At 38.0% G+C, this 72,089-nt stretch overlaps 5 protein-coding genes across 5 annotated transcripts in view; 2 read left to right on the top strand and 3 right to left on the bottom strand.

The window, feature by feature from the left end:
* The window catches only part of LOC137396613 (fibropellin-3-like), a 22,281-nt gene extending 19,666 nt beyond the window's left edge, over nucleotides 1-2,615 (top strand). Inside the window, exons 8-9 of the mRNA XM_068082929.1 lie at nucleotides 251-385; nucleotides 2,203-2,615. Of these exons, the coding sequence (XP_067939030.1) occupies nucleotides 251-385; nucleotides 2,203-2,342 (275 nt within the window). The 3' untranslated portion in view covers nucleotides 2,343-2,615. The remainder of the gene's footprint in view (nucleotides 1-250; nucleotides 386-2,202) is intronic.
* A 12,352-nt stretch (nucleotides 2,616-14,967) lies between these two features.
* Nucleotides 14,968-33,761, bottom strand: LOC137396261 (galactosylgalactosylxylosylprotein 3-beta-glucuronosyltransferase 2-like). The gene is made up of 8 exons (XM_068082449.1): nucleotides 33,629-33,761; nucleotides 29,998-30,185; nucleotides 25,756-25,957; nucleotides 23,161-23,282; nucleotides 21,580-21,666; nucleotides 18,497-18,589; nucleotides 16,164-16,280; nucleotides 14,968-15,828 (listed from the first exon to the last, which is right to left on the bottom strand). The coding sequence occupies exons 1-8, from the start codon at nucleotides 33,711-33,713 to the stop codon at nucleotides 15,727-15,729; spliced, it is 996 nt and encodes a 331-aa protein (XP_067938550.1). The 5' UTR covers nucleotides 33,714-33,761; the 3' UTR covers nucleotides 14,968-15,726.
* A 3,024-nt stretch (nucleotides 33,762-36,785) lies between these two features.
* LOC137397236 (multiple coagulation factor deficiency protein 2 homolog) lies at nucleotides 36,786-46,568 on the top strand. Its single transcript, XM_068083524.1, has 5 exons — nucleotides 36,786-36,802; nucleotides 37,215-37,323; nucleotides 43,691-43,806; nucleotides 44,829-44,992; nucleotides 46,411-46,568. The coding sequence occupies exons 1-5, from the start codon at nucleotides 36,786-36,788 to the stop codon at nucleotides 46,542-46,544; spliced, it is 540 nt and encodes a 179-aa protein (XP_067939625.1). The 3' UTR covers nucleotides 46,545-46,568.
* Nucleotides 46,569-63,921: 17,353 nt separating this feature from the next.
* On the bottom strand, nucleotides 63,922-64,419 carry LOC137397235 (uncharacterized). The gene has a single exon (XM_068083523.1). It carries the CDS (start codon nucleotides 64,417-64,419, stop codon nucleotides 63,922-63,924), a length of 498 nt encoding a protein of 165 aa, XP_067939624.1.
* Nucleotides 64,420-67,093: 2,674 nt separating this feature from the next.
* LOC137397234 (uncharacterized) lies at nucleotides 67,094-67,843 on the bottom strand. The gene is given in 3 exon segments (XM_068083522.1): nucleotides 67,094-67,131; nucleotides 67,175-67,618; nucleotides 67,621-67,843. Coding segments are annotated over 3 exon segments (705 nt in total).
* Nucleotides 67,844-72,089: the final 4,246 nt, after the last annotated feature.

Below are 72,089 nucleotides of genomic sequence, written 5' to 3'. Positions count from 1 at the left end.
CGGTACACTCACCGGTACACTCACCGGTACACTCACCGGTACACTCACCGGTACACTCACCGGTACACCCACCGGTACACTCACTAGTAAGCTGCTGGTACACTCACCAGTAAGCTGCTAGTACACCTACTAACAAATGTACTTATACACTTAATCATGCACAGTTGAGTACAGCTAATAGGGAACCTTCTAGAACACCGACTTGTACACCTACATGTACAAGTTTAAGGTCTGATGTATCAACTTGCAGGTCCGACGGGCCCACCAAGAGACTATTGTGCAGAACAGAATGGTTGTCTGAATGGAGGAAGATGTGAGAACCAATGTCTCGGAGCAGTATGCCACTGCGTTGACCCGTACGTGGCTGGGCGGCGATGCGAAGCATGTAAGCAGCTGTATGATTTACTTTGAAGGACCTAGTCATTAATTGTCTACTTTTAGCTGTTCTGGCGTATTAGAAAATGTAATATTTATATATCCTAACACCTGCGCCTAACAACTGCAATCTAGCACACAATTTGATTAAGTCTAGATTAAGCTGTCAGCACAATATTATTTCCTTGAAACTATCAGCATAGAGGTATCTAGCATAGAGGTATCTAGCATAGAGGTATCTAGCATAGAGGTATCTAGCATAGAGGTATCTAGCTTAGAGGTATCTAGCTTAGAGGTATCTAGCATAGCGGTATCTAGCATAGCGGTATCTAGCATAGAGGTATCTAGCATAGAGGTATTTAGCATAGAGGTATCTAGCATAGATGTATCTAGCATAGATGTATCTAGCATAGATGTATCTAGCATAGATGTATCTAGCATAGATGTATCTAGACTTGAGTTTATCTTCCATGTTGGTCTTTAGACCTTCTGCTTTATGCAACCAAAATCCACCATTTTCATATACATTACAGTCAATCTGTAGAACCAGTGAATTTGTAAAATGACTAAAATTTTCAATTTACAAATTGATCAAAAGGTCAGTCCATTTATTTTACAGATTGCCTGAAACCTTGACAAGAAATATTACAAGTAATTTACATAAAGTAGAGCATCAACTATCAGATATATGCATGCTTCTATTGTTTAACTTATTACTATTGAGAGGAATGGGTTATGTCACAGACCTTAATATCAACTGACACGGAAGTTAGCCATACATGTAGTCAGTGATTGGCTGATTAATGAGAGTAGTAGTCAGTGATTGGCTGATAATGAGAGAATTATATTATTATTTCAACGACATTATGAGCCATCATTCACAAATAGTAAAAATATTAATATTATTCACAATGGCCATTGAAACTTTTTATAACTCTCCTCTGTGCAAGTCTAGGAATATTAATCTATATATTAATCTATATGATGTGTAACTAGTACAACATATGATGTGTAACTAGTACAACATATGATGTGTAACTAGTACAACATATGATGTGTAACTAGTACAACATATGTGTAACTAGTACAACATATGATGTGTAACTAGTACAACATATAATGTGTAACTAGTACAACATATGATGTGTAATAAGTACAACATATGATGTGTAACTAGTACAACATATGTGTAACTAGTACAACATATGATGTGTAACTAGTACAACATGTAATGTGTAACTAGTACAACATGTAATGTGTAACTAGTACAACATGTAATGTGTAACTAGTACAACATGTAATGTGTAATAAATACAACATATGATGTGTGTAATTTGATTGAAGATATGAGGATTATATACAGTTGAACAGATGCTAATATCAAATGGCTGATTTGGGTATGCTTGGATGAGTTGCAAAGGGTTGCCGTTTGCCATAATTATTTGTTTGCTAGCTCTAATGAAGCTACTTTGTGCATTAATAATTAAAGCCAAATGTTTTATATATGCGGCAGTAAACGTGTGAATTTGGTCAATTTGTAAAATGCCTAAAAATTTCAGTCATTCTGTAAATTAATCAGTAAATCAAGGAAATTGTAAATTGATTAAAACTTACCCAATTTATAAATTGACAAATTTTACACTTAAAGTTTAGTATATTTATGTTAGTGCAATGGCAGAGCACGGAAGTGTTATTGTACTTATTGCATTTATTAAAAGAATTAATATTCTCACAGCTGTAAGTTCTATATAACAAGCACAGAAATAACTTATGATATATACATGTATGTTGACAATCCGCTATTCCCACAAATACCTTCATTTCCAGTCAGGTGCTCGGTAAATGTGGAGTGCATGAACGGTGGGACATGCTCAAGAGGCCGTTCTGGAATTGATACAGTAGCCACCTGTTCGTGCTTGCCAGGATTCGGAGGGCCGATGTGTGAGAACAGGTTGCGGAATGTGTGAGAGGAATTGGCAACAGGCAGCAAGTAGATTGAGACTTCTACGTTGGAGTCATTCACAGTATTGCTATCATAGAATATTCAGGTTTCAATATTTATTATTGGTTCTACTCATTAAGGAATAACATAATAGAATTCCATTATTTATTACTGAGAAAGAATTTCACTCAGGCGAAGATAACGATCTAAGTTAAACTTTTCACTTGTATAGTTACTTTTTAGTTCATCAGAAATGAAAGATTTATGCTTTTATTAATAAAAGGGTCGGAGAATGGAACAGTGTCTTTTCTGTACACAATATATCTACAGCGAAAGAAGAATGTCTCTGCAAAAATACACGTAACATTGGGAATAGGCTAGCCTGTCTTGACAAACTGTGGTTTTTGCGGAGTTGTCCCCCATCAAGCGGACCGAGCAAAACCACAGCTTGTCACAATACAGACTGCACCTGATGCATCAGCTGCACTGAAAGAGAGTTGTTGTCTTTCGTCTATGTGGTTGGTTGCAATGTTGTCGGTCGCTCCATTGGTAATCATAACAGATTTAGCCCAAAAATCTATGTAAAAAATAAGATAAAAAAGTTTAACCAGAGACCAGCCTTTGCGGTAAACTTTAGTAGAACCTAAGATTAAAATGAATTAAAAACAATCAGTAAGAACAAAATTGACTGAGTGCACAAATAACAACATGTTTAGTTGCTGTTGTTGCCTAAGTTCTTAAGTTCTACTAAAGATTACCGCAGAGACTGGTCTTTGGTTAAACATTGTGATCTTATTTTTTTCTACATAAATTTTTGGGCTAAATCCGTTGATTACCAATGGAGCGACCGGCAACATTGCAGCCAAGCTGCATAGACAGAAGAGAACAACTCCCTTTCAGTGCAGCTGACGCATCAGGTGCAGTGCGTATTGTGACAAGCTGTTGTTATGCTCGTTCCACTACACGGGGAACAACTCTGCAGAATTAACAGTTTGTCAAGACAGGCTAGGAATAGGCCAGATACCATACTAACTGTATAGAACAGCTGGAGCAAATAACATTTGCTATATGCTAGATACCATTCTAGCTGCGTAGGGCAAATGGATGTGATAGCATTTGCTATATGCTAGATACATATAATACACCTAGCTGTGTAGGACAACTGGAACAAATGGACGTGATAGATTGGGTATACATCAGATAACATCCTAGCTGTGTAGGACAACTGGATGTGATAGCATTTGCTATATGCTAGATACATGTAACATCCTAGCTGGGTAGAACAAATATAGATGATAACATTGGCTATACACTAAATAACATCCTGGCTGTGTAGGACACCTGGAGGTGATAGGATTTGCTATACGCAAAATAGGATTTGCTATACGCAAAATAGGATTCTAGCTACGTAAGACAACTTGAGGACGTAGCGTGGGCCAGTGATTATTAGTAGGTACAGCATACATTCCAAGAATACCATCTAAGTTGAGAGTTTAGAATGAGTACAGTAGAAACTAAAGGAGGACCTGTGGGTCGGGATCAGGTACCAGCGGAACTATGGCCTATGCATGCAGCTCATTCCAGAATAACCAGCTCTGTTGCTCATCTTCCCTTGTTAAATGAAGGTAGGTATAAGGCAGCTATGGCCAAATTGCAGACCTAGATCCGGATCTTGGCAGTTTTTTATGAACCTTTCAGTTGCCTGTCAAAAAGATTTTTGAAGTATTTTTTAAAAATTTAGCTTAAAAATTTTTGTGTGAACTTTTCTTAAGATCTTTGTAAATTCATTGTTTTCAGCAATGAATTTTGTAAAAAGCAATCATAGAACACGACTCACAAATACTCATCTTCGTGAACATTAAGAATTGCTAGAAGTAGCAAAAAACCGCATTTTGAAAGTATTGTGATGTCAAAGCTCACTCATCATTTTTCTCACTGATATAAGACATATTTAATGCAGCAAATTTATTCACTGATCTATAGTCAAATTATTTATATAAGCAAAAACATGATTAAACCGTGTTTGAGGCCTTGTTTTAAGTAATTGCATATTTATGTTTAGTAAAAAATAAAAATGCACATCTTCAGCTCGTTGTGGATCTTTAATGCGTCAGATTTGGCTGTAATGGATCATGGCTAAAATCATTTGGTCATACATGGTATGAGGTATAAGGGTAATGGTGTGTCTTAGATCAGTACAACGCGCATAGAACGCATGCGCAACGGACATACAAGGCACTTGTAATGCACAAAAATTGGTGGATATAACGCCGACACAAGTAATTAACAACGCATGCGCCACAATGTGACACGGTAAACACAAACACACAAGCAATGCTATCACACGATACTTGCAGCAAACTACTGCCGCACGTGCAATTTAAGCGCAACGTAGGATCATCAGACAAACTTGGCTCCAACGATGTATCCTTATTTGATGCCTGGTGTTCAACAAGCATGCGCTGTCAGACCGTTGTACATGTATGTGTGTTGTGATGATAGTGTATGCGCACTGTATCCACAATGTTGGTGCATTGCAAGTGCCTTGCATGTCCGTTGTGCATGCGTTGTATGCATGTTGTACCGACCTAAGATGCGCTGTTACCGGTATAAGCTTCATTTTTCTATCATTTGCAATGTTTTTGATGTTCGAGGTAATCTGAATGCCAGGATGATTCAAGATTAGAATCAGTAAAACGTGATCGCGGTTAAAATGCTCAAAAGAAAAGATGATAGACTGATGAAATTTTGTGCGAGTTCATTTTTAAAGGTTTGACAACTCCGTCGCACGCTGAAACTAAATTCAGCTAAATGACTTTGGAGACAATATAATTAGATAATGTATATGTTTTATTACTGTCAGCTCAGCTGTTCGTATGAGTGTTGGGAGAAAGTTTTATAGTGTTACGTTGTGTCTATAGTTGTGCTCTCGTCACTGTAATATTCAAGTAATTTCACTAGTGAAAATTTATCAATAAGAAACCTTACCGGCTGTCAAACGTTGTTACTAATATCATACAGCCAAAATGAGTAAACCTTGAAAAAATGGACAAACCAACTTGGAAAATTTAAATATACTTTTGATCGCAGCCAAATAGGCAGCTCACAAACTACAAAAGCTAAATTGTAAAATATTTTGTTCCATAGAGTTATGGTCATGCGGCAGCAACCATAAACCTTAATTTTGATGATTTTTTAGAACTTTTAAAAAATCATTACAATTGATATTCTGATCTTTTGGAGCAGAGAGCCATATGGCTGTCATATGATTACAAAATAGGAAATAATATATAGGAGATGTGTGTCTGTCTGTTCGTCTGAAGCCATGGTTGGTGGTTAGAAAACAGATTGCTTCGCATAGGATTCGAACTCATGACATTCAGAACCACTGCTTGGCACAATCGCCTTCACCTATTATTCATTCGCCTTTCAGAATGTTAGAAGTACTGCGCATAAGATATTCACTGTGCTTTATTGATACATCAGAGGGTATTTCACGACACACAAGACTGCCAGGGTACTAATATATATAATATATGAATCCAAGTGTTTGTTGGTCTGTCGTTCGTATGTCCAGTTATAGTAATAAAACATGCGTATGAAAAACTGCTTTGCACTGGAATTGAACTCACAAACTTCAGTTTCGTTGACAGGCGCGCTAACTACCTAGCCATACTATAGAATACTTGTGTACATACTTATTATACCTGCCAACCTGGAGATTGGTTTTAAATAGGCACGCTTCAACCACCATGTTTAAACTCCTAGAAGAAAACATGCCCAGACTTCCCCAAAATGCTATAAAGTTTTGCATATATAGCATAAACTTAATTAAACTTATTGCACACACAGAAATAAACAAACACCTTCATTTAAAAGTTATAAAAGTAAATGTTGTATATGTCGATTAGCGATAAATATTTTGTGCAAACATTTATTACATATGCAATGTTGGGCATTCAGCTAGTCCTTACTATAATAAGGGCCACGTATGTCCATTGAAAACCACAATGGCTTCAGAAAGACAAACAGACAGACAGAGTTCATATTACAGTAAAGACTAGTACACTAGCAGTCTTGAGTTGGAAGTTCAGGAGAGAAATTGCTTTAAATGAAAATCAAACTTATGACCTGAAGTGTGTTTTGATCATCAACATACCACCTACAGCCTAACATACAACCTACAGCCTAAACATACCACATACAGCCTAAACATACCACCTACAGCCTAAACATACCACTTAAAACCTAAACATACCACTTACAGCCTAAACTTACCACCTACAGTGTAAACTTACCACCTACAGCCTAAACATACCACCTACAACCTAAACATACCACCTACAGCCTAAACATACCACCTACAGACTAACCATACCACCTACAGCCTAAACATACCACCTAAAGCCTAAACATCGTACAAAGTTCTTTTTCTTTTTGAACAAGAAACAAAATATTGTATGTCCGTTGTCTGCTGCTTTAGATTTTTTTTCAGCAAGCACATTGTACTTGTCCGAACCTTTGATAGTTAGAATTTAGTCTATCACGGATGAAAAAACTAGAAAATAAATGTTTGAAATTTTTATTACAGCTGTTATGGAAGATTCAGGTGATGTGAGACCCATCAAAGGTAGGCAAGATAAGATATATCTGTTAGCTGCTTAGAGAAATGTCTTAAACCTTTTCTTAATATACAGCCTAAACATACCCCCTACAGCCTAAACATACCACTTACAGCCTAAACATACCACCTATAGCCTAAACATACCACTTACAGCCTAAACATACCACTTACAGCCTAAACATACCACTTACAGCCTAAACATACCACCTACAGCCCAAACATACCACTTACAGCCTAAACATACCACTTACAGCCTAAACATACCACCTATAGCCTAAACATACTACTTACAGCCTAAACATACCACTTACAGCCTAAACATACCACCTACAGCCTAAACATACCACTTACAGCCTAAACATACCACTTACAGCCTAAACATACCACCTACAGCCTAAACATACCACCTAAAACCTAAACATATCACTTACATCATCTCATTCTGATCTCACTCTCTATTTGACCACCAATCTTTTGTGATACTTTGTAAAAGTGGTCATTTACAAAAACTTGACTCTGTTTGCTATTTTGAACCACCAATGAAATTGCTGTTCCGATGGTCTAAATATTAATAGGACAAACATATTACTGGTTGACTTATTTGGAATTCTGAAATGATGTGGTCCCAATTAGATATTTGTCTAACTCCTTATGTCTACTGTTTTAGGTCTGTCAAAGCTCACCCTCAATCGTGTTGGTCACAACTTTAAGGACATCTCAGATTCTAAGGTAAATCTCCTCACACGCTATAGTTAACAACCAATCATTGCACCAGCATCCTAACAACCAGAACGTAACTGTAGTATTCCAGTAACTGCATCTTACCAACTGTGTCCTAGCAACCAGAACGCAACTGTAGTATTCTAGTAGCTGCATCTTAGCAACTGTGTCCTAGCAACCAGAGATAGGACACAGCTCCGGTTGCTAGGACTGTGACTGTATTTCTAGCAACTGCATCCTCACAGCAATGACATAGCTGTTGTTTACCTTAACCACTGTATCCTAGCAACTGCTGCCTAACTGTTGTAGTCTACTAACTGTAGTTTGGCAGCTGCATCCTTGCAACTAGAGAGTAACTGGTGCATTCCAGCAACTGTTTTGAGCTATACAACCGGTATGTAATGAAAACTGTGTTATTAAAGCGTGGCTATTGTATAGTTACAAATGTTACCTAATGAACTCGCTACTACTAACTACAGCATACATACAATGTAGATGTGCTGTATAGATAAATGTGCACCCCACTTGTATTGGCAATGCTTGTGTTTTGTGGCAGCTATAGTCTCTTATCTATACCTCTTTGTATTGGATATCATATGACTTGTATCCTAGCAACAAGAACACAACTGATAAATTGTATGAACTGGTTCTTATAACATGAATCCTAGCAACAAGACCACAACTGATAAAGTGGACCAACTGGATCTTATTACACGTATCCTAGCAACAGGAACACAACTGATATTTTGTACCAACTGGATCCAACTACACGTATCCTAGCAATAAGAACACAACTGATATTTTGTACCAACTGGATCCTATTACACATATCCTAGCAACAGGAACACAACTGATATTTTGTACCAACTGGATCCTACTACACGTATCCTAGCAACAACAACACAATTGATATTTTGTACCAAGTGGATCCTACTACACGTATCCTAGCAATAAGAACACAACTGATATTTTGTACCAACTGGATCCTATTACACGTATCCTAGCAACAGGAACACAACTGATATTTTGTACCAACTGGATCCTATTACACGTATCCTAGCAACAGGAACACCACTGATATTTTGTACCAACTGGATCCTACTACACGTATCCTAGCAATAAGAACACAACTGATATTTTGTACCAACTGGATCCTATTGCACGTATCCTAGCAATGAGAACACAACTGATATTTTGTACCAACTGGATCCTATTACACGTATCCTAGCAATGAGAACACAACTGATATTTTGTACCAACTGGATCCTACTACACATATCCTAGCAATGAGAACACAACTGATATTTTGTACCAACTGGATCCTACTACACGTATCCTAGCAATAAGAACACAACTGATATTTTGTACCAACTAGATCCTACTACACGTATCCTAGCAATGAGAACACAACTGATATTTTGTACCAACTGGATCCTACTACACGTATCCTAGCAATGAGAACACAACTGATATTTTGTACCAACTGGATCCTACTACACATATCCTAGCAATGAGAACACAACTGATATTTTGTACCAACTGGATCCTATTACACGTATCCTAGCAATAAGAACACAACTGATATTTTGTACCAACTAGATCCTACTACACGTATCCTAGCAATGAGAACACAACTGATATTTTGTACCAACTGGATCCTACTACACGTATCCTAGCAATGAGAACACAACTGATATTTTGTACCAACTGGATCCTACTACACATATCCTAGCAATGAGAACACAACTGATATTTTGTACCAACTGGATCCTATTACACGTATCCTAGCAACAGGAACACAACTGATATTTTGTACCAAGTGGATCCTATTACACATATCCTAGCAATAAAAACACAACTGATATTTTGTACCAACTGGATCCTATTACACGTATCCTAGCAACAGGAACACAACTGATAGTTTGTACCAACTGGATCCTATTACACGTATCCTAGCAACAGGAACACAACTGATATTTTGTACCAACTGGATCCTACTCCACGTATCCTAGCAATAAGAACACAACTAATATTTTGTACCAACTGGATCCTACTACACGTATCCTAGCAACAACAACACAACTGATATTTTGTACCAACTGGATCCTACTACACGTATCCTAGCAACAACAACACAATTGATATTTTGTACCAACTGGATCCTACTACACGTATCCTAGCAATAAGAACACAACTGATAGTTTGTACCAACTGGATCCTATTACACGTATCCTAGCAACAGGAACACAACTGATATTTTGTACCAACTGGATCCTATTACACGTATCCTAGCAACAAGAACACAAACTAATATTTTGTACAAACTTTATTCTATTACACGTATCCTAGCAACAAGAACACAAACTAATATTTTGTACCAACTGGATCCTATTACACATATCCTAGCAACAGGAACACAACTGATATTTTGTACCAACTGGATCCTACTACACGTATCCTAGCAACAACAACACAATTGATATTTTGTACCAACTGGATCCTACTACACGTATCCTAGCAATAAGAACACAACTGATATTTTGTACCAACTGGATCCTATTACACGTATCCTAGCAACAGGAACACAACTGATATTTTGTACCAACTGGATCCTATTACACGTATCCTAGCAACAGGAACACCACTGATATTTTGTACCAACTGGATCCTACTACACGTATCCTAGCAATAAGAACACAACTGATATTTTGTACCAACTGGATCCTACTACACGTATCCTAGCAATAAGAACACAACTGATATTTTGTACCAACTAGATCCTACTACACGTATCCTAGCAATGAGAACACAACTGATATTTTGTACCAACTGGATCCTACTACACGTATCCTAGCAATGAGAACACAACTGATATTTTGTACCAACTGGATCCTACTACACATATCCTAGCAATGAGAACACAACTGATATTTTGTACCAACTGGATCCTATTACACGTATCCTAGCAATAAGAACACAACTGATATTTTGTACCAACTAGATCCTACTACACGTATCCTAGCAATGAGAACAAAACTGATATTTTGTACCAACTGGATCTTACTACACGTATCCTAGCAATGAGAACACAACTGATATTTTGTACCAACTGGATCCTACTACACATATCCTAGCAATGAGAACACAACTGATATTTTGTACCAACTGGATCCTATTACACGTATCCTAGCAACAGGAACACAACTGATATTTTGTACCAAGTGGATCCTATTACACATATCCTAGCAATAAAAACACAACTGATATTTTGTACCAACTGGATCCTATTACACGTATCCTAGCAACAGGAACACAACTGATAGTTTGTACCAACTGGATCCTATTACACGTATCCTAGCAACAGGAACACAACTGATATTTTGTACCAACTGGATCCTACTCCACGTATCCTAGCAATAAGAACACAACTAATATTTTGTACCAACTGGATCCTACTACACGTATCCTAGCAACAACAACACAACTGATATTTTGTACCAACTGGATCCTACTACACGTATCCTAGCAACAACAACACAATTGATATTTTGTACCAACTGGATCCTACTACACGTATCCTAGCAATGAGAACACAACTGATAGTTTGTACCAACTGGATCCTATTACACGTATCCTAGCAACAGGAACACAACTGATATTTTGTACCAACTGGATCCTATTACACGTATCCTAGCAACAAGAACACAAACTAATATTTTGTACAAACTTTATTCTATTACACGTATCCTAGCAACAAGAACACAAACTAATATTTTGTACCAACTGGATCCTATTACACGTATCCTAGCAACAAGAACACAAACTAATATTTTGTACAAACTTTATTCTATTACACGTATCCTAGCAACAAGAACACAAACTAATATTTTGTACCAACTGGATCCTATTACACGTATCCTAGCAACAGGAACACAACTGATATTTTGTACCAACTGGATCCTACTACACGTATCCTAGCAATAAGAACACAACTAATATTTTGTACCAACTGGATCCTATTACACTTATCCTAGCAACATGAACACAACCGATTTTTGTACCAACTGGATCCTACTACACGTATCCTAGCAACAGGAACACAACTGATATTTTGTACAAACTTTATTCTATTACACGTATCCTAGCAACAAGAACACAAACTAATATTTTGTACCAACTGGATCCTATTACACGTATCCTAGCAACAAGAACACAAACTAATATTTTGTACCAACTGGATCCTATTACACGTATCCTAGCAACCAGAAGATTCTAACATGAGACCTCTATGATTATCTCTCTTGATAGAATACCAACATGAATTATCACATTTTTTATTCCTTTGACTCCTTTATATGCAGCTGATTTAACAGGAGGCAGTTTTACTCTAACAATGTAAAAATCCTCACAAAACATAACTTTGTTTGGCTACACTTGACACCAATTCAATATTTTTAATATTGCTGGCACAGGTTGCATATTAATTATAAGTTAAAAGGTTCAAGGTCATCATCTTAACTATAACATAAGAACTGTATCATTAGTACTATAATTATGATGAGCGGTATAAAAACTACCATAACAACTGTAACTTGGCAGGAGTATCATAGCAACTGTCTCGGAGTAACCGTATAACAACAACCGTTTCATAGCGACCAGAATCATAATCATAGCCTTGAAACTAGCCAATAATGCGATAAAAGAGAGCGAGTGACACTTACTTACATATCAGTTGATACATAACTGTTGATGATTTTATGTAGTATGCTTTGTTTGAAGGTAGAGCTGTCGGCCAAGTCACCTCACCAAGGAGCGGTTGAAAGCAGAATGAGTGAAATAATGGCGGGTAACAAAATCGGGCAGTTGAATACTGATCTAAAGAACTCGAACCCACCTGGTAAATATTAAGTATAATTTGTAGCAAGTGCCGTCAAACCTATATTTGGATGCAGTGGCGCTCTATTTTTATCCTTCCCTTAGAGTGACGCTTTATTAGAGTTGACGTTCAAATAAAGAGAGACGTTCAAATAAAGGGAGACGTTCAAATAAAGGGTGACGTTCAAATATAGGTTTAACAATATCTGGTCATATCCATTTTACTCCCACCGCTCATGCTATAAAGTTAGCAAACAGGAAATGGCAGATACTCATGTGCGAGTACTACTTAACATTTCAATGATTGGCTGGTCTGATGACCAGTTTGCAAGATTTGCGTAGAATAAACGTAGAAACAGACATTTTGCTGGAAGAACTTACCACTGTTGATTAGGTTTTGATACTGGAGGTCATGCTGATGTAATGAAGGAAGATAATATCAAAACTACTTGAAAATACAGTAAAATCTCTGCGGTCAAATTTTTCAACAGACAATGCATAAGTCGAGATCATATTTGACTCGACACCCAAATGCATTGCCAACAAATATAATGTGAACTTTCTTAAGACATTTCAAGCTTAGTAAGTTAATCTGTGAAAGCTGACGGAAATTAAAAATAAGGCGAAATACATACAAATTTAATAATAAATATATAGATGTTAAGTTAGTTTAAATTGGTTCAGGTTCGAGTAAGTTATGCTACGCACTTCTATCACCTCCTCTACTTACAAACTTAAACATCAAGTCTTAGTTTTGTTCATCTCTAACAACCTACACTTCCTTTTCTCGGTCTCCTAGGAAACAAAACAAAAACCTTCTAGTAATGATTTTATCAATTATATTTTCAATTTGTTACATTTACCTAAACTGCAAGCAGCAGGTTGGGGTTTAACTCCCAAAAAGGCCCACTGATGGTGACAGTAACGGCAAGTCTCTGCAACTGGGCATGTCTACAGCCATCCATGTTCTTTTGTCACTGAACTCAGACATACGCAGTCAAGATCACAGAGCCATTGCTTGTACAATGCTTTTTAAGAAGCACACACAGCCTCTGCTTGCAGTAAGCTCAGCCGACATACTCAAGATTTGAGGGATGACTTCCACAAATTTACGCATAAAACAGTTTTAGAAAGCTTTGAGCTTTTTGAGCTTTTAAGAGCTTGTAATCACATTCCCAAATATTTTGCACCTACAACACAACAGAGTAAGATATGGTGAATCTTTTGATACCAAATAACTGTAATGTGAATTTTGTTGCAAGTCAACCTTTAATGATTGCTGTAGCAGCAAGAGATAACTCTATGGGCATAACTCTATAGGAAGCAAAAATAACTGAGTGATAAATGAGGAGTCTCTGTTTAGCAATAAAAGTTTCTTAGCAATGGTGATAGCTTTATAGCTCTTAGAAATTTAAAATGCCTCTGTAGCCATCAGACAAGACTATGTGGGCAGCATATGATAGCTACATGTGTAAGGTTACTATAGATAACTCACTGGTTAGTACAAACGGATCTATGGTTGCTACAAATAGCTCTATGCTTACTACAGACAACTCTATGCTTACTACAGATAACTCCATGCTCACTACAGATAACTCTATGCTTACTACAGATAACTCTATGGTTACTGCAGATGGCTCTATGGTTACTACAGACAACTCTATGGTTACTACTGATAGCTCTATACTTACTACTGATAGCTCTATGCTTACTACAGATAACTCTATGGTTACTGCAGACAGCTATGCTTACTACATATAACTCTATGGTTACTGCAGATAGCTCTATGGTTACTACATATAGCTCAATGGTTACTACATATATCTCTATGATTACTACATATAGCTCTATGGTTACTGCAGATAGCTCTATGGTTACTGCAGATAGCTCTATGGTTACTACATATAGCTCTATGGTTACTACATATATCTCTATGATTACTGCAGATAGCTCTATGGTTACTACATATAGCTCTATGGTTACTACATAAATCTCTATGATTACTACAGATAGCTCTATGGTTACTGCAAATAGCTCTATGGTTACTGCAGATAGCTCTATGGTTACTACATATATCTCTATGATTACTGCAGATTGCTCTATGGTTACAACTGATTGTGCTATGGTTGCTACAGATAGCTGTAATACATCCCTGAGCATGTTCCATGTCTAGTAACTTTGCCAACCAAAATGACAAGATTCTAACACCTCTATTGTTTTGTACAGTGGGAAAAGTAAGAATGAAAAGAGAAAAGCTTGTCTGTGCCAAATGCTGCAGTATCCTATGATTATCCTAGAACTACTTAGAGGGACAGGTAAATGCCTCACAATCAACTGTACATCTCGACAGCATGAGACAGTTTTCATGAACAGAGAGTTTGAGGCCAGACCAGACACTCGCTGCCGAGATGAACAAGACAACTGTAGAATATTGCTTACTCTTTTAAGCATCCATCCAGGCAAATTTTGATCAAAAAGTTTTATACATTTGCAATAAATCATCAATAAACTGATTACACTTCCTGTATTGTATGCCGATGAAAAAGACAGCAGAACCCAGCCAATGGGTGTAAAGATAGCGGTCAGCTTTGCCACTTTTCAATGACAAAGTACCAAAGGATAAAAAATAATGCCCGATTGGCTGATTGCAATTATGTCAAAAGTCAAAACAGAGTGCAGTAGAAATAATGATGAAACAATTCAACAGGCAACCTTTTTGTTTGTGTACAAGAATATTATTATCGTTATTGTAAATATGGGCCTTGTTCACACCTTTCGTAGCAAACAACCCCTAGTCTGGGTTTCTATAGCAGCTGCGAGAGCCCAGGGAAACTGGTGGCACTGCATTTAGGTAATTAGGCATCATCTGGTTCCAGGGAATGACCACAGGGCAGCTAGGAAACTGTTAATTAGTATATTTGGTAACAAATATTACTGACTATTACCTATTACTAACAAATATTATTGGGGTTATACAAAACAATGTTGCCTCTATGAGCAACAGAACTACTGCTGGGTGGCAGTAGCTCTGTGTGATACCTAAAATTACTAGACCGATATACTACGAGTAATCTCTGGTGTGCGACACAAATTTAAAACTTAACAAGTAATACTGCACGAGAATATAGCACCAACTGATTGTGAGAACAGTAAATATCTGTTTTTATACGAAGAGTCTAATTGAGGTGATTCACACTTCTACGTGTGAGTCTGACTTCTTGTAGCCCTTCATCTCCATCTTCTCCTCATTCGACAAATTGGCTGGCTCAGTCCTGGTGTGCCACACAAGAACCTGCAAAATGTGCCAACTTCAATTTGGGTTTTTGTTACCTGCAAAAGGTGTCAAAAACACAAAACCACCTTACTTCAAAGTACAGTAACAACTACAGCAAACATAAGTACAGCATTGACAACCATCTCAGATCTCAAATTTATCTCATGTCTCAAGGAAAAAATTTGTTCAGAACTTTCCTCATACTTCAAATTGCTTGTCTGTTGAGACATTCGTATCTCAAGGTATTACTGTATATCACTCAAGTGTATCACTGAATAAGATTCAAGGTGAACCAGAGTTTGCCTGGCAAACACGAAATAAACCAACCTGATGAAATCAAAACAAAAAGTTACCTTTGTACACATGCTAGCCTTTGGCTCCAAATCTTCAAGCGTGATTCCTAGAGCCTGGAGGAAGACTGATTCCTGGAAGCCTCTCTTAGCATTGATGTCAAACTTCGCCAATGAGTTCTACAATTAAAATCATTTGTAGATCGCCATATAACGTAATATTCTAAATTAAAATACAGTAGACATCACTACAACAAAAATAACTCGCTTACACAAGTTTACATAATAGGATTTTATGTTATATGAACAGTAAAATACATGTAAAATCTGTTAAAATCTCCCCAAACTCACCCATTTTGACACTTGAAAATATGAAAAAACTAAAGTTAACATCCTAATTTAATGATTGGACAGAAACTGTGGTTTGTAAAGAGTTTGTATCGACAACCTGCCCTGTTTCACTCTTACTGCTTTCATTTATTTTATTGTCCGTGATTATGGTAACTTTACGTTAAGTTAAGGGGGAGCGCACGCCTTCAATGGCAATTTAATTAGATTTTCTCACTGCTTTTTTCAACAGTAAAATCTATACAGTTATACTTCAACTTACGAGCTTAATGCGTTCCGAGACTGAGCTCGTATGTCAATTTACTCGCATGTTGGTGCAATTTATTTATATATAGAACGATTAAATATATATTGATTGGTTTCCATACTCTAAAAAATGCAAATAAAATACTCGAAACAAGATATTGTAACAGAAAGAACATGTTGGTTATTGTCCTAACTTACCATAAGCTTTTAAAAAGCAACAAATAAAAAATAATGCAAGGAGATAAGATTAATTAAAATGTAAAATTAAATACATACAATAGCAGCTAACGCTAGCATTTGCCAGAGAGGGAGATATCCTAGGGAGTTATAGAGAGTTATCCTTCATTACAACAGTTGACTTTGATAAATTTGGATTTTATCAAAGTCTTAAAAGACAAACTTAGAAGCAAACCTAAAAGCAAACTTTCATTTTTAACTTAACGTAATTAAAATTTCTTCGGCATTCATACGGTAGTTTGAAGTTTCTCGCTGGTTAGCTAATGTTTCCTTTGTTTCGCTTTCACGACTAGCCGGCCGTTTTAAGATAAACCTATCTAAGGACGTTTGCCTTTGTCGCCCTTTCAACATGTTGCGATTAGGACGAACACAGGTGTCGTCACAAACGGTAAATGTATGACCACTAGCCAACTTGTCCGAATGTTTATAGTTTTGATAGATAGCACCGGCCTTTTCACATAGTATCGTTTCAGTTACGTAGTCACCGGCCAATTGTTGATCTTTTATCCAATGCCTGAGCAGTCTCTCCATCAGCGGTCGTGAAGATCGCTGCGTCGTTTAGAAACTATGGTTAGTCCTTTTGCGAACTAAATAAATGCCCAGAATAAAATCCTTCTGTTTGATAATTGTGAATGTATTTCTGTCATATTGCTGAGATAGCTCAATCGCGCATACACACTTCGCACATTTTTTAATAATTTTCCATTTAATAATTGTTATCATTTGCTTTTTCTTTGCATTTCATCTTTCATTTTACTGGCAAACTTTCGGTCTACGCAAAGTACTTTTAATTCACATAATTCTGCACTGAAAATCGCGCCCAAAAAACACGGTACTAAAGTATAACCTGAGCAGTTGAAAAATACAGAGTGATGCTGTTCTCATAAAACACCTCCGGCATACTTAGCAACTGACTCACGCGCTCGTATCTCAAACATGGCTCGTATGTTAGTGCTAAAACTTGCTTAAAAGCTGGCTCGTATCTCAAGTTTCTCGTACGTTGGAGCACTCGTAAGTTGAAGCATTACTGTACTGGAAAGATAAAATACATTACATAAAAGTTCATGTGCATGTCTAAAATAAAGCAAAAAAATAAATACCCCTGATAATTCTACACACCGTTTTCTCTCCTAAGAGCAACAAGAGAGACAGCAATACTTTCAAGGTTGACTATGGTACTCCTGTTATTAGAATTGAATTCGGAAACCTGCACCGGCTTGACACCTTATGCTACATGAATTTTGTATGGAATTTCTTACGTAACAAAAACTAGACATAAATTTTATGTTCAGTTAAATCTTTACTATAATAAGAAACATGTTCATTTGTTCATCCAATGCCAAACTTGGAGGCTAAGAAAAATATTGCATAAGAATCAAAAGCGGATATTCGCCTGCACCACCCGACCACTCTACTGCATTGTGTAATAACTGTGCGCATAGTTATTCCATGTGATGATCTCACACGGCACATGGTACTGCCAGGGTACTAGTTTATGTTATACAGGAGCCTACAATAATAATAAAAATATCACAACTACAAAGAAGAGGATCAATGAGGCCTACCTCGAGAATCACATGTAGATTGACAGCAAATCCTGCCATATCCATAGCAAATGGTCTCTCGTTGCGAAACCAGTAGGTGTGCCAGCCAATTACCTGAAATATGATCACTACGTACAATGACATCCCTTCATGTCCCCTACTAGCTTGTGAGTCCTTTACTAACTTGTGGGTCCCCTACTAGCTTGTGAGTCCCCTGCTAGCTTGTGGGTCCCCTGCTAGCTTGTGGGTCCCCTGCTAGCTTGTGGGTCCCCTGCTAGCTTGTGGGTCCCCTGCTAGCTTGCAGGTCCCCTGCTAGCTTGTGAGTCCCCTGCTAGCTTGTGGGTCCCCTGCTAGCTTGTGGGTCCCCTGCTAGCTTGTGGGTCCCCTGCTAGCTTGCAGGTCCCCTGCTAGCTTGTGACAAACCTACATGTAAACAAACCTACCATCACTACCTGCTAGACAGTATTCTATCTATTCGCTGGTAATAAATTAGAGACGCGCCTTCTGTACCCACATGTGCATAATACAGTCAAAACTCTATGTAACAAATTAATGGATTCCAAGATCTGTTTTCCAAAGTGTTTCAACATTTTTATCTTGAATGAAGCATGACAAAAGGTTTATCACCAAACCAAAGTTGACATGGTTTTTGAATATATTATGACTAAATATGTTACAGAAGCGCAGAAAAAAAATGAAACGGAACTGTAACTTGATGATTTTACTGTGGGTCAAATCTTAACTTGAGAACTTTTCTATTTTAATAATGTGAGCAAAACAGAGTGTATTCAACATATGAGCAGAGAACTTGAATTTTATGTGAAAATTGGTAACAGGATGAGACAACTCTGAAAAGAAGCATCAGTCAAAATTCTTCAAGGTCTGCCTTTTGGTTTGCGACTATGTAGTAGTTACAGATGTTATTAAAACAAAAAAGTATTTCATTTTGGTAAATTTGTATATCAACCAGAGATGGGCCCTGCATATACTTCACTTGTCTTCGATATGTATTACATACAAATATTGTATAATTCTATGGCTTGCGTACGTACTGGCAATATGTTTAGCTATGTCATTTTGATTGCCTTGCAAATAAATGCAAATTTTTGCATGCTAGTCCTCCAGAAAAATACCATAAAACCTGTAATTAAACGCCGTGGCGCTCTATTTTTCAACCCTTCCTCTACAGTGACGGTCAATTGGAGGCTGGCGTTGTATTTTTCAAATGGCTTGTCAAAATTTTGGGAAAATAAAGATGGTTCTCTTATGGGCAAAAAGAATGTCACCTATATTTTGCACTCACCTTCCGGTGGAGGCGATATTAATCAGTTCGGATGCAATGAATCAGCTAACTTACCTCCAACTTGTCAAAGACCTTTTAATAAATATGCATTGAGGAGCTGAGAAATATCTCTACCATTCGATATCTATTGCTTGCATTTAACCTGCGACGATGATATTATAGCCTGTGAACGACTTTGCAATTTGTTGGAGCTTTCAATTTTTATTTTATTTTAAACTTGAAAACTTATTTTGATTTTATATCTTCTTACTTCACTTCTCACCAAACTCCAGTTAATGTTTGCCAGTCAGCCAGGATTGTCAGTCTGGACCATTCGACTCTGTCCTCAAACAGCCTCAGATTTGAAATTAGATGTGAAAATAGCGTTTTGAAGATAGATTTTATATCTATATTTAACATTGTTGCATAAAACTCATTGCTCTCATTGATATGTTTTCTACAGTTCGCAGCCAAAACTAGCTTTTAATGTGCAATAGAAGTGGAGTTATGAGCGCCGATCCATTGAAAGATCAGATTATCGCCGCAATGATGCTATAAAAATAATATGCTATAAATCTGCATATTTATAAGTTCGGTAATGATATACGATCAAACATATAATCATGAAAAAGTAACATAAACGAACCATACTTATATTACATGCAGAAAGAAAAATTAACGTTTTTAAAACGAAAATATTTCCATCGTTTGCTCAGATAGCTGATTTCTGGTTGTTGCTTTCAATGGAACGAACATCTTCTAATTGTCCAATACATTCCACAATGTCTTTTGATCTCAACTCTTCCTCTACACTGCTGAATTAGTCATTATTAGCGCCCAAAAACTTTTTGGCAGAGCGAAACTTTCATGTGTGGCATTTAATACAAATGTACCGTGTAAAACCTTTGCTCGCTAAACGCAACTTTTACCCTTAAACTTGTTGTTCATCTACCATCGTAAATGTGATCAGTTTGTTATATAATGCACTTCAAAGTATCAAGACTAAACAAGAAACTACTATCAGCCTGAAACAGCTATTAACCATTTTTATGATGTTGCTTTCAAAGTTTTAATGAAAAAAAAACCGAAAAGCTTTGAGGCTGGACGAGAGAATTAATTGTTATTGATGTAAATGATTAATTAATAATACGATTTTGTGGACACTTCACTAACTATTATGGGTTTGTAAAAATCAAAGATTGTCCAAATGGAGGTGGCGTTCAATTACATGGTGACGCTCTATTTCTCAACTCTTCTCTCACAGCGGCGATCAAATGGAAGCATTCATATAGAAGTGTCGTTCAATTAGAGGTTTTACGATATGTTTATTTTCATGCTTATATATTTTTTGTTTTGTGTTCATGAACATGTATTCATGGCCTTTTTATTTGTATTCATGAATACCTGCCTGATCATTTGCAATACAATATTCAATGGGCTGAGCAAAATGGGTGCAGGTAAGTTAGTGATTGTGGTTTATTGTTATTTTGATATCTTGTTTTTATATATATAATTGCTTTTGTCTATTTGGGTGAATTGAATTGAACCAATTATTTGAGTTAGGATAGCTATGAAATTTACAATTGAATTGTAGTGATTCGCGCTTAAATACCGAAATGAATAGATTTTTACATGATCTATGAAGAAAATAATACGAAATTTAACTGTTAATTTCTTGAGAATTGAATCATTTTTAAAGCATCTCTGATATTAAAATGATGATGAGCAGAGGTTTGACTGTACCATCATGCAATAACCACTTCGCTAGCTTACTAAAATCAAGCCTCATTCTGGATACAGATATATACGAAAACTTCCTTACTTTTCCAGCTTCTATCAGCGGAGACTCGTATCGCAGTTTGCCAACGAGGCCAACAGGCCAGACAGAGACCTTCTTTGTGTCCCGCATCTGCAGAGGACCAAACAAACAATGGAATATTACATAAGTATTACATCTTGTACAAGATGGAGTATACCTACTTTGGTGGATAGAATGAGCGTAGAGACACTATAGAGACACACTGTTTACAATCACTTGAACTAGCTTTAAAACAGGCTAAACTTGCTATAAGTCATGATAGTAATATACCATAGACCTATAGCAAGTCTAGCCTTAGAACATGCTAGCCTTGCTATAGGTCTATGCTAGTAGCATACCATAGGCATAGACCCTAGTAGTCGCGCTTGAACTACAGTTATTACTCGACATACGAGTGAGTACCTTGAGATATGAGATGACCTTGAAATATGAGATGACCTTGATATATGAGATGACCTTGAAAAAGGAGATGACCTTGACACATGAGATGACCTTAATATATGAGACAAATTTGAGGTAGGAGCATCTGAGCTGGTTTTCAATGCGACGGCTAGGTGATCAAGTATGCGAAATGTTAAGTTTCGAAAAGTTTGAGAACAGCATCGCTTGCTCTTAGTCATAAGATGGTATTTGTTACCTTGTAAGCATAGGTAGTGAATTACAACAATTTAAACACATTTCCCTTTACAATACCGTGCACCCTGAATTAAAATGTCTCGGTTTCATGATTTTTTCGCCTTATGGTTTAGAAAATGATGTTCTTTGTCCCAGCCATTCGACACTTCTTTCTCCATTTTCGACACCAACAAAAATTTCTTTCGACGTTCAAATTTGGCAGTTGATTCGCTAAACACGTCGGAATAGTAAAGATGTCGATATGCTATTCGCCGAAATCCCTCCAACAACGCCTGACAATGATACGATGCTAGCTCTCTCAGTTTAGCGTTATTCGTTATAGTGAAAACGAAACCGGCAACAAATAAACGATAAGATTTTAGACGGCAAAATTTGGTAAAATACATACTGAAACTTAGCTTCAAGTATGTGTTTAGTATTCAGAAGTTTTCTTATACGTCTGTCTCAAAAGTAAGAACTCCCTAGGGTATGTACTCCACATATGACATTGTAATGTTACATTTTATTGCAGAACATAACAACTAAATACACTAAAGTTACTGTAGGTAACTATAGTTACTAAGGTTAACATATTATTTTGTTACTAATTTTTGATACGTACAGTACTTATATAAAATTTTGATGTTTTTTCCAGGGAGTGTTTGCGGTAGATAATTACTATGGGTTTTACCGCTCTATACAATATTTTCGCCTTACAATGCCAACACTGAAAAGAATCAACGTTGCATGGCGGAGGTCCACTGTATACATGTTTTATGTGTTTCTTTTTAGAGGAATGGATAATTTTTATTTCGCTATATCATGTAGGAAATGCTTTGAGATATATGAACAATATGACATATGAGCTCAGTGCATCAGTGCTCAGGAATGCATTCAGCTCGTATGTCAAGGTATGACTGCATTGTAATTAATAATCAAAGATGAAAAGTACTATCATAAAACACCCACTTCGGCGAAAAGCTTGACACTGTATGTATTGTCATCATCCGCAAAGTAGACAACTCCGTGGTTGAAGTCAGCGTTGAGGTTAGAACGCAGCCAGGCCAATCCCGTGTTTCTCTGCAGGACGCCTGGAAGCAAAAGCAATCCACCCAATTATTTGCTTTACACTCAGTAAAATCATAGATTTATGATTACTTCAACATACAGTCAAACCTCTACTTATGATCACCTCAACATACAGTCAAACCTCTACTTATGATCACCTCAACATACAGTCAAACATCAACTTATGATCACCTCAACATACAATCAAACCTCTACTTATGATCACCTCAACATACAGTCAAACATCTACGTATGATCACCTCAATATACAGTCAAACCTCTACTTATGACCACCTCAATATACAGTCAAACCTCTACTTATGATCATCTCAACATACAGTCAAACCTCTACTTATAATCACCTCTACATACAGTCAAACCTCTACTTTTGATCACCTCAACATACAGTCAAACCTCTACTTATGATCACCTCAACATACAGTCAAACCTCTACTTATGATCACCTCAACATACAGTCAAACCTCTACTTAAAATCACCTCAACATACAGTCAAACCTCTACTTATGACCACCTCAATATACAGTCAAACCTCTACTTATGATCACCTCAACATACAGTCAAACCTCTACTTATGATCACCTCAACATACAGTCAAACCTTTACTTATGATCACCTCAACATACAGTAAAACCTCTACTTATGATCACCTCAATATACAGTCAAACCTCTACTTATAATCACCTCTACATACAGTCAAACCTCTACTTATGACCACCTCAACATACAGTCAAACCTCTACTTATAATCACCTCTACATACAGTCAAACCTCTACTTATGACCACCTCAATATACAGTCAAACCTCTACTTATGACCGCCTCAATATACAGTCAAACCTCTACTTATGACCACCTCAATATACAGTCAAACCTCTACTTATGATCACCTTATCATACAGTCAAACCTCTAGTTATGACCACCTCAACATACAGTCAAACCTCTACTTATGATCACCTCTACATACAGTCAAACCTCTACTTGATCTGAACCTCCAAGTTTGATCAAATATTGGCTTTGAAATATTTGTGAAAGCCTATAAGTAATAGCTATTTAAAAAATCTACGAAACTGTTTACTAGCTAGAGCTAGCTTTAATCTACTGAAAGTGAGAATACAAACAGGAGGGTAACAAAAAATAAAATTAGAAAACCGATATAAAACTAAACAAATACCGCCAAGTTATGGTAATTTAAGGTCTACATAGTTTATGTTAAACTAGCCCTGTATCTCTACTGAGACCATTACATATGTACAGTATCTTATTTGACATACATAACCACTCCCGCAACCCTTCACTTAGCTGTCCTTGACCTGAAATTGAAGTGAGGATTGCCGCTAGTACCCTGATAGTCTCGTGTGCCATGAATGATCATCAGGTGTTCTGATGAAGCATAGAGCATAGGCAAAATAATTCTAAAACACTGAGAAGCGAATGTTTGGAGCAAATATTAGCAAACCAGCTGGTGAAGCTGAATGTCATGGGTTCAAATCCCATACAGTACATTTCTTTTTCCAACCCATAACCATTGTTACAGACGAACCCGACTATTGTTATAGTGAAGATAGCTGAACTAATTTAGATTTATACACTACAGTTTACATTCTTTCATACAATGTATTTAGATCAAAGCAGTATATAATTGACTGAATAGGTAACTGCTATGTTTTCGAGTTGGGAACAAATTGAATAGAACGCAGTTTATTGTTATAAAGATTGTTGCTCCGACGCACGACGATTTGACTACAGAATAAAATCTCGAATAGAACAACTTTGTGTGCTAAAATTTCACTCTATAGATATGGAGCACACTTGCAAGCATCCTTGTGGGAATGAAAAAACGACAACAGATTTTTCTAAGTTTCTCCTTTTCAACAATTAATGAGTTTCCATACAGTGATAGTCTAGCGACACCTGGGTGTTATATATATACAGTTACTACATAGAGTGATAGTGTAGTTACACCTGGGTAGGCCAGTGTTGAAGCGCCAACAAGCAAATCATGTTTTCATCGGGTTCTAATAATAGTAGAGCAATGGCTGTGTGACGTCTTATGTCTTATGGTTGTATATTTAGGAGATAAAAGACAAAACAAACCATGGATGATCAGAAGAAAAAACTGCTGATTCTTATGTCATTATATGTTATGCATATGACAGTAGTTAATCAAGCAAGCAGCAGGAAATCAAGACCTACATGTATGCGCGATGCCGTTGGTCGCTAAGGCTGTCCCCATGGCGCAAAAAGGCGCATTGTACGAATGGTTTACTTCCAAACAGTGACACTGAACCATGACAAAATGAGAGTGACATGGCTGTTTCCATGATGGCTTTACGGTGCCATATGGAAGTTTGTCTCAACACTACCACTGTATTGAAACTTAGTATGTGTTTAAAATAGATCGTATAGCATAAATGAATCCTTGTAGGCCAACAACTTGTCGAGTAGAATATTACTACACACCACGCACTCATATTACCTCGAGGCTTCAACCAATTTGGATCTTTTTCACGAAGTTTTACATCTGGAGGCGTGACACTCAGCAGATGGGTTGTATTTAGCTCGCAGTCCTTCAAGAAGTCGACAACCAGATTTGACTTAACATCAGAATCTTCGACAACAATCCAATGAACGTTGGAAATGGAATGGAAGACAGTGGAGAGCCTCGTCAACTCTGCCTTCTGCAAGAGTAAGACGTAAGTGAGACGTTTGCCGTGAGCAAGAACAAAAATAAAGCAGGTATTACCAACAATACAGGTTGCTAACGACTAACTGTATTGTTGGTGCGTTACGACAATACAGTTAGTCTTGTGTTACGACTGTGTTGCGCTACGACTGCGTTACGTTCTGACCGACAGGTTGTAAGGCTGTCTAATGTAAACCGAACTGTTAACCGTTTCAGCCCTAATCCTAAAAATATTTGGGAAAAAGTTGCTATCCCCTGGGCAGAATCTCGAACTGATCAAGATCAATTTTTTAAGCAACTCGTGCGAAAGTTGTTTGCTGTATCATAATTCATAATACTCCCAAAGTACACATTCTAAGCTTTTAAATGACTACCAGTTTGCTATAGGTTGAAACTCTTAAAACAGACCAATAAGGCTTTTTTTTTCGTCGCTGCCAGAAAAATTAGCAATATTGACAGTTTGAAGATCGTTTGTTTCAGCTGTATGATTATAATTTCAATATTATATTCCAACTCTACAACTTAAATACCTTACCACTAGCTCTAGGTGAGTCTCAAGAGCAGATGTGATAATAAGATTTACTTACAGGTGAGTACAAGACTTTGAATAGAAGCTTAGCAAGACGTATCAAAGAATAGCGATAGTTTCTACTATCTGACTGAGTCCGACAGCTGTGATAGCAGTTTTTTACGAGTTGAGTAAACTTTGATGTAGTAAGATTTTATTTTCAAGCAGTTTCACTACTTGCTGCTAAAATTGAAAATACAGACGGTTCCCTACTTACGAACATTCGAGTTACAAACAACGGTACATATGAACATATGTACCGTTGTTCGTAACTCGATTAACTTTCGAATTATTTGTTTGAACTTTGTTTGAACTTTACATGCGTATTGTAAAGAGATTTGCCGGCCTTTACTTGGCAAGATCTCTACTAATAAATAAAGATAAGAGAGTGCATGTAGTTTCATTCAGCTTTTAATTAGCGAAGGAAATTTCATCAGCCGAGGAGCATACGGCTATTTGCTCTGCTCAACTAAATGCGCGCACTCATTTATATACAATAATATCAACCGTTCCGGCTAACGGCAAACGGTAAGAACACCGGCTAACAATGTGAATGAATAGGACCGCTAGCGCGTTAGTATGACAACAATCTAAGTGACGATAAGTGATGGTGTTATGGCGGTATATCAGATATAACAATAGCATAACGAGTGAAACAACGATATAATAAACGGACAACACATACAAAAAATAAGACAACAACGATAAGTGATAGCATAAGTGATTAAAACAACATTATAATAGAAAGGACAATAAATAAGAAATGCAGTGTCATGGCCCGGCGTCCACCAAAGTATTATTTCCATTTCATTAAATATTTTTTTCAGTACAAACCAATACAGGTTAATTATACAAGCCTTAAACATACTTATATAAACCTTCAAAATACTTATATAGGCCTTAAACATAAATTATAATACAAAATATAGCACTGAAGCAACTTACGAACAAATTCACCTTACGAACAATCGTTTGGAACGTAACGCGTTCGTAGGTTGGGAACCGTCTGTATTGACAATAATATTTACTCAAGAGCCGTGGAATACAATCGGAAGTTGACCAGCCATGTTTACATAATCACAATTATCTCAGCTTGTAGTGCATCGATCTAAATAACTATTTTTACTGTTCATCCTAACAGATGTGCCAACAACCTAAACTTATAGTTTGCCAAGCTGGTTTGGTTTGTCATGTTTTTAGTAGCTAGTACTTTTTAAATTGTTAAGTGATTTGAATCAGTTTTTTTCTTTTGCTCATTGAAAGTTTTTTGCTTGTTCATAACTACATTAATTTAATATAGAAATCTAGTTTGAGATGTCTTCTTCCTCAATAAAAACAGAATTAAAATAAAATTAACATAAAAAAGATACAAACAACTTAATAATACCGAGTCTATCCCTTGTGAGCAACCAATTGATTAATTGGGCGTAGATGCGTGCAATAGAGTTATTTACTTGAGGCTGAAAGGGTTAAATACAGTAACACGTTCACGATTCACCTTCCTTGGTTTCAGTACTTCTCGGTTAAGAAATATTTGACAGATTACTTGAAAAAAACTTTACAAAATTCAAATATATGAATATACATACAAGAATACATAAATACAAACATATGACTTCCTTCTTACAGCAAGACTAGTTAGTAACAAGTATGAATATACAAACCAAATTAAGTACAAACTATGCCATTACCATTTAGGTTAAAATTTTGGTTCATGCAGATATGGTAAAACCTTTATTTGAATGCCACGGCGCTGTATTTTTCTACACTCCTCAGTAGTGGCGCTCTATTAGAGGCGAGTTGAAATAAGGGTGGTGTTGCTTTTTTCAAATAGGTCGTTAAAATTTTGGGAAAATAAATTTAACCCTTTTATGGGCGGATCGAATGTTGCCGATATTTTGCCCTCTCTTTTGATCTGAGCAGTATTAACCCTATTGTACACAAGCCATCTGCTGTAACTCATCTCCAACTTGTTGTAGAACACTAAATAAATATGCAATTGAAAGCTGAGAAATATCTCTACCAGTTGATATCTTTTGCTTACATTTAACTATAATGAGCTTACAGGCATAGTTGCAATTTCTTGGAGCTTTTAATTTTATTTTATTCTAAATTTGAAGACATATTTTAATTTTATATCTAATAATGTTACATAAAAGCTCATTGCACTCATTGATATGTTTAGTACAGTTTGTAGCCAAAACTAGCTTTTTATGTGCAGTAGAAGAAGAGTTACGAGCGTCGATCACTTTTAAGATCAGATTACTGCAGTGATGCTATCAAATAATATGCTATAAATCTGCGAATTCATGTTATATAATAGTAGTGTACGAAATGCTACAGATGATGCTATCAAAAACTATTGGTACAATTTTGTGGAACTTTTCTAGTGCCCATTTGCCATCATGAACTCTTAAAAATCAAAGAATGTCAAAGTGGCGTGAAATAAAGGTGGTGTTCAATTACAGGGTGGCGCTCTATTTTTCAACCCTTCTTCTATAGTGGCGGTGAAATAGAGGTGGTATATACATGTAGAAAAAGGTGGCAATTAAATACAGGTTTTACGGTATTTGAAAAAAATAGCTTCTATTTTGCTGATTTTCACTGAGCGTTTAGGACATCGGTCCCCGTGAGAAGTCCCCATTACCGTGAGAAGTGAGGGATTACTTTATAAATTACTCAAACTACTTATACCAACCTTTGAATATAAAATCAGAATACGATTTATCAAAGCAGTCAATTTTTTTACTGAAGTAAACATTTTTATCGACAATAGACTACAGTGTAAACAAAAATCTACCGTGACTGTACTTAGGATTTAGGCTACATAAACAAATTGTAGGCCTACTGCATTTGATCTGTGACCAAAAATATCTCAACAAATACGAAAAAAATCATTCTAAGGAAATCTAAATTAGTGAAGAACGTCCACAAAATTTCAGTAGAGTTCATCAGAAAGTATCGTTATTGTTCTATCATTTCAATTGTTTTTGATATTTGAGGTGGTTTGACTGCCAGGATGTTTCAAGATTAAAATCGGCAAAACTTAATCACCATTAAAACACTCAGACGAGAAATAAATACCAAAATGACATCACTAGTTGTTATCACTGTGATAGTTGATATTAGCTATTCTGTTCAAGTTGAAGTGTTATGCGTCTCTATTCTGTCAGTCAGTTTGTAACTATAGACATATCATAATCACAGTTTCGCTTGACTTGAGCGATTCAACTGTATCGATCGAGTTTTGTCGATTTTAATCTTGAAGCATCTTGACAGTCAGATCACCTCAAACATCAAGAACAATCGCAAACTTATAATAAATATCGAGACTTTCTGATAAAATCCACTACAATTTTGTGAAGATTCAGCTTCAAAGAAGGTCATTGAGTCAGCAGCACGTGGTGTGCGATGCGGTTTTAAGACGACGACAACCTATATCATGATTTACAGAGAAATCGACTAGCCTGAACAGGACGAGTATACGTTGGAGTGATGATATAAATAGTAGGAAGACCAACAACATGCTGCCGCCGGTTCAAGCTGTCCGCATGTTCCCGAAGATATTTTATTTCCTTCTCTTTGGCAGCGAGAGCTTTTCTGTAAGTGACTAAGGAAGAAGGTTGATGATCATTGATGCCGCCTCTGCAGCTTTCTACAAGAAGCAGAAATAACTGAAAAGAAATCAGCCATGTTCCACAGAATTTCCTATTCTCAGTGCAATATTATGATTGAGTTATCTGACCTTCTCCAGTAGTCGTCTTTAATAACTCCTTACTTGACAACTTGACAACTTGACAACTTGACAACTTGTGACGAAAGAGTATTCTACTAAACTATACCTTTGTTTTCTGAGTTAAATCAGAGCGAGTCAATAGGTAGCAGTATTTTAAAAAGTGGAAGTTATCTTATTCCACACTGCATCTCTGTGAAGCTTCGATTAACTTAAAGGTTGACTTGCAACAAAATTCACATTACAGTTATTTGGTATCAAAAGATTCAACGTGTCTTACTCTGTTGTGTTGGAGGCGCAAAATATGTGGAAATGTGATTACAAGCTCTTAAAAGCTCGAAAACGAAAAGCCGCCGTAGATTGGAATCTGTTTATTTCTCCGACATTGTCATTACATTTGGTTATTGTTTTGTCACGCGATGTTCTCACGTGAATTGAAAGGCCAATAAAAGGCTCAATATAAAACTTATCGTAGCAGTAGTTATTGACAAACACTTCGGGTTTTACCGAAGAGCCCTTACCAAATATAGACGCTCGCTACTTTACAGTTTTGTTTCGTCTTGGTATAATCGTCTAGTCGTAATCTGATCATGTGACCAATACTTCGCGAACAATTTCTGCAGCATTTTTCGATTATCACAGGTGACCAACAGACTCGTCATGTTTATCAGAGGATGATATGCAATTGTTCAAGCTAAGATTAAAAAATTAAACAGATTCTTATGGTAGGTTTTGAGATATTAGTGCTCAAAGTGACTTCATTACAATAATGATGAAATAGACGCGTAAGAACAATAGACATGGTTTTATTGAATGCGTGAAGTATATTTGAGAAAATATTTCGATGAATGAGGTTGCATGAAAGTGTAAACAGAAGCCATCTTGTACAACTACGCCCCATTTGAGCCGTTTTGGAAAAAGATTCCAAACTACGGCGGTCTCGTGTAGCTGCAATTAACTATTTGCTTTTTAGCTTTTAAGAGCTTGTAATCATATTCCCACATATTTTGTACCTAAACACAACAGAGTAAGACATGGTGAATCTTTTGATATCAAATAACTGTAACGTGAATTTTGTTGCAAGTCAACCTCTAAGTGTAGAAATATTCAAAAAGATCTGTCTCAGAGGTACGACTCCTAATAAAGTCTAGAGACGCAAGTCTAGTTGAGAGCTCCACAAATTTCATCAACACAAAAAAGTAAAATGAAAATCAAACCTCAAATTATCTGCTACCGTGCTGAAACCCCAAGCACAAGTTAGAGCGAATTTTTTCACAAGAATGCACCAAATTTTATTTAATTTGTTCCAAAGATCAAAAACAACATTTTAAATAGTTCGAGTAACAGTACATAGCACTAGACGAGTGCATCACGTGTATAAAATACATGTAAAAACCTAAATTAGATGTAAAAAACAAATCAACAAAGCAATGAGTAAAAAGGTTAATATTGTTACTTGAAATTAAAAACACATAAACAAGACGAGTAGGCTTAGCAACGGTTGATATACTTGATTAACTTAACCTACAAGATATGTATGTAGGTTGTTTGAGTTTTTCGTTATTTCATGTTTTTCCTTTCCATTTAATTATTTATAGAATAGTTTGCACAGCGCTAGAATGGTTTTTAGCTGTCAGTTCCAAGGATACAGTCTTTCCTCCAATTTTGGAGGGCAGCCTGAAAAAAAGTAGTGAGTCCTAGAAACTGACAAAAGCTGAAAGTCAAGCACGAACTATTCCTTAAACTATTTATAGATTTAGTTCCATCCTTTGTATGAAGCTAAGTCTATATTAGCTTCAATCAAGTATCTTCTATATTAATACAAAACATTTTAAAAGTATTAAAATAGTGACTGTTAAAAATTTCAGTTTTCATTTCATACAAAGTCTGAGTTCGGTGGCTGGTCCAAAATCAAGTAGCAAGGATAAGTGTACATATTGTACATATATATAGGTAGAAGAGATTTACCATAAAACCTCTAATTGAACGCCACCTCTATTTGAACGCCACTTCTCTTTGACTGCCACTACGAGAGAGGGGTCGAGAAATAGAGCACCACCCTCTATTTGAACACCACCTCTATTTGACCGCAACTTTGACTATCTTTGATCTTTATGAACCCATAAAATCAAAAGATCATTAGAAAAGTGTCCACAAAATCATATTAATAAAGAATCGTTTAAATTGATAACAATAAGTTATTTCGTTGTCCAACTCCAAAGTTTTCACTTTTCTTCGTTAAAACTTTGAAAGCAACACCATAGAAAATAATCACTAACGGTCTCAGGCTAATAGTAGTTACTTGTTTAACATGCATGCATATAACAAGAACATGCACGAACATGCATATACAATGGTTTGCAGTTTTGGGCCAAGGGTTACATTTAGCGAGCAAACTTTTACGGGTTGCAATTGTGCTAAATGCAAAGCGTGAACGTTTTGCTGTCAAAAAATTGTTAGGACGCTAATATCGATTAGTTCCACAGTACAGAAGAAAATTTGAGGCCAGAAGTTATTGTAGAAGGTATTGGACAACTAGACAATGTTTGTTCCATCGATAGCAACAATCAGAACGCAGCTATCCGAGCAAGCGATGGAAATATTTTTGTTTTAAAAACGTTAATTTTTGTTTCTGCGTATAATATAAGTGTGGTTCGTTTATGTCACTTGTTCATGAATATATATTTGTATCATTTGTTAGATTATCATTAAATAATTTAAAAAATATGCATATTTACAGCACGCTATTTAATAGCATCCTTGCGGCTATCTTAACACGGCTTACAATGGATCAATGCTCATAACTCCACCTCTATTGCGCATAAAAAGCTATTTTTGGCTGCAAACTGTAGCAAGCATGTCAATCAGTGCAATGAGTTTTTACGCAACATTGAAAAATATAAAATAAAAACACGCCTTCAAATTTAGAATTGAAATTGCCAACAAATTGAAAAAAAGGACACAGACTATAATATTAACGTAGGTCAATGCAAGCAATAGATATTAGCCGTCAGGTATTTCTCGGTTTCTCAATGCATATATTTATTACGAGATCCTTGACAAGTTGGGGGTAAGTTAGCAGATTTATTGCCTCTAAAAGGGTTAATATAGCTCCACCGGAAAAAGAGGGCGAAATATAGGTGACATTGGTTTCGCACGTAATAGGGCTAAATTTATCTTTCGACAATTCTGACGAGTTGTTTGAAAAATACACCGCCAAGCTCGACAGCCTTTGAACACTGCCTCCAATTGACCGCCACTATAGAAGAAGGGTTGAAAAATAGACCATCATGGCATTCAATTAAGAGGGTTTTTGGTATAATAGTGTACATAAACTCACAAAAACACAGAATTAAGGCTCTTACCTAGCTGGACAAACATAATAAGAAACCAAACAGCACTGCATAGCATCAGGACATAAATCAAGTCCCTGCCAGAGAAATGAGCCATTACAATGGGTCGTCATGTATATACCAACATCTGTCACGGCATCCCTCTAAAACTAACAATCGAAAGTTTGTATGAGACTAAACTTTGATGACTAAATGTATTTTTACTAGAAAGAAAACCAAAGCGCTGTAAAGCTGATTAGTACAAACAGCCTTAATATGACTATATTATATTACTGTGTTATACTTTTATATAATATTGATTGACAAAATAAAGGGTCAAAAAGGGAAAAAAATTATTTTCAGTCATAATACCAGCTGCCATACAATGATATATGTTACATTTAAAAACAATTCACCACAAATACCAGTATTCAAGGTTGGCACAAAAAATCAAATGATTTTAATCATGATTTCGATTCTGCAAATTCTGCAAAAACAAATGTTTCATGACAAACAATCTTGTTTTGATGTGTGAGAAATCAAATATGGAAATAACCCTCCACCAAGAATTAACAAGTGTGATGGAGATAATTGACAGCAGGTGTAGCACAATACTACAGAGGGACCTTTGAAAGTAAGACTTGCGAGATTATTTAGTAGCTCTCAAAACAGGAGTTATTGTAAAGTGACAACTGTAACTGGTAGTTTTCCCTCACTACTGTTTAATAAATGACGTCAAACTCTCTACCGCAATCGGGTCAGGTGCAAGCATTAAAAAAGGATTCTCCACTTTTGGTTTCCTCCTTTTAAAAATATGAAACCAGCTAGATACTGAAAAAGACTGCAAGCTGGTAATTATATTTCAAAACGATCAGCAGCCTTGATCACATCGCCTTGATCACATCGCCTTGATCACATCGCGTCGATCACATCGCATCGATCACAAACAAATCAGATACACATCACATTCTTCACACGGGAAGATGCTTTAATATTTCATAATGCCTTTATGTCTTTCACTCTCTTTCGTACTTTGTGTGAAAATGTCAGTAGCTCTACTCCCCTAACTTACATCTAGTTTGCACATTATAATTTTACATGGCTGGCTGTTGAATGAAAGAGATATAAGAATTTGTCATATAAAGCATGTAAGTCACCAATGCTGAGCAGTGTGTTTACTAGTATTCTGTATTCACTTGTATACATCAGGTACAGGTGATTATGCCTGCTATCGGATAACTATGAAAACCAGTACAACCTGTCACATGGGTTGAGCGGTCAGCGACTAAACTGACCATCACGCCCTCGGGCCTGATTAGTGAGATTGGACATCCAGTCATACGTCACAGGTTTGTGGTGGACCATGCTAGTCAGTGTGATATGACATGCACAGCCACAAAAGCAGGGATTAACACACTTTTTTTCCAAGTGGTCACCGCAATGGGAGAGGGATTCAGTCTGTCTTGACTTGTCCTTGCCACTGCTAACCCTCATCACTGCCAAGGGTGTGTTACTAGTCCAGCAAAAGCTAGTAGCACCTTAAACCCTTTTGTGAGCAGCTTTCATGAAATGGTCTATCAAAAATCAACTCATCCCAGCTCAGACGGCGACCAGCCAAACAAGGTCCAAGCTGATCTGTTTTCACTGCGACAGACAGCGAAAAGTATGCTAGGAGATGGAAGGAAGAAAGGGAGAGAAGTAGTTCTATGTGTAGTGGAATGTATGTATGCTGATGGATAAGACGGAGTCGCAGCGCCCAGAGAGGCAGACTGCCCTTGTGGCCATCGAGTTGGACATGTATGGTACAAGTATAGCCGCACTAAGCGAAACAAGATTGCCAAGATATGATAGCTTGGAAGATCATAGGTCATAGATCATGTCTTCTACTGGAGTGGAAGGTCGGAACTGGAAAACGAGAAGCTGGAGTAATATGTCTTAAAAAACAGATTGCTGCCAATATAGATGAAGATCCAACACCTATCCATAACCGAATCATGACAATGGGACTTCCATTACAGAAGAGGTTATGTGCAACCTTCATAAGCCCCAACAATGAGAAACAGTGAGGAAGCAAAGGAGCAGTTTTACAGTGATCTGAGGAATACAATCAGGAAAGTTCCAGCTGATAATAAATTAGTATTGATCGGTGATTTCAATACAGGAAAAGGATCAGACACTGCAAAGTGGAAGAGTGCTTGGTAGTCATGGAGTAGGGAAGTGCAACAACAATGGAAAGTTACTATTAGCTCGCTGTTCTGCTCTCTGCCTTGTGATTACTAATTCCACATTCAACGTCTAAACACCCAAGGTATAAACACTGGCATTTGCTGGATTATATCATTCTCCAGTAGAGAGATGTGAAAGAAATTATGGATACTCATGCTATGAGAGGAGCAGACTGTGGGAAAGACCATGTAATGTTAAGATCTAAGTGGATGATGAGAAGGGTATTAAAGCACAGCAAGTTTAGGTCGAAGCCACCATGTAAGTTAGACACATATTCACTGAGTGACCAGTTAGTAAAGGAGCAACTTAAGAAAGATGGATGAGAAGCTGGAGCACTGGATGCAGACAATGGTGAATTGGAACAAAAGTGGGTGAACCAGAAGGATGCTATTTACTTAACTACTTTTAATGTGATTGGCAAACAAAAAACGTAAGCATCAGGATTGGTTTGATGAACATGATGAGCACTTGAAGCAGTTAATTGAGGAAAGAAATAAGGACAGCTAATATCCAGTGCTCAACCAGATCAAGAAGGACATACTCGGAAGCACAGAGGAGCGTGTGATGAGGAGCTCTCATCATCTGGCCTTCATCTGTCTAGTGTCCCAGACAGATGAAGGCCAGATGATGAGAGGAGAGGGCCAGGGGTTACAGAATGCGGCTGGTAGGAGAGACATGAAAGCATTCTACACTGGCATAAGGGAAACTAATAGTCCAAAGCCAAGAGGCCTTATCTACCTACTGGATCACAATGGAATGACAGTTCTACAAGAAAGCGATAAAATCTTGAAAAGATTCTTGGACTACTTTAATCAGCTGCTGAACATACCGGAAGATCTTGATGAGGCGGCGAGGAACGACATAGCACAGATGCTAACTGTATTATCATTGGATGATTCGCCCGATATGAATGAACTCATGATGGCAATTGGTTGACTCCAGGACAGTAAAGCCCTTGGCAGAGATGGTATACCATATGAGGTATGGAACCATAATAGGTAAGAGATAGTAGATTGTTTATACAAACTGATACAGATTATCTAGGATACACAGGTGGTACCACATGACTGGATGAATGCAATTATTGGTCCTCTATTTAAGAAAGGCAATAGGAAGGAGTGTGGAAATCACAGGAGAATATTCCTTTTTTCCATTGTTGGAAAATTCTCGATTACTACTGAATCGCTAGTACTACTGAACGTACAGCGCATATCACTCTGAATGTGCTACCCGAATCTCAGTGTGGTTTGAGAAGTGGGAGGAGTACAATTGACATGATGTTCTGTTTAAAGCAAGTGCAGGAGAAATGTACTGAACAAAACATCCCACTATATGTGCTTATGTTGATTTCAAAAAGGCTTTTGACACCGTGTCTAGAGTTGGTCTTTGGCAGGTTGTTGAAAATTGGCTGCACAGATAAATTTATTAGCATCATCGAGGCTCTCCACACAGACATGCAGGCAAATGTAGCTATGGGCGGTCACGTCTCTAGGGACTTTAAAGTGAGCAATGGAGTAGAACAAGGATGTGTGCTTGCACCGACATCTCTTTTTATCTATCTGCTTTTCTTGAAGTTGCCTTTAAGAACAGCTCGAAAAGGGTCTATCTTCAGACCAGAAAGAAAACAGATCTGTTTAATGTTGCCTAATTCAAATCAAAGACCAAAACAACAACAACACTAGTGAGATATCTGCTTTGTACAGATGATAGTGCCCTGGTAGCTCACCAATCTGATGTTATACAATCATTTGGCGGTGACTGCAAGACAGTTTAGCTTGAAAATCCATATTAGAAAAACAGAATGTCTCTTTCAGCCACCTAAGTTCCTTAGCAGAGTAGTCCAACATTGCTCAGTTACCATAGACGGTGAACCTTCGGTACAGTATAAATCTTTCAAGCACTGTAGCTGACAATGCTAGGCTGAATAATGAAATCTTATTGAGATTGGGAAATGCGAGTGCGGTGTATGGAAACTTAAGGCTTAGACTATGGAACAACCACCATGTACCAATCAAAGTTAAAGGTTTACTTGCAACAAAATTCACATTACATTTATTTTGTATCAAAAGATTCACCATGTCTTACTCTGCTGTGCTGTAGGTGCCAAATATGTACAAATGTGATTACAAGATCTTAAAAGCTCAAAACGAACGATTAATCGCAGCCATTACGAAAGCGCAACAGGCTAGAATCTTTTTATTTTGCTGACGTACTCAAGCTAACTTGGTTATTGTTATGACAGGTGGTGTTATCACGTTGATTGAAAGGCCAATAAAAGGCTCAATATAAAACGTCTTGTAGCACTAGTCTATGGTAAACACTTCGGGTTCTACTGAAAAGCCCGTATGAAATATAGATGCTGGCTATGTTACAGTTTTGTTTCGGCTTGGTCTAATAATCTAGTCGTAATCTGATCATGTGATCCGTACATCTTGCCAAATAGCGCGAACAATTTCTGCAGCATTTTTCGACAAGTACCTCCGACCAATAGGCTCATCATGTTTATTAAAGGATGATATGCATTTCTTCGAGCTAGGGTTAAAAAAATAAACAAATTTTTACGGTAGGTTTTGAGATATCAGTGCTCAAATTGACGGCATTACAGCTATGATGAAAAAATGTGTAAGAACAATAGACATGGTTTCATTCAATGCGTGAAGCATATTTGTAAAAATATTTCGGTGAATGAGGTTTCATGAAAGTGTAAATAGAAGCCATCTTGTTCAGCTACGTCCCATTTGAGCCATTTTGAAAATCAATTCCAATCTACGGCGTTTTCGTGATGGTTGCGATTGACTGTTTGTTTTTAGCTGTTAGGAGCTTGTAATCTCATTTCCACATATTTTGCACCTACAACACAGCGGAGTAAAACATGATGAATCTTTTGATATCAAATAACCGTAATGTTAAATTGGTTTTAAGTAAACATTTCAAGTTGCAGATTAATCGACCTACTGTGCTTACTGCCTTACTGTAAGGCGCTGAGACATGAACTGTATACAGTATGCAATCTGACAAGCCGCAAACAAATGTGATGCGACATCTTCGATCAATTATAGGTATCTCATGGAGGGATAAGATCACCGATGCAGCAAGGTATAGAGAAAAAAAGGCATAACACCACTCAAGTCCATTCTAATACAGATAAATGTTAGAGGGCTTGGAAATGTCGAGAGAACGGATCATGAGCGCTTACTTTGACAACTTCTCTATTCTCGGCTTTGTGAAAGAAAGCGTAACCAGAGGAGGCCCAGGTTGCGCTTCAAAGACATCGTGAAGTGAAATATGAAGAAGCTAGATATAGATAGGAATGAATGACAAGAGAGCTAAGAATAAAGATGTTTGGAGATGTTTGATCAGAGAATAATGAGGACAGCCATTGTCGCATCATCAGACTGCTATGATAATGATACATCAGCTTGGCGGCCATGCACTTTATGCGGGTTGTACTGTTCTATGCCAAATACTGGAATTGCTGTGTTTAAAGCACATAAATGACATAATATTTTTATTATATAGTTCAATACATCAGAGGCTTGGCTTTCGAATGAGCCTATACTCAATACACAAAGAATAATAGAACTATGAAAAACAGGGTGTCAAAAGTATGTCCTGCAATAAAAAAACACTCGGTTGCGGTTCCCACAATGTGATGTCACAATTATTATTTAGCCTTAGGTAGTCGATCCCTTTCGCTGCCATTGAGGCTGCGCTTTTCTGTGACAATCGGCGCTGTTAAACCCAGGGAGCGCTAATAATAAACTAGGATTCTAGATAATCAACAATGCCCGGGGATCGTGCTAACGTCCGACCAATACAAACAGATGTTCTGGGTTAATTAATTATGCTTCAATAAATATACTGTTGTTGATAAAGGTAATGAAATCATATCGATTAAATTGCGACCTGCGGTTGCGTCATCCTAGGACTATATGTCAATAGCACTTTCGCGAGATCATGCAATGCTTGAAATTAATTAGTCACAGTCGTGACCCTCAACAAAACAGTAAAAAGATAGGGCTAGTGCATAATATCATCGGGAAAACATAGTATGGTGCTTGGAATCTGAGTTATTTATCATAAAAATAATCTGTACATGGAAAACTAATGACACTGATTCCTTTGTCATGTTCATTGGTTCTCAGGAGTTGCCTTATCTTCGCCTGCCACTAGCGTGATTATTGTAGTTAATAAATATAAGCAGTAAGCAATAAAATAAGCAATAAGAGCACACAACCCCGCATATGAAAATTTTGACGCCACATTTTTCGAGTCTATACGATTGAACATTTCTGTGATAGAGCTCTGGGGAAATCCTATAAACGCCAACCAATGTCTATCTCACCATGTCAAACAATGGCTCATTCGAAAGCCAAGACTCTGATGTATTGAAATATATGATAAAAAAATCATGTAATTTAAGTGCTTTAACAAATTACTTCAACATCTGTGAAGTAAACCATCAGACCATTAAATAAAGTAATTCCTTTAGAATTTATAACCAGAGTGTTAGAACAATCGTTACTATAATAAAAGCAGTGTCCATTAAACGGTCTGTCTGTGCGTCCGACGTCACGGTTGAAAGTTGAGAAAAATATTCGAAACCAAATACTATGATTTTCCTGTTATCAAATTTTATTTGACTAATTTGTTAATTCAAAACATTTGACCAGTTGCTTTTGTATGCAAATGTCAATTCAGCAAAATAATAGTTTTACTGCTGACTTTGTGCAAGTTGCCTGTTTGTAACAAGATAACAGTCTTATCATCACTTGCACCCTATGAAAAGCAATCAGAAATGAATACGAATTGGAGAAACACAAATGCCTTCAATGTCAGCTAACAAGGTATGTTCATTTGGTAAACAAAATCATAGAACACAGGTTCCACCATAAGTCAAAAACTATGACCTATACAATGAAAACTTCACAACTATTCACAGCCATCTCTGCAACACCCTCTGTCTCACCCCTGTTGCAATAGATATCGCTCTCTTGCTACATAATCTTACAACCCATCCCTGCGCGTACATTGCTGATAATTTGCTGACATCTAACACACACCCACAGCCAGCGGCAACATCCAAACAAACTGTTAATATTTAGTAGAGAGTAGATGTATCTATATGTTAATATCTTCCCCCATAGCCGCTGGCAGGGACGGCACTCAGCGAGTCAGAGTCACGTTCACAGGATTATTTGTATTGTATAGATGTATAGTTAGTCTTTGACCCACAAATTAGATATGTGTGAGCATTGCATATACTTTGCATCCATTGGTGTACATAGTCGTGCTTACAAAAGAAAACTTAACATGATTTATAATAAGTTTGTTTTTGAAATGTTGTACAAAAATATTGGCCTTTGCAAAATACGGAGCCAGCTTTATAAAATAGATATACAAAAATCAAACTTAGTTGCAATACAGTGAGTGGCCAATGTGTTGCAGGTAACAACCGGTGGTTCATTTCGATGGTGATGTTCGTTACCAAAGTGGTGCTAGCGTAAAGGTGGCAAAGAAGCAAAAACGAAAATTAAATAGCTGTAACATTCTCAGTTTGTATAACAATTTTATCATATCGTGACCAAGAATTAATGAAATAGCGACACATGAAAAGAAATGATAAGAGTTCAACCAATAAATATATCAAAAAGCTAATAAACGGCACTCAAAATTAGCGTTGCAACATGTGAGCTGGCAAATCAATCTTTGTATCCGGTTTAGACATGACCGAAACCTATAATACATGGAATGTCTTTTATCGGATCCGGTTCGCGCGATTCACGTCGCAGGAAACGCTTAAACACTGAAGACGACATAATATAATGGATTCGCCAGTTTGTTAGCAAAGCTCGTACAAACTATATTCTCTTTAGGGCTTTCAAATACTCGCTCGATTCGTACGTAGCTTCTTTGAGTAGATCGTGGAGCTGAACTAAAGTAGATTTGCTTAAGTTTCTTGAAGATTATTAAAAAAATTGTTATTAACACACACCCCGTAGTATATATTCATTAAATGCCTATGGTTACTGGTATTTTGCAGCTTTACATTACGTTGAATTTGTTTGTTTACTTGAGCTTTATATATATATGAGCAATCTTTATTGTGGTAATCAATAGTCATATCTCACAATATGTTTTCCACAAGGTACCACGGCAAGTAAATGTTTGTTTTACTTAGTTTTTTAGTTTTATAGTTTAATATAGTTTTATGTTTGTTTGTTTGAATTTTTGAAGTTATTAACCACTCAGTGAATGTCAGTTCACTTTGGATAGACACTTTGGATAGTTAATTTTGGATAGAGCTGTTTCCTATTGCCATTGCATAAAGTATGTGCTAGTAACTTTTTGTGGTGGTTTTACTCAGAGCAAGAAATAAGCGGTGTGCGCAAGTTCTGTCTCATAAATTTTAGCCTTTATTATAGTAAATTTTTACGTCTTGCACCAATGTACTATGAGTTCTCCGAATTGCTACGATTCTATATTTTTTGCTTTGTTTGTATTCAGATTTTACATTCATTACTGTAATACGTTTATGCTTTGAGCTATGTTCAGGCCTGTATTCCCCGGTTGTAAGTTGGGGCTGCAAATGTTATGCGACTAGTTATGAACACCTGAAGGTTTGGGGGTGGTGTAAGCCCTCCAACGGGGTTTGGGGCAGCGTCCCGAAGCTCTGGACCTTTTAAGCATCAACAACCCTTAAAGTATGCATAAATGCAATCAATTGTAAGCATCACAATCTACATAAATATATTGCTTATGGTTCTTGATAGGCAAAACCTTTTCTTTATTCAACGAACGATATTGAAATGGAATTCGCCCTGGTTAGGGGCAAACAATTCCCACTTCGGTAATTAGGGTCCTTTTCCCAGTGAATCTTGTTATTTTACGAGCCTACGTTAAAGATTCAGTAGCAATAACCAAAGGACAACACCACGATCAAGATGAGTCGAATTATTATTAATCACCACATAGATATATCATATAAACGTTAGCTTACCCGGGTTACCGTTAATGCAAAATATCGTAAAAGGAAAGTCAAGCAAAATATCGTGAAAGGAAAGTCAAACAAAATAACGTAAAGCAAATAAATCACCGCACCAGTATATAGTAAACGAGTGAATAAATGTATGTTCTGATACAAAAACAGAAACGTTTCCTAGCTCTGCCAATTCAAGAGTGTCTCTAAATCCTAACACAACAAATCGGTCCTAGCTTTTGCGAGGCTTCTTAAGAAAGCTAGCCTTAGGGCAAAAGCGGACTGCTGCGGCGACAGGGCAACTAACCAGTAGTTGTGGGTTCACGGCCAGCAAGCCACAAAATCGAATCTCACCCACTCGCTAACTCCGGAAATCCATAACAATATAAAGCTCATGACACTACAGATTTCTGCAAGGGACATTGACAGAACAAGAGGTGTTACTTCTTTATTGCAATAGCTCTTGTTCTGTCAATGTGTCCATGGCAGAAATCTTTCACAACTGATTCTGTATCTATGTCAACATATTTATATACATATGTGTAATATTAGAAGATTGTTTAGACGAGCCTGTCCCATAGTGCTCCTCATCGATGTTTTGATTTGCATCAAGGCAGAAAACGATCTCTCATTCAGTTCATTAGTGGCAGGCAAAACTAGACTAGTGAGCCTCTGCACTTCATCGCTAATTGTGCTAGAGCGCAACTAGCGCTCTCGCGCTAATAATTAGTAGTTGGAAATTCCAAGTGAATGAACTTAAACTGCAATTCTTAGTACTCAGCCGCTGAAAATTACAAAACGTTGGGGCGGCTCAGCCGCCCAGCCGCTCCAGGGAATACGGGCCTGGCTATGTTGTAGGCTTAATCACATAGTCCTTATTTTGTTTTAAGGTGATGAATTGGTGTGTTCTGTTTCTCCCTGTATGGCTTCTTTTTGCTGTGGCTGATCAGTTCGATCCAGTCGAGGATGTTGAGAATCATGACCTAAGGCAGCGAATCACAAAAGAGTGAGTTAATTATGCATCGTGCCATTACTTACGTCTATTTTATTTACTTTCGTCTGTTCTATTTCCAGCTTTGCTTTTCCTTGTAGATTGGTGTCTCTGTGTTTTAGTTCTTAAAATCTGCTTATAGTTAAAGCTAATGTTAACCCTTTGGCAGAGGAAACGACCAGAATTTCGTTTACCGGTTGCGTGGGGAAACGACATTTATGTCTATTTCGGTAGACGTTTATAAATCTGTCATTTTGTAACGTTAAACAAAGGATATGAACACTAGTAAGTTTTAAATATCATCAACAAGATATCAGTCGATGATTTACAATATGAAGCGATTATCTGAGAGGCGTTGCTTTGTGCTAAAAGCTAAACAAATCGCGATTCCTTGGAAAAGATTAAAAGTTGGAAAAACCAGTCAACATCGGCTCGACTTTCAATACGGTAAAATAAAAGTTTATTTTATCCTGCGATCGTTAGTGATTTTTTGTCTGATCAGAATAATAATAATTCAAATGATAGAAGTGATGTAAACTTTTTGGACTTTTAATATACTTGGAATATGCAGAAAAAACGATCGTTATGGTGGCTCGCACGGCTACGTTATAGCGTTTGACTCTACCGAAAAAAAAGCTTCCAAGCATTTCATACAGGGACAATTGCACATGGTTGTAATTTTTTTTGAGTAGTAGATATGTGAATGAATGTATATGTACAAAAATTTTTGTTCATAGAAATAAGTTTAAGATTTGAGCTATGCATGTTCATAGAATATCGATTTTATTGAATTTTCGAAAATGAATTACATGAGTCTCGGTTGTTTTTGGGGGGCTTATACCTGGTCAAAGGGTTAAGATTAGCTGAATTTAGATTTTGCATGCATTTCGCATCCTAAACATTCAACTTTTGCTGGCAGTTTATTTTTAATAATTGTTGCATAACTGTAAAATTACCAAATATATATGTCAAGAGTGATCAGTAGGCTTAAGTACTGTTATTTTCTATTTTCTGCACTTGGTATTCTGTTTGAACAGCCATGTTCTTGAGGAACTTGAACACCAAATCAACACAAAGGATAAAAAGGATATGACAGAGAAAGAACTACAGTTTCATTATTTCAAGCTCCATGATTTTGATGATAACAACCTTCTGGATGGTCTCGAAATTGTGAAGGCCCTGCGACACAACCATGAGCAGAGTAAGTTGTTATATTTTTGCTCACGAAAACAAGTGCTACATTGCTCATGAGAAAAATCGATCAAGCTCACAAAATGGGTCACATTGAGAAAACTTGCAGTTTCACCTGATTTAATTGTTTGAACAATTTCTTCAAAGGTTTCATAAACATTTTTCATTTCTGCTAAAAGTCGTCATATAGGCCAATCTGTTACAAGTAGGAACATATTTGTTTGTGTTCATATTTAAATAGTTATTTGTGTGAAATCCCTGTCATTGTTGTGAAACCCTGTCATTGTTGTGAAACCCTGTCATCGTGGTGAAACTCTGTCATCATTGTGAAATCTTGTCATCGTTGTGAAACCATGTCATTGTCGTGAAACCCTGTCATCGTGGTGAAACTCTGTCATCATTGTGAAATCTTGTCATCGTTGTGAAACCATGTCATTGCTGTGAAAGCCTGTCATCCTTGTGAAAACCTTTTATCGGTTTGAAACCTTTTCATCGGTTTGAAACCCTGTTATCAAGTGGGAAAATCTGTCATGTGTTGGAAGGTGTCTCAAATAAATTCAGCTTTTGCTTGTAATGAATAAAAGTGAGTCGAGACTATTCGTTTGAAAGTAACTCGTTTAAACTTATCACAACTGTTTCGGTTTCTTTTTGATCACCACAGACCAGCATGTTTACTCAGACATGATGCTGTGACAACCTACCACAGACCAGCATGTTTACTCAGACATGATGCTGTGACAACCTACTACAGACCAGCATGTTTACTCATACATGATGCTGTGACACCTACCACAGACCAGCATGTTTACTCAGACATGATGCTGTGACAACCTACCACAGACCAGCATGTTTACTCAGACATGATGCTGTGACAACCTACCCCAGACCAGCATGTTTACTCAGACATGATGCTGTGACAACCTACCACAGACCAGCATGTTTACTCAGACATGATGCTGTGACAACCTACCACAGACCAGCATGTTTGCTCAGACATGATGCTGTGACAACCTACCACAGACCAGCATGTTTACTCAGACATGATGCTGTGACAACCTACCACAGACCAGCATGTTTACTCAGACATGATGCTGTGACAACTTATTTCTGATTTAATGCCGATGTGTTGACCAAGTCAACAAAGCATTTACTGTTACTGGTTACTGGTTGGGTGCGCCTCAACCACATCTTACTTAACGTTCTCAATACTTTCTTTCCCCATTTTTCAAGTCGTTGAAATTATCATACTACTCTAAATACCGAAGCTTATCAAGTTGTGTTTGTTGATATTTGTTTTAAATACAGAAATTGCTGCTTTAGTAGTTGTCTTCTGTTATGCACAATGTTAGCGTCTCCATAAGAATGCCTGCTGGGCAAACTCTAAACTCTGACATGTTCTGTTGATCTGCATCACTTCCTCTGTTACAGCTGATCAACAGAAACAGTCCACTGATGATGAAGTCATAGCTATTGTTGACAACGTACTCGTTAATGATGATGTAAACAAAGATGGCTATGTGAGTTTCTATGAATTCATGGCTGGGCAAGAACCTGCGACGTAAATCCTCCCTGTCACTGCCTGGATATTGACCATTTATAGATCTATGTTTGACCTTGAGTACATAAAAGGCTGAGCTTTATCTTTCATTTGCATTTTTCTGTTTTATTCTTAATTGCTGTTGTGGATTAGATTTAGTTTTTCATTACCCTTCCTCCACCTATTAGACAATCAAACAAATGCTCAACTAGTTGTATTTCTGTTAATTATAATATTGTTACTGGTGCTTGCTGTTATGATTGCTCTCTCTACAATTATTCTTCAATGTTTATCATAATATATTGATTGTTTCTTTAGTTGCATGTAGAGTTTCTGCAGTCTTCACTCTAATAAGAATCGAAACAGTTAAAGGTTGGAAAAAAATTGCATACTCGATATATTTGGTAACTTTTGATGAGAGATTCAAACTCCTGACCTTCAGCCTTTTATACTAACTTGTTAACACCTGCACCAACCAATCAAATGCTTGTTATCACCTGCACCAATCAATCAAATGCCGGGTTTTTTGAGTAACTGTATACAGTATGTAGTTACTACGCCTGAACATCTTTCGTGAAACAGAACAGTGAAAAAATTGTGTACTGGCTGCTCTCTAGCTAGTCAGACATACAGACAAGCTTTACAGGTGTTACTAGTGATGCACACAGACAACCTTTACAAGTGCCTTTAGGCAAACGTTTTGGCAAGCTGTGTGTGTGTGCTACCAGCAATTATACATAAGCCTTGTACATGTAGGTGTCGCTTGACAAATATGTAGAAATATGGTACTGGCGTCACTAATCAATTGTATAGACAAGCTATAGATACTACTGTAGATGCTGATATAAATACTGCTAGAACTGCAGAGACAAGCTGTAGATACTGGCTATATAAGCAAAGAAACTTTTATTGCTGCAACAAATCAAATAATTGTATCAAGGTTTTCATGTATTACTAGTAAAGTAGGGTTCAGCAATATTGGCCAACAACATAACCAAGTTTCTTTTTATGTAAGGTGGTGGTTATTCAACCTTTTTCAGACATCTTTTCACTCAACATTCCTGTGTTGATTGTTTAGTTATGTGGATGACTTCATTATTATGCCCAAAGCCATAAGCATGACCAGGCTATTAACAGTGATAGGATCACTAGATGCAGCAGTTGCTGTTCAACAACTTTAAACATCAACTGATCAGATGGAACTTAAGGTTCAGAACAAAGTTTAATAATGACTAATAATTATCAGGTGTAATAATGACTCTAACATGTGATAAAATCGCTCTTCTTTGTGCTAATTTTTTTGGCGTTCAGCCTATTAAACATTACGGGACAAGCTGTGAGCAATTTTAAACAGTTTATCTACTTTTCTACCTACTTCTATCATTCTAAATCGGACTAAACATCCCTAACTTTCATTCCTAGATAGTTACGCTACGTCAAATTTTATGGGCGGAGCTTGTTGGGCCAATTGTGTTGTTTTCGAGACGGATATTGAAACGCTTTAAAATAGCCTTATGACTTTGAAGTTTAGTGAACCAATCTTTATTTGGAGTAAAAAATCTGAATCAGCGTGTCTAATTTACTTAAAAAATACGATAAAAGTTGTACGTGACAGTTATGGTTCAATAATACACCATGCACGCACCACCATCCAAGAACTTTTTTCCAAAGACTGGTTGTGCATCAGCGATTTTCAAATTATTAGTAATTTTAACATAGACCTACTCAAAATATAGTATCAGTTTTCTAAGTCATAAAATGCTGCTTTCCTCACCTCCAATCCCACCAAGCAAACAACAATCTACTACTACAGGCCTGCCAAGATTAACCTCAATGTACCCTTAGAAGTTTTACATGTACATCTAATCTACATCAGGCTGACCTTTTAAATTAGTTCTAGTGCCAAGCAGTTGTGCAGCACATCTTTGCACTAATCGAGGCTTGGGGTTTACTTTCCATCGGTCTACAAAGACCAGCTTACTACGGACCCAGTGGCTGGTGAATATGAAACGCTTCTCTTTCAACTCTTGTAAAGGGGATAAACTGTGGCAGCCCACCTGCTCATCACGTTTATGTTCAGAAGGTTGTAACATTTTATAAAGAGATTAAATTTATTACTAAGTACAAAAGACCGCCTACCAGGTATTTAATGAGTCTTAATGATATTGCTGCTAGTAAAAGTAGGAGCTGTTGCTTGGTGCAGACATTTCCAACAGGTGGCTCTGGGGCTTTATGGTGTTTATAGCAGTTTATGGTGTAAACTGTTAGAAAATAGCTTACCGAAATTGTTAAATATACTTTGAACAGATTAAAACTTACATATATTAATTTTAATGGGAAAACGTGCTTCAGATCTCGAACAACTCGGTTTGCGAATATCCTTCTGGAATGAATAATGTTCAAGATCCGAGGGTCTACTGTTACAGTAGTTAAAGCCAATATATTGATGTATTTGGTTTTTTTTGTAATTACATGTTGGTAAAATAAATATATTGACTATGGAAAATGAGAATTACACGTGATGGATGGAATCATCTTTTGCAATATATAAAATTATGGTAATTCAATTATTTGTGATATATGTTTGTTTGTTAATATTCATCTATAATATGGCTACAAAAAATAATATGAAGAGTGTTTCTCACAGTATACAAAAACACAAAAAATAGAAAAAAAATGTCACTTCAGGGAAGGTGATGATGAAGTGCCTGTGCGCAGTAGCAAGGCTAATCAAGGAGCAGAACCTGAAAGTAAAGCCAGCAGAACTCTGTCTAGTTAGTTTAGTGTTGTCTCATTGTCTGAGGTAGCGCTTCAGTTCATTTTTGAAAGAATTAGCATTTACAATTTTACGCAGTGTAACCGGTTGTAGATTCCATAGCAATGACTCCTGATAATCCAAACAACATGGACCAGCTCTTGATTTAAACAATAGTATTTTTAGGTTTATGTGTGTTTGACGAGTAGTTAAATGTGTTAACAGATGTACATGCAGCAGCTGTGTAGCCCCCAGCCTAGGCTTGACTTTACATAATGGCCCCCCATTCTAAAAAGGTTGGACACCTCTGGCTTAATGTAAAGAAATCTTCTACAGGACTAAGAATTCATAAGCTTGAAGAAAATCTTAGTTTTTGTAAGAAACTCATGTCATCACCCATTGTGCCGCTTAAACTGGTCTGATTGCTTTTTGGTTGGTTAGTTTTATCATCTTTGTGCACTGCTATATTTTCAGCACATTGTACAAACTTTTCTAGCTGGGTCTATTGTTATGAAAATTTGTAAGTATTACTTCTGTTAATGTTACTTATTATGTATACTTCTGGTTTGATTTTTATTCCAGGCGCACTTTACTGATAACTGCTATTCAGAAGTGAGAGGTGTAAAGGTCTTGAAGAAAGAGGCAGCTCCTACAATGTTTAATTTCGCAACTGTAAAATCACAGCCAAGGAGAAGAGCGCAATTTGATTTAGCAAATTAATCTGGTAATTATAATAACATTGTTCCTACCTAGTTTAATTTGCAGTAACATGAACAAGCTGTTGAATGACAAGACGAAAACATGTTAGGCCTTTTTGCAGCATTGAAATATCCGGTGGGCAATTTTACCCTCTTTACTTGATGTTGTCATTACGGAACAAGTGCATGTAGATGTTGTCATTACAGAACAAGTGCCTGTAGCTAGCGATAAGAGTGAGAGTGCATCTGTAGCCCTGCATATTGACCATATTTACATATCTATATGTAAGTATTTTCGAGTAGTTAATTATTTATTATATTCACTAAATTTTGATGGCATTGTATAGCCTATGTGTAGGCTATGGTTTGGATTAACACGTCATAGCCTAATTCTATGCTATGGAGTGCTCTAACATTAATAAGATATTTCTGGCCTATGTTATAAGTTGCTTTACAGATGTCTCCTCCAGTACTAACAGTGACAGCCACCTACAAGAGTCAATTCCTTGCAGCAGTTCTCATGACACAACTACTAACCATAATCCTCATGACAGCCTTAAAAGGTTTACGTGAATGACAGAAGCAAACAGTTCCTTACTATTATACAGGTTATAATTTGCTGATGCAGCTTGTTGTATTAAAACCAGTTTTATTTGGTATTGTTACAGCTTTAAAATGTCTGCTTTTACAGCTATTCGTTCAAAATGTTTACTGCTTGCTTTCCTTTCTGCTTTAAACTTCATCTTTAGCAGTTTGTTCATTCAGAGTACGATTGCTTCTCTATTTAAATGGTTTTCTTGTAGAGCGAACAGAGGAATCTTCATTGGTGTAAAAGTGAGCCTCGAAGCCGAGTCCTTGCGGATAACAGATGATTGTTCTATCTAGACCATACACACGGCATGGTTGTCAATAGATTTCTGATTACAACTTCAGAGGTTTATGTAAGAAGAAAACAAAATTTTGCAAAACAACCCCCATACTGTACTATGACAAAAAATAATCATATTAAAATCTAAATATATTGTTTTGTTCATTGATGAATTTAATGCATCTTGTATCTTTTGCCAAAAAAGCTGATAAAATCAATTTACTGTTTTACAGGTGATAGTGTGAAGAGACAGGTCATCCATGATATTATAATATCAATTATAAAAGAGCACATGAAATTGGACTACATGTAATCTCAGTTACTTCGGACATGGATAGGGCCAATAGGGTGATGTGGGGGACCTTTGGAGTAGTTACCATACAAGCCGAAACAGTCGCTTCATGCACCCATCATGTAGTGAGTCATAAGACACTTTAATTCTTAGCTGATGTTCCACACATTATCAAGAACTCGAAATCAGCTCTGGTTAGAAATGACATTATTTGCGTTGGGCAAGTTGTTAGTTCTAAACCCATTATTAAACTAGCCGAACTTGATGGGAAAAGTGTTCTGAAGCTCCAAAGATTTGTAAGGAATGTTTGGTCACTTCTCACTTCGATAAGATAAAGGTCTTCAGCCCTAACCATGTCATTTCCAACAGCATGGCTTGTGGGTTAACCACAATGGTTGAGCAAGATACTATGCCTTCAGAGCTCACTCCTACAGCTAAGGCTACCTCTGCATTTGTTGCCATGTTTAACAAATGGTTTGATTTGATGGCCAGTAGACATGCTGGAATGGCCTTATCGAAGTTCAACGTCCCAAAGTATCTGGAGACATTATTTCCTTTCTGAAGGATGTCCAGAACAAAGTAAAGTGTACTACAGGAGATAGATGCCTGTCCAAGCAGGCATACTGTTTGTACCCAGACAGTTCTGGAGTTAAAAGACGAGGTCTTATCTACTGACAAGCAATATCTTATGACAGGTAGACTTACTCAGGACTGCCTTGAAAATCTATTTAGCACACTGAGATTAAAGAATTCAACACCATCACCAATAGAATTTTGTCGGCTGCTAAAGATTGTGGCCACTAGTCAATACTTGAGAACTTATACTCATTCTTCCTATGAGGGAGACGATTCTAGTTATCTGGCTGACTATCTAACCTTATAGTCACATAGTGCGAAGCCAGCAAGATGATATGGATGAACATCTTGACGAGTCTGAGTGTACCGAAATGATTATAAATGGTGAGCCAGTCAATGAGCTCATCATGGTGGACAATTCTTTCCTTTGCTATCTGCCTGGCTGAGCATTGAATCGTGTACAGTTTGTTGCATGACAACGACACTAAAGGAACCTGTTGCAGCCCTTAGAGAGGTGGCCTTACACATCATTAGAAAAGAGTGTTACGAAGGAGCACTTAAGCACCCAGCATGACAAGTATTCATGGCTTTAGAGTCTGTAGAGAAAGTCTTCAGACAGTGGGCTCCCACATTAAATGAAACCCAAGGTTTACTGATTGACTTTTTGTGGAACGAGTTGACACGCGCAAGCTTTGAGAAAGGAGCAGCCTGTAAGCACAACACGATGGAACTTATCATTAAGACATTCCTACGATTTAAGCTTCACATTTATTGTAAAGAAAATAACCAGTTAGCTGTGAGAAAATCTCAAACACACGGTTTCGAAATATATGGCTATGCGTAATCTGGTGAAAAAAGTTCTGTAATTTCATCATTTCAGTATTGTAGGCTACATTTGCTTTGTTTATGTCTATGTTTAAATGTTGTAGATTTGCTATATTTGCCTTAGTAACTAAAATGTTATATTTTTTTATGTTTTGTAACTTTATGCGTATTTTGTTTGTAGTTTTTAGATGTGCGTCTGTATCTAAAAACTGAGTTTTTGGTTTTACCACTAAATATGCAAAACATTTGTAAATTAGATATTGTACAGTGCATATTTATAATGTAATACTTGTATACTATATCATGAGTTTGATAGATGTGCCATGAGCATTAAAAGTGCCATAGTCTAAAAAGTAGAAAGTGTCTCGGGTTTTTTATCATACTGTTAATATTGTGTCTATTATCACATTTATTATTATTATTATTATTATTATCAACAATTAATAAAATAATGTCATGGTTGCTATTTCTGCTGCAAATCTGTCAATCTACAACTTACAAGGTCAAAGTAATTCTCAAAATTGTACCTTGTGGAAAGCATATTGTAAAGTATGACTATTGATTACCACAATAAAAATTACATATATATATATGTACATATATATATATATATATATATATACCAACTGTGCTATCTGTCCTGTCTGAACAGGACAGATAGCGCAGTTGGTAAGGTGTCAGGACCGTGATCATTAGGTCCTCGGTTCAAACCCCAACAACTGCACTTTTCTGGTGGTCCTTGGACAAGACCCTTGCTTGTATAACGTCTACAACCTCTAAGATGAGTGCAATAATCAAAGCCATGCCGGCTCGGACGTTGCCCAGTCAAACAAGGTCCGCGCTGCCTGTAGCTGAACCAGGACAAGGCAGTGAAAAATGGGCTACTGGTTCAAAACGGATGAAATGGACTCGGACTGATAACACGGACCTCATGCAGTGCTACTTTATGAGCGAACCTCAAAAGTGGGGCTATATGGGAAGGATGCGGCAACTGTGGATAAACATGCGCCCTAAAATGCCACTAACCGCTAAGCAACTTGTAGCTCAGAGGAGTAACATAATCAAGCGGCACCTCATATCGGAACTTGAGGTAGATGAAATTAGTGAACTGTTCACCCAAGTAACCTCAACCAATGAGGAGTGCATATCAACACACACTGTCACGCATACACGATCATGTGTTGACTCACGGGTTGAAGAAGACATGCACTTGGACCTTGACCCAAGGGTGAGATTTGTGAGAGAGCTTGCGGAAAATATCATCAACAAGATGTCAGCTGCTAATGATTATGGAAGCAGGGTACCACTGCGAAGAGTTAGCAAGGCCATACCTAAGAAGCTGTTAGAAGACATTAACATGGCACTGGAGTCGATCTCAACTGGATCAATCAGTGAGACTAATGCCTTAATCTACAGTACAGCAACCAATGAGGAGTGCATATCAACACACACTGTCACGCATAAATGATCATGTGTTGACTCACGGGTTGAAGAATGGGAGACTCACTGGTTAATATCCATCTTGGAGGAGATGGATATTAAGCCAATGCCATTAAGGCTTCAAGCCATTCCATCCTGGCAGCTGAGGCTACAAAATAAGATCAAGGACTTGCGCAAGAAAGTTAGTAGGCTCAGTGAGAGATCTAACCACAGTTTGGAGCGTCCAAAAAGGAAGCCACAATAAAAGCTTTAGAATCTGCCAAACAGCAGCTAGTAGCACTCTCGGCACGACTGAAGCGGTACACCAAAGAGCGGGATAACAAGAGAATGAACAAACTGTTCATCAATAATCCATCTAGAGTGTATTCCCAGTTCAAAGGTGAACTGCAGAGGCCAATGTCTGAGCCTCCCTGATCTAGCGCTTCAAAGTTCTGGAAGGGAGAAAAAGACTACTCATCTGGGAGAAAAAGACTACTCATAACACCACCGCAAATTGGCTGAAGAGGCTTAAAGAGAACCATCAACACACTGTGGCTCAGCAAGGACTCACCATCAGCAAAGAGGACATCAAGTGCAGAGTGCAGCGTATGAAGAACTGGGCAGCACCTGGCCATGACATGATTCAAGCCTTCTGGTTAAAGAAATTGACATCACTTCACACTAGAATGGCTAAGCAGATGGAATGCCTTATAGAACAAGGTGACCATCCAGAATGGCTGACCAAAGGACGAACTGTACTTCTGATAAAAGATCCAAAGCAGGGGCCGATTCCCAAAAACTATCGACCAATAACGTGCTTGCCCACCACTTGGAAACTGCTCTCAGGAATAGTTGCAGACAAACTGGAAGAGCACATGAGTCACTATATGACCAGTGCTCAGAAAGGAATTGGCTGCAACACCCGAGGAGCTAAACATCAGTTACTGGTGGATCGGACGGTCTGTTAAGACAGCAGGAGAAGGCAAACCAATCTTGCCATGGCTTGGATTGACTACAAAAAGGCCTATGACTCAATTCTCCATAGTTGGATACTTGAGTGCCTCAGTATGTACAATGTTCACCCTGCTCTTGTGGCATTCATCAAGATGTCAATGACCAAATAGAAGACGGAACTGGAGGCTAATGGCAAAAAGCTGGCGAGTGTACAAATTAAGCGAGGCATCTATCAAGGTGACTCCTTATCACCGCTGCTCTTCTGCATATGCCTAAACCCTCTAAGCCATATGCTAGAGGAGACTCAATATGGGTACCAGTTTAAGAGTGGCACCAAGATAAACCACCTCTTCTACATGGATGACATCAAGCTGTACGCTAACAAAGAAAGGGACATTGATTCGCTAATACACCTCACTCAGGTATACAGCAAGGACATCGGAATGACCTTCGGTATTGAGAAATGTGGAAAGCTAATTCTTAAGAAAAGCCATTCTATGCTCACAGATGGCCTAAGAATGCCAAATGGTACCATCAAAGATATAGAAGAAGGGCACAAGTACTTGGGGATTATGCAAAGCAACATCAACCACGAAGCCGAGGTACGTCACAAAGCCATTACCGAATACAAGAAACGCCTTCGGCAGGTCTTACGGAGCCAGCTCAATGCCAAGAACCAAATCATGGCAATAAATACCTACGCACTGCCAGTAATAAGATATCCAGCAGGCATAATAAAGTGGACTGAGGAAGCCATCAAAGAAACAGATATAGCAACTCGTAAACTGCTGACCATGCATGGAGCACTCCACCCAAAATCTGATACTACTAGATTGTATTTTGATAGGAAAAATGGCGGTAGGGGACTCAAAAGTGTACAGCAGACAGTGAAAGAGGAGGAGCAAAGCATCAAAGCATATGCAGCCTCCATGGCCATCTCAGATAAGTTGCTAGCTGAATTTCAATCGGCTGCTCTTACAACGGACCTACGCCCTGATGATGAGGAAATTGACTGGCACACGAAACCTCTTCATGGTGCTTACCACCAACAAATATCTAAGGTTGGCGATCTTCACCAGACATATATGTGGCTGAACAAAGGAAACCTAACGGCCAATACAGAGTCGCTAATCATGGCAGCCCAGGAGCAAGTGCTCCCAACAAGGCAACTCCAAACGAAAATCTATCACACTAGAGACGATCCTAGATGCAGACTGTGCAAAGATGCACCTGAGACCATCCAACACATCATCAGTGGATGCAGGCAGCTAGCAGGGAACGCATACACTGACCGGCATAATCATGTTGCAGGTATTGTGTATAGAAGTCTATGTGATGAGTATGGCCTTAATAAACCACAACACTGGTGGGAAGCTCCTGGTAAGGTCAATGAAAATGACCGCGCTAAGATCCTCTGGGACTTCTACATCCAAACTGACAAGCATGTCCTAGCAAACCAACCAGATATAGTGGTGGTAGACAAGGAGAACAAGAGGGCTACTATAATAGATATAGCAGTACCCAATGACTACAATATAGCCAGCAAGGAAAAAGAAAAGGTAGAGAAATATCTCCCTCTTGGGGAAGAAATTGAAAAATGCTGGAATGTAAGAACAACTGTAATCCCAGTAGTCATTGGGGCACTGGGCGCAATAACAGCGGCGCATAAAATGTGGCTTGCCCAAATATCAACAACAATCAACTCAGGTGAGTTGCAGAAAAGTGCGCTATTGGGAACAGCTAAGATCTTGAGGCGAGTGCTCAAACTCTCAGGTCTCTGGTAGGAGACCCGAGTTAGAGCAGAATTTACCACCCATACGGGGTATCCGGGGTGAGGAAACAATTTTTTTTTATATATATATATATATATATCTGGTGCCAGCACATTGACTTTCTTAAAGTCTGTGAGGCAACCTAGTGGTTTCATGGCAGGAAGTCAACTCTCATTGGTAATGGGATTTGTGTCTTTTGCCTAAGCTCTGAGCTGCACTGATGAGGCGTCAATAGCCAAAACAGTACTGTCTGTAGCATTAGTATATGCTCCCTCACTTCGGTTTGGTTGAGCACTCTGTGAGAGGTGCGGCACTATTAGCCTTTGTGCAAAGCTCATCACTTTTGTGATTTGAGCACTCTGGTGCCAGCACATTGACTTTCTTAAAGTCTGTGAGGCAACCTAGTGGTTTCGTGGCAGGAAGTCAACTCTCATTGGTAATGGGGTTTGTGTCTCTTGACTAAGCTCTGAGCTGCACTGATGAGGCTTCAATAGCCGAAACAGTACTGTCTGTAGCATGAGTATATGCTCCCTCACTTCGGTTTGGTTGAGCACTCTGTGAAAGGTGCGGCACTATTAGCCTTTGTGCAAAGCTCATCACTTTTGTGATTTGAGCACTCTGGTGCCAGCACATTGACTTTCTTAAAGTCTGTGAGGCAACCTAGTGGTTTCATGGCAGGAAGTCAACTCTCATTGGTAATGGGATTTGTGTCCCTTGCCTAAGCTCTGAGCTGCACTGATGATGCTTCAATAGCCGAAACAGTACTGTCTGTAGCATGAGTATATATATATATATATATATATATATATATATAAAAAAATTGTTTCCTCACCCCGGATACCCCGTATGGGTGGTAAATTCTGCTCTAACTCGGGTCTCCTACCAGAGACCTGGGAGTTTGAGCACTCGTCTCAAGATCTTAGCTGTTCCCAATAGCGCACTTTTCTGCAACTCACCTGAGTTGATTGTTGTTGGTATTTGGGCAAGCCACATTTTATGCGCCGGTGTTATTGCGCCCAGTGCCCCAATGACTACTGGGATTACGGTTGTTCTTACATTCCAGCATTTTTCAATTTCTTCTCCAAGAGGGAGATATTTTTCTACCTTTTCTTTTTCTTTGCTGGCTATATTGTAGTCATTGGGTACTGCTATATCTATTATAGTAGCCCTCTTGTTCTCCTTGTCTACCACCACTATATCTGGTTGGTTTGCTAGGACATGCTTGTCAGTTTGGATGTAGAAGTCCCAGAGGATCTTAGCGCGGTCATTTTCATTGACCTTACCAGGAGCTTCCCACCAGTGTTGTGGTTTATTAAGGCCATACTCATCACATAGACTTCTATACACAATACCTGCGACATGATTATGCCGCTCAGTGTATGCGTTCCCTGCTAGCTGTCTGCATCCACTGATGATGTGTTGGATGGTCTCAGGTGCATCTTTGCACAGTCTGCATCTAGGATCGTCTCTAGTGTGATAGATTTTCGTTTGGAGTTGCCTTGTTGGGAGCACTTGCTCCTGGGCTGCCATGATTAGCGACTCTGTATTGGCCGTTAGGTTTCCTTTGTTCAGCCACATATATGTCTGGTGAAGATCGCCAACCTTAGATATTTGTTGGTGGTAAGCACCATGAAGAGGTTTCGTGTGCCAGTCAATTTCCTCACCATCAGGGCGTAGGTCTGTTGTGAGAGCAGCCGATTGAAATTCTGCTAGCAAATTATCTGAGATGGCCATGGAGGCTGCATATGCTTTGATGCTTTGCTCCTCCTCTTTCACTGTCTGCTGTACACTTTTGAGTCCCCTACCGCCATCTTTCCTATCAAGATACAATCTAATAGTATCAGATTTTGGGTGGAGTGCTCCATGCATGGTCAGCAGTTTACGAGTTGCTATATCTGTTTCTTTGATGGCTTCCTCTGTCCACTTTATTATGCCTGCTGGATATCTTATTACTGGCAGTGCGTAGGTATTTATTGCCATGATTTGGTTCTTGGCATTGAGCTGGCTCCGTAAGACCTGCCGAAGGCGTTTCTTGTATTCGGTAATGGCTTTGTGACGTACCTCGGCTTCGTGGTTGATGTTGCTTTGCATAATCCCCAAGTACTTGTACCCTTCTTCTATATCTTTGATGGTACCATTTGGCATTCTTAGGCTATCTGTGAGCATAGAATGGCCTTTCTTAAGAATTAGCCTTCCACATTTCTCAATACCGAAGGTCATTCCGATGTCCTTGCTGTATACCTGAGTGAGGTGTATTAGCGAATCAATGTCCCTTTCTTTGTTAGCGTACAGCTTGATGTCATCCATGTAGAAGAGGTGGTTTATCTTGGTGCAACTCTTAAACTGGTACCCATATTGAGTCTCCTCCAGCATATTGCTTAGAGGGTTTAGGCATATGCAGAAGAGCAGCGGTGATAAGGAGTCACCTTGATAGATGCCTCGCTTAATTTGTACACTCGCCAGCTTTTTGCCATTAGCCTCCAGTTCCGTCTTCCATTTGATCATTGACATCTTGATGAATGCCACAAGAGCAGGGTGAACATTGTACATACTGAGGCACTCAAGTATCCAACTATGGAGAATTGAGTCATGGGCCTTTCTGTAGTCAATCCAAGCCATGGCAAGATTGGTTTGCCTTCTCCTGCTGTCTTGACAGACCGTCCGATCCACCAGTAACTGATGTTTAGCTCCTCGGGTGTTGCGCCCAATTCCTTTCTGAGCACTGCTCATATAGTGACTCATGTGCTCTTCCAGTTTGTCTGCAACTATTCCTGAGAGCAGTTTCCAAGTGGTGGGCAAGCACGTTATTGGTCGATAGTTTTTGGGAATCGGCCCCTGCTTTGGATCTTTTATCAGAAGCACAGTTCGTCCTTTGGTCAGCCATTTTGGATGGTCACCTTGTTCTATTAGGTATTCCATCTGCTTAGCCATTCTAGTGTGAAGTGATGTCAATTTCTTTAACCAGAAGGCTTGAATCATGTCATGGCCAGGTGCTGCCCAGTTCTTCATACGCTGCACTCTGCACTTGATGTCATCTTTGCTGATGGTGAGTCCTTGCTGAGCCACAGTGTGTTGATGGTTCTCTTTAAGCCTCTTCAGCCAATTTGCAGTGGTGTTATGAGTGGTCTCTTTCTCCCAGATGTCCTTCCAGAACTTTGAAGCGCTAGATCGGGGAGGCTCAGACATTGGCCTCTGCAGTTCACCTTTGAACTGGGAATACACTCTAGATGGATTATTGATGAACAGTTCGTTCATTCTCTTGTTATCTCGTTCTTTGGTGTACCGCTTCAGTCGTGCCGAGAGTGCTACTAGCCGCTGTTTGGCAGATTCTAGAGCTTCTATTGTGGCTTCCCTTTTTGGACGCTCCAAACTGTGGTTAGATCTCTCACTGAGCCTACTAACTTTCTTGCGCAAGTCCTTGATCTTATTTTGTAGCCTAAGCTGCCAGGATGGAATGGCTTGAAGCCTTGCTGGCATTGGCTTAATATCCATCTCCTCCAAGATGACGGTTACTGTACTGTAGATTAAGGCATTAGTCTCACTGATTGATCCAGTTGAGATCGACTCCAGTGCCATATTAATGTCTTCTAACAGCTTCTTAGGTATGGCCTTGCTAACTCTTCGTAGTGGTACCCTGCTTCCATAATCATTAGCAGCTGACATCTTGTTGATGATATTTTCCGCAAGCTCTTTCACCCTTGGGTCAAGGTCCAAGTGCATGTCCTCTTCAGCCCGTGAGTCAACACATGATCGTGTATCCATGACAGTGTGTGTTGATATGCACTCCTCGTTGGTTGAGGTTACTTGGGTGAACTTTTCCCTAATTTCATCTACCTCAAGTTGTGATATGAGGTGCCGCTTGATTATGTTACTCCTCTGAGCTACAAGTTGCTTAGCGCTTAGTGGCAATTCAGGGCGCATGTTTATCCACAGTTGACGCATCCTTCCCATGTAGCCCCACTTTTGAGGTTCACTCATAAAGTAGCACTGCATGAGGTCCGTGTTATCAGTCCGAGTCCATTTCATCCGTTTCGAACCAGTAGCCCATTTTTCACTGCCTTGTCCTGGTTCAGCTACAGGCAGCGCGGACCTTGTTTGACTGGGCGACGTCCGAGCCGGCATGGCTTTGGTTATTGCACTCATCATAGAGGTTGTAGACGTTATACAAGCAAAGGTCTTGTCTAAGGACCACCAGAAAAGTGCAGTTGTTGGGGTTTGAACCGAGGACCTAATGATCATGGTCCCGATACCTTACCAACTGCGCTATCTGTCCTGTATATGTATATATGTATGTATACGTATATATGTGTACTGTATGTGTTTATATATATATATATATGTATATATATATATGTATATATATACCGTAAGTCCTCATGCTCAAGCTGCGCGGCTTGTTCTCAAAACCAGATGACTCACGAAAGAAAAATAATCCTCCAACCAGCTGCGTATGCCCACAGACCGCGGCTAATGACTGAGGTTTTGTCAACCTTGACCCCTTCAGGAGCGAGAGTGTTGAGAAGGGTTTCGCTACACCCTGTCATCTTGAGTAAGAAAACAGGCTACATCAGTACATGCGAAAAGAGTTTTCTTTTACTTCTAAGTTCGAATTAAAATTTCTAAACCCTTGCATCAAGAACTTACTTGCCATGTCTCAGCTAGATTTTTATTGCGCTGTTAGAGGGCTTCATGTTTATGGAAAGATGCCGGTCAAGAATGAAACGGTTTTAATAACCTATGACTGTGGTGAGTTAAACATTAGCGATAAATTCTTCTTTAGTCTAAAGTATTCCATAAAAATGACCTTGAAAATAAACGAGTAGGTCGCCAAAATCCCGTACATAAAACTGTATCATGACTGCAATTCTATGGTCATAGCGCGGAACTGAGCAGAGACCGCATTCATCGAGAAGCCTCACGTAAGTTTTAAAAACTTGGTTTTAGCCGCGGCCTATGATCTTGAACCAGAAGCCGCACCAACGACAAGCCGCACGGCTTGAGCATAAGGCTTACGGTATATATATACATGTATATATATAATATACAATATATATAATATACAATATTATATATATGTATAATATACAACATTCTATATATAATGTTGAATATTATATATTATAATGATACAATATTTAATATATCCTGTTACAACGTACGTTTCCTGTATTCCTGTCTACTGTTTCTCCCTTTGACGTGCTGGTCATCCTAGTTGTTATACATGTAGATAACTGTAAACGCTATCACTGCAAAAACGTGAGTTGAATTGAAATTCACTGTTACTAATATTGTCTTATGGCCTCTTATGGTGTTAACTGATTGTCGTTTTTCGTATAGTGGAATCGACTCTTGTTACAATTTCTTATTTAAAAAAAAGATCTGTGAAAAATAAACCAAAAGGGAGTGCCTGGCTCTATGTACTGGCTCAACAATAAGTTTAACAGGTTTCTGAAAGTAAAGGAGCTCCTTTTATTTTGTAACACAAAACTACTATGTATGTTATACTTACTGCAGTAGTTGGTAACCTATTTCTAAACAGTAGGAGGTGTAAAACAATACAAAGTATGTGATAACTATTCACAATTTTGTTTTAACCCACGAAAACAACATTTTGCAACGCAAAAAGACTATGTTATACTCATTAATAACCGGGCGAACAACAAAACATGGTATGTGATGTATGTTCATTGTCCGTGTACAACGCAAAGTAACACTGTATGTGTAATGCAAAGTAATACTTGTAGCAATTGACAGTATGTCTACAACACAGGGTATCTGATACCTGTTCACAATAGGTGTGCATGCACAACACAGACTATGTCATATCCATTTACAGTAGACATAAAACACAATGGAAACTTTTTATCAGTGGGTATATAAGACTGAGTATATGTAATCTGTTTCAACAACAAGACAGGCATAAAAGTATATATTAAAAATAACGGCAAGAAATGTTACAAATGAAATGAAAACAACAACTGCAAGCACCTGTCCTTGAATAATCATCAGTTAATTTGTTAGCAAAAAAAGGGATGATATTTGTTGGCTCGAGAGTTATGCATATCTTGTGGTATCACTTTTCACAAGTGCTCCACTGAACCATAGATATGCTATTCTATGATAGTCATTCTCAAGCTGATGCTTGTTGTATGGCCAGTGATAGAGAGTGAACCTACCACAAACCAGGCATATAGCCTATGAACCACTATCAATAACCTCTCCATTTAGTGTTTCCAAATGGATGTCATTGTGAGGTGTAGGACATGCAAACAATGGAAGAAACTGAGAAAAGGCAAACTTGTTAACAGAAATCTAGCCTCTTCCAGAGAAGAAGTAGTAAGGAGAAATCTTGCAAAATAGATAGTCCTTTCAGTCTCGCGTTGTTTTTTATGAAAAGCGCCACTTTGACCAAGGGCTGTGCTTATGTCATCAAATGCGTGCTGTGATTATTTACTATGATTTATACAACGACACGTTGACTTGTCACTGATAGTTTAGACTCTAACCCGTCTGACCTATAGTCTATGACCCCCTTGAAAGCAAATTCAAAATGGATAACTATAAATTATACCCTCAACAGAATGTTGCATTCTCTTTTACCTCACGACAAACTACTCCCACAAACCGTTTGATGTCTTTGAAAATTTACAAATGTGCTCAACTAGTATAGAAGAGAGTTTTAGGATAAAACTGGTTGTTTACAAGTTTGCTGCACACTTTTTTAGGAGATATAATAATAAATGTAGTTCCCACATAAGCCAAACATTTTTGTAAACAATAACACTGTCAGCTGATTGATTGTTATATTAAGCATACCATATCAAGCTATATTTTTAGACTTTACTGGGTTTATATACAATACTGCTCGGTGTAGAGTTGTGTTCTGCGTATATAGTATTAGACTCTCTGCTTTGGTGTGCAACTCTAGACTGCTTTATTACCATAAGATAAGATAGCATAGGATGGATAATGAGCTAACAATAAGGCCACCTAGGATGACATAGTGTTTATATAAACAAACACTTTACCACAACACTACATCTCTTATCCATTTTACTGAATTTAGAAAATGTTGTGAAAGACTAACAATGGTTGCTAAGTTAAGCTATCTAGGGACATTCAGAAATATTATAGACAATATATGTATATATTATGTAAGCGCCACAATCCTTTACTGTAAAGCTCAAAATTTGGAAATGTGACAAATTAGTGTAAGTAGTTATATCCACCTAGGCCTTATAGGCTAGTATTCCCTTGTCCCAACCAGTGCATGGACCACGTAGTCGCCATATCTATCCGGAGGTTTAACGCATCGCGAAGACCGTCGCGGAGGCATTGACCCTCCTGGAGAACCCACAGCAATGCCAGCAGACCCGCCGCTGTTGCCAGACGTGTTAGGTTGACATGCTTTTTGTTCAGAAGCACTTGTGCCCAAAGGCAAGACTTTTACAAAGGTGGAGTTGCGTCGCACTGTCTTTCCTCTACTATTTTCACAAACTATATCCGAACCTTGCTTCCCTATCACTGTATGGCTTTCTTTCTCATAGTTTGCATCTAGCTTTCCTTTCTTTTCTTTCCTAACAATAACCTTATCTCCTACTTCAATGTCACTATCTTTTGCTTGTCTACAGTCATCAGCATAAATTTTGTTCTTGGTCTTAGAAAGAGCGTCATTATCTTTCGCCTTATCATAAATGGTGGGATCATGTTCAACGTCTAGTGCAGGAAGTTTTGTTCTCATTTCCCTACCACACAGCAATGTAAATGGAGCTACCCCTGTACTGCTATGAGGTGTAGACCTGTAAGCTTGTAAAAACTTTCTGAGTTCCCTACCTAGATCTTGACCATTCTCATGAGCTATTTTGAGAGCTTTCAGTAATGTCCGGTTGCATCTCTCGACCTCACCATTGGCAGAAGGCCACAAAGGCGTTGTGGAAACCCACCTAATGTCATGATCATTCAGGTACCTCTGAAACACTTCTGACACAAACTGTGGCCCATTATCTGTTCTGAGTGCTTCACAGTAGCCAAATCTAGTAAATACAGTGTCCAGAAATTCAACTATGTTTTCTGTCCTTGTTGATCTTAGAAAAGCACACTCGAAATATCTACTATAGTAATCCACTAGGACAATAACTGACTGACCATTTGGCAATGGGCCCAGAAAGTCAGCACTAAGGAAAGACCATGGCTTACTTAGAAGCTGTGTCATGCTTAGTGGTTGGGGAGCAGTTGGCTGACTGACAGTCATACCATCCATACAGCTCTTACAAAGTTGCTCAGCTTGCTTATCCATACCTGGCCACCATACTTTTGACCTCAAGCGCTGTTTTGTTTTGACCAAACCCATATGTCCTTCATGTGCCAGTCTAACTAATTGATCTCTCAGGCTAACTGGTATTACTATTTTATTACCCCTAAGCAACACATTGTCCACCTCAGACAGCTCTGTGATAATAGACTGATACGCCATGCCACATGCCTTGTATTTATTTTCAGTTAAAGCCTTTACCACAGCTTGTATTTCAGGACATTCCTTTGAGTGCTGAACGATCTCAGCCCACTTGAGAGCTACAGGAACTGAGGCCATTGCTCTTTCCTTGGCATATTGGTCGCCAAACTTGGCTGCTGTACAAGATAAAACACTATCCTTAACAGTAGCTACCAGTCTAGACAATGGGTCAGCAATGTTGCCTGACCCTGGTTTATAAGTAACCCTAAACCGAAAAGTTTGTAATCTCAATGACCACCTATCAATTCTAGGTACAGGCTTTGAACTAGAATTGTTGAAAATAAACTCTAGTGGCTTATGATCTGTCACTAACTGAAATTCTGTGCCCAAAAGGTAGAGTCTGAAGTGTTCGCATGACCATACTAGAGCCAGGGCTTCTCGCTCTGTTTGACTGTACTTCCGCTCTGTAGGAGAAAGTGATCAGTGGCCATAAGCTATAACCCTATCATTTCCATTTTGTACCTGAACCAATACAGCGCCTATACCAAATGGTGATGCATCGGCAATAAGTTGAGTGCTACACTTAGGGTCAAAGTGGGCCAAAGTTTCACTATTAGACATCAGTTCTTTGATTTTACAAAATGCAGCATTTTGTGTGGTGCCCCATGAAAAGCAAGCACCTTTAACCATAAGTCGACGTATTGGTTCAGATATTGTAGCCAAATCTGGTATGAATTTTCCAACAAAATTTACTAGTCCCATAAAGCTTCTACAATCAGTAGCATTAGTAGGTGCTCGGAAGTTAATAATGGACCTTATTTTGTCTGGGTCAGGTGACACGCCCTTATCTGACACAACATAGCCTAAGAATTTCGCAGAGGATGTCCTAAACCTACACTTGCGAGGATTTAGTGTTAGCCCTACATCACTGAGCCTCTTCAACAAAGCATGTAATCTCTTGTCGTGTTCTTGCAGACTACTTGCATGTAGCAGAATATCATCTTCCAAGTTTTGTACCCCCTCAAGACCTGCTAAGGCTTGCTGCATCACATATTGAAAATGCTCCGGACTAGCATTGACCCCCATAGTCAATCTTTTATACCTGTAGATACCAAAGGGTGAGACAAAGGTTGTTATCTCCCTCGACCCCTCCTCTAGTTCCACTTGATGAAACCCTTGTTTGAGATCTAACTTTGAAAAAACCTTACTTCCTTCAAGATTAGCCAGGATTTCTTTAGTAATAGGTATTGGGTGCCTTTCACGCATAATTGCTTCATTTGCCCTCCGCATGTCAACCGTTTGCCTGACATCGCCGTTGTCCTGCATAACCACGACCAAAGGACTCATCCATGAAGTACCAACCCCCGCAACAGGCTCTATGATGTCATTTGCTAACAACTCGTCAAGTTTTGCTTTCACTTTAGAACGAATACCTAGCGGTAGCCTACGCACTGGTTGAGCCACTGGAGTTACACTAGCGTCAATATGAAATTTTGCGCTGTAACCCTTTAGTTTTCCCACCCCTCTAAATACTTCTGGAAAACACTTCACAATATCATAAGATTCAGGCATTACATTTGAAAGCATGTGCACATCATCACTGTACGATAACAATAGCAAATCACTAGCAGTTTTGCCACTAAGAAGACATTTAGCAGAGCCTTCAAAAACATAAAAACTGCATCAGCAAATCTATTGTTACATTCTACTCTAGTGTCAAATCTTCCCAAAATTTCCAACTGCTTATCACTGCCATATGCAAACAGTTCACTGACCGCTGGTTGAAGATGAACTTTGTTTTGTATCTTCTCATAAGTCTGCCTGTCAATAATATTACTACAAGCCCCTGTATCAAGAATGAATGGCACTGCCTCCCCCATGATTGTAACAGTACATCGAGGCATTTTAGAACGAATCTGGTTTATGCTGAACAGGTCGTCTTGCTGTTCTGCCTCCTCTACTTCTACTGTAGACCGTATTGCCTTTCTTTTACAATACTTGCTACCAGAGAAATGTCCGAACTGTCTACAGCTGTTACACCTACGACTTGTAGCTGGGCATAGTTTGCTGGTACTGAGATGTCCTTTCCTATTGCACCTGAAGCACGTTCTCTCATTCATAGGATCACCGTTCACTTTGTTCTTGTTGTTGTATTCTCTGTGCCTTGCACCACCCACAGCGGAAACAGTCTCTGGCTCGCTAACTGACATTTTATCCATCTTTTCATCTATCTCCACTTGCTGTGCCACCGTTATCAATTCCTTCAAATCTGACTGTTTTTCATTTGGCATAGCTCCAATTCTGTCTCTAACCGATCTGCTGTTTACTCCTATACGGAATTGTTCCACAATATTCTCTTCTAACGTTGCAGCAAATTCACATGTTTTAGCCTGAGCTCTCAACCTGACAACAAAGTCACTCATTGACTCTTCGTTACCTCTTCTCACCTTGCAAAACTTCGCCCTCTCCACCATCTTGTTTTAGACACACCAAAGTGAGGCACAAGAAGGGCTTTCAACTGGTCGAACGACTTATCCTTTGGTTTATCCGGTGCCGTAAGATCCGACAGCGTCTCATACTGGCTTTCCTGTAGACCCATGATAAGTATATGCTTTTTCTTGTCATCCGCAGTTCCCTGGATAATGAAATAACTTTCCAGTCTTTCAACAAAGGCCTCTGCCTTGCCGCTAAGTACTGGCACATTACTTGCCATTGCCACGTCGAAATTATACTCTTAAATTATTCTCGTCGCCATTGTAGAGTTGTGTTCTGCGTATATAGTATTAGACTCTCTGCTTTGGTGTGCAAATCTAGACTGCTTTATTACCATAAGATAAGATAGCATAGGATGGATAATGAGCTAACAATAAGGCCACCTAGGATGACATAGTGTTTATATAAACAAACACTTTACCACAACACTACACTCGGGATTAAATGCCACCCCTTTTGACCTTCAAAAACGCTTCCTCTCTAGCTAAGTGAACTGCTTATTTGATATTTGCTTGCTTATAATGAATACACGTGAAAGATATGGTACCCGATCTAAAATACTTAGTTAATTAGATTATTAGAAAAAAATAATCATAAGGTTTTTATATGAACATATATGGCTTTAGTAGACTAAATTATATTTCTGTCAAAATTTTAAGTAGAAACTGGCAATCCCTTGAACACAGACAAGAGCTGGAAGAATTTCACAGCTTCATTTAAACCCAATTTCAAGAGTTTAAAGTTAGTATCCTTAGTTTATCGTTAGTAGTATCGTTAGTATCGTAAAGTTAGTTTAGTTAGATCGGCTCACGCAAACCAAACTATCAATATTTTACTAGATGCAACAAAAAATGGCAACACTATAAATATTAACACAATAGAAAATTTATTTTTAATTGAAGCATTAAAGTTTCAAAATTTATTTAAGTCTCCTCTCTCTCCTTCCCCACCCCCAAGAGAGCTATGCCCAGTCTCACAGCAACATGTTTGGTACAGTGAACTTTTGTGATGCTGTGTAACAGAAACTTTGAATTTAATTTAAATGAATTCAGTTTATTAAACAGACACTTAAAGCTAAATTGTAATGTTATACTAAACCTTTAATTTTATCATCATAATTTTTTATTTCATATCTTCAAATTTATGCGTTTTGTGTTGCAAACGACAAAACCAATGGTTAAGTTGCGCGGAAAGTTCTTTGAGCATGCGCAGCAAACTATCGATGAGTAGACATACCGGTAAGTTGTTTCAGGCTCTTTGGTGCTTCTGTCCCTTTGCACATTAACACATGTCGGTTGTGTTGTTTAGCGGAAAATTTACTAAAATTTTGGAATTCATACGAATTGAAAGCTCTAGAAGTAGGTACATGTATAACGTTTTATTGGTGATTTTGAAATATATCAGTACATTGGCTAGTTTAGCTATAAAAAATTTTGCTCACCTGTTAACACAACAAAGTTATTATTTATTTTAGGACATGGAAACATGTAAATGCCGACAGCTGTTTACATCTCAATGCCTTTCTGCTGATAACCTTCAGTTTATGATCAGTCTAAGATTTTTTAGATATTTACTTTAGTTTGGTATAGTCCAATTACTTTCTGGCCACAAACTGTTTATAACAAACCACTCGATATGTCTAGCCATTTGCCAACTCCAAAAGTAATTATTTATCCAATTGGTTCCTGCTATAATAATGCAACGGCTTCTGAATCAGAGTAAATAGAATGCAAGTTCTCTCAGCCGAAGGGCAATGAAATTGTGAACCAAAAAAGGTGCAAAGTGGCCACAAACATTGTATGTCATGCATTTGATTACACCTTGAGGAAACCAAGGTTTTTGTGGTGTGCCCTTCAATGTTGTACAGAAGTAATATTTAAGCATATAGCTACGCCGCTGTTTTAACTCTTTTTACCAGTCAACTGAAAAATCTTTTATGATGCTAATGCTGAGGCTCTAAATAATCAGTCCTTTGAACAGGCTCAAATCTGTCAATGTAATTACTGGTAGGTCAGGCTGTTTATGATTTTCCATTGTTATGATAATTCGACATTATTTTCCTCAATTTGAATTTATCAGGTAAGTAACAAAACTCACAAACTCAGTTGTGAACCTCAAGTAGTGGTAAAACTCAACTAAAGTAATTGTGGAGGACTGGGACGTATACTATTTACACACCAACTATTTACACGTATTATATCCTTATTAGCACTTGCCTGAATTTCCTGAACTTCCATTTCAATTATATAATCTTATGCTTATCCTGTGTGCAAATCCTATTATATCCAGATCATTCTTTGTGTTGTAAGTAGACTGGTGGGCGTAGTTAGACCGCTATACAAAGCCAGCACGAGTGCACTAGGGTGCTTGATATCACTCAGTCTTGTATATGCATGTTGCTAAAGCTATCATAAATAAAACTACTATACTCGCATGACTGATTATATTGACGCTTGCCTGGTTGGCTCAACGATTGCACAAGCAGGCTCATTGTAACCATTAGACGGAACTGCCAGGGTGGCTCTATAAGGCAAGGGATTGATCCACGGCTTTGTCTAGACTTGATTGGGTGTGCCATGGCATAAGAAATCAAGTTCTAGGGCAAGCCGCTAGTCGGATCTAGACTAGCCTAACATAGGGACCTAGAGGGCAGGCCAGTATTAGTTTCGGAGTAAGCCTGACTACCAGGTGTTTATTTTGGACTGACTTGACCACTCTTGGCGTGTCAATAAGGCCTTGGATAAGGCAGACCAGTAGCTCAGGTTGCGTCTCCCTTGTTAGTGAAGTAAAGCTGACGCAGCTACCGGAATCAGTCATTTACATTATTACCCAACAAGTTAAATTGACGTAAACAGAAATGCCAGTCTATGAGTAGCATTCATCATGTTCAAGAGTTTATAAAGAAACAAAATTATATTATATTAAAAATGTGACTTTTAAAGAAGTGTATGCGATTTCACCTGAATTTGTGCTAGAGTTTGTTTTTGAGATGACAAGAGTGTGCAAAGCGTACATCAAAAGGGAGCAACATATGCATCCAGCAATACGGTATTGTGCGGAATTTCTTAGAAATTTCTGCAAAAAAAACACCGGGAAGTATGTCAGACATACCAATGAGTTTGCGCTTTTTCATTGCAATATAAAATCTTAAAATTCAGCTTGTTACATGCAAGTCATCTCACTAGCCAGAACTGGTTCTGCAGTTCAGTTTAGATATTTGCTAGATAGCAATGAAGTAGAAGGTCTAGTTGTTTGCTTTTAAAAATAGTCACACAATTTTGTTATAATAACCTCGATCTCCCGGCCTAATTTGTATATAGCCTTTAATTAGTTTGTGGAGTTGCTGCTAGACGCTGATCATTCAACTCTAAGTTCCTTCACAATGAATAAGCAGTACACATAAGATTGTTAGCTTGTGTGTTCACTTCATTTTTTGCTATTGTTCGCTAATAGGCATGCGCTTGATCTTTTCCACTGACCCGCCTTTTATTGGATAATCCAAAACGGGTCACAAGTTTGGTCAATCGATTACTATAAGTCTTTGTTGTTGTTCTTCTTGTTTATTCATCTATATATGTAAATCTCAATGTTTGTCTGTCTTCTGTCTGTCCATCTTTCCACTCTCAACGCTAAAGTTTTAGGAATTAAAAATCTGCAACAAGCTAGTTTAAATGCGTTATGCAGAAATAAAGAAACGCTTTCAATAAAAAATTACAATAGTAAACGTTGTACATGTATAATGTATGTTGATTGAAAATAGATTTTTTGTGCAAAAACATTTTATAGCTCGAGCAACGCCGGGCATTCATTTATTAATTATAAAAGAGCTCAGTCATGAATTACAAAGCACTGGATACAAAAGTTTTTGAAAACATACAACTCTTAGGTCGGTGCGTGCTTCTTATTCATATCAATAAGTGTCAATCAAGTATCTGTAAAACTTGGTATCGGACAGATGGTCAATCTAAAATCATTCTACTAGACACCTGCAATTACTTGCGTATTTTAAGAGGTATACTTCAGTATAACTAAAAACTACTATTACAGAAATTCCAGTTATAAAGAACTAATAATATATTATTAGCATTTTGTAAAAAACTAAGTATGACCAATAGTACTTGATTTGGGTGACTCTATAGGAAACCATATTATGCTTGTAAAGGAAAGCCTTTTATATTGGACTAACCCTTATATTTAACTTAGTTAATTTATGCCTTAACGAAACTAACAATGCTGAGTCAATGCGTGTGAGTGGTGCAGTGAAACTATTTGGCTGGGGTGCGTTTTCGCCGTTGCGATGCGTCCGGTCACGGGGCGGTATCGGCCGATAGTTTTAGTGCCGTTTTCTCAGTTAGTCATGCAGAACGGCTTAGGATTACCTACGCTTTTCATCTAGTGCAGATCAGTTGGTCACACCGGTCTCTGTAGTTTGGTTGAGTTAATATACCGTGTATTGGAGAACTATA

The sequence above is a fragment of the Watersipora subatra genome, chromosome 5, assembly GCF_963576615.1.
Source record: "Watersipora subatra chromosome 5, tzWatSuba1.1, whole genome shotgun sequence".
NCBI classification, from domain to species: Eukaryota; Metazoa; Bryozoa; class Gymnolaemata; order Cheilostomatida; family Watersiporidae; genus Watersipora; species Watersipora subatra.
Note: the sequence above shows the minus strand (reverse complement) of the source record. Positions and strands in the feature narration are given on the sequence as shown.

Bases quoted from the DNA above. Each gene is read 5' to 3' on its own strand.
- LOC137397236 (XM_068083524.1), top strand. The intron at 43,807-44,828 runs GTGAGTTAATTA...CTGTTTGAACAG, and splicing joins AGGCAGCGAATCACAAAAGA to CCATGTTCTTGAGGAACTTG. The intron at 44,993-46,410 runs GTAAGTTGTTAT...CCTCTGTTACAG, and splicing joins GCGACACAACCATGAGCAGA to CTGATCAACAGAAACAGTCC.
- LOC137397235 (XM_068083523.1), bottom strand. From the start codon at position 64,419: ATGAGAACAAAACTTCCTGCACTAGACGTTGAACATGATCCCACCATT.
- LOC137396261 (XM_068082449.1), bottom strand. From the start codon at position 33,713: ATGGCTCATTTCTCTGGCAGGGACTTGATTTATGTCCTGATGCTATGC. The intron at 25,958-29,997 runs GCTAGTCGATTT...TTACTCTTGCAG, and splicing joins CGTATACTCGTCCTGTTCAG to AAGGCAGAGTTGACGAGGCT. The intron at 21,667-23,160 runs GTGGGTGTTTTA...GGTCCTCTGCAG, and splicing joins GTGTCAAGCTTTTCGCCGAA to ATGCGGGACACAAAGAAGGT.